The 70,465-nt window shown below is 32.1% G+C and overlaps 8 protein-coding genes across 10 annotated transcripts in view; 2 read left to right on the top strand and 6 right to left on the bottom strand.

The window, feature by feature from the left end:
* Nucleotides 1–19,373: 19,373 nt before the first annotated feature.
* LOC125872775 (probable WRKY transcription factor 60) lies at nucleotides 19,374–21,489 on the top strand. The gene is made up of 4 exons (XM_049553565.1): nucleotides 19,374–19,695; nucleotides 19,859–20,299; nucleotides 20,418–20,534; nucleotides 20,653–21,489. Exons 1-4 carry the CDS (start codon nucleotides 19,621–19,623, stop codon nucleotides 21,121–21,123), a joined length of 1,104 nt encoding a protein of 367 aa, XP_049409522.1. The 5' UTR covers nucleotides 19,374–19,620; the 3' UTR covers nucleotides 21,124–21,489.
* LOC125872776 (phosphatidyl-N-methylethanolamine N-methyltransferase) lies at nucleotides 21,121–26,327 on the bottom strand. Of its 2 annotated transcripts, XR_007447158.1 has the most exons (3): nucleotides 26,037–26,327; nucleotides 22,487–22,894; nucleotides 21,121–21,840 (listed from the first exon to the last, which is right to left on the bottom strand). XR_007447158.1 is itself a non-coding variant. In XM_049553566.1 (2 exons), exons 1-2 carry the CDS (start codon nucleotides 26,279–26,281, stop codon nucleotides 22,645–22,647), a joined length of 495 nt encoding a protein of 164 aa, XP_049409523.1. In that variant the 5' UTR covers nucleotides 26,282–26,327; the 3' UTR covers nucleotides 22,191–22,644. The 2 variants fall into 2 exon arrangements, 1 of the variants encoding a protein (XP_049409523.1); XM_049553566.1 differs by lacking the exon at nucleotides 21,121–21,840 and having other exon boundaries at nucleotides 22,191–22,894.
* Nucleotides 26,328–27,328: 1,001 nt separating this feature from the next.
* LOC125873434 (protein LPA3-like) lies at nucleotides 27,329–32,891 on the bottom strand (the record flags this gene model as incomplete). Its single annotated transcript, XM_049554374.1, has 12 exons — nucleotides 27,329–27,728; nucleotides 27,898–27,978; nucleotides 28,061–28,143; nucleotides 28,799–28,859; nucleotides 28,957–29,059; nucleotides 29,169–29,227; nucleotides 29,535–29,620; nucleotides 30,484–30,595; nucleotides 30,894–30,956; nucleotides 31,048–31,140; nucleotides 31,315–31,345; nucleotides 32,503–32,891. Coding segments are annotated over 12 exons (1,221 nt in total), but the record flags the coding sequence as incomplete, so codon positions are not given.
* A 789-nt stretch (nucleotides 32,892–33,680) lies between these two features.
* LOC125873225 (magnesium transporter MRS2-1-like) lies at nucleotides 33,681–39,305 on the bottom strand. The gene is made up of 6 exons (XM_049554125.1): nucleotides 39,019–39,305; nucleotides 37,473–38,078; nucleotides 34,872–35,000; nucleotides 34,445–34,786; nucleotides 34,319–34,366; nucleotides 33,681–34,116 (listed from the first exon to the last, which is right to left on the bottom strand). Exons 2-6 carry the CDS (start codon nucleotides 38,058–38,060, stop codon nucleotides 33,886–33,888), a joined length of 1,338 nt encoding a protein of 445 aa, XP_049410082.1. The 5' UTR covers nucleotides 38,061–38,078; nucleotides 39,019–39,305; the 3' UTR covers nucleotides 33,681–33,885.
* Nucleotides 39,306–44,805: 5,500 nt separating this feature from the next.
* Nucleotides 44,806–47,192, bottom strand: LOC125875144 (chaperone protein dnaJ 8, chloroplastic-like). The gene is made up of 3 exons (XM_049556236.1): nucleotides 46,445–47,192; nucleotides 46,078–46,146; nucleotides 44,806–45,243 (listed from the first exon to the last, which is right to left on the bottom strand). Exons 1-3 carry the CDS (start codon nucleotides 46,676–46,678, stop codon nucleotides 45,058–45,060), a joined length of 489 nt encoding a protein of 162 aa, XP_049412193.1. The 5' UTR covers nucleotides 46,679–47,192; the 3' UTR covers nucleotides 44,806–45,057.
* Nucleotides 47,193–53,656: 6,464 nt separating this feature from the next.
* Nucleotides 53,657–55,211, bottom strand: LOC125874973 (mitogen-activated protein kinase kinase kinase 20-like). Its single transcript, XM_049556020.1, has one exon. The coding sequence runs from the start codon at nucleotides 55,024–55,026 to the stop codon at nucleotides 53,746–53,748; it is 1,281 nt and encodes a 426-aa protein (XP_049411977.1). The 5' UTR covers nucleotides 55,027–55,211; the 3' UTR covers nucleotides 53,657–53,745.
* Nucleotides 55,212–59,657: 4,446 nt separating this feature from the next.
* Nucleotides 59,658–60,954, top strand: LOC125874187 (hydroxyproline-rich systemin-like). The gene is made up of 2 exons (XM_049555033.1): nucleotides 59,658–59,745; nucleotides 60,255–60,954. The coding sequence occupies exons 1-2, from the start codon at nucleotides 59,661–59,663 to the stop codon at nucleotides 60,605–60,607; spliced, it is 438 nt and encodes a 145-aa protein (XP_049410990.1). The 5' UTR covers nucleotides 59,658–59,660; the 3' UTR covers nucleotides 60,608–60,954.
* A 5,679-nt stretch (nucleotides 60,955–66,633) lies between these two features.
* Nucleotides 66,634–70,465, bottom strand: part of LOC125872310 (uncharacterized) — a 4,900-nt gene continuing 1,068 nt past the window's right edge. For both annotated transcript variants that reach the window (XM_049553025.1, XM_049553026.1), the window contains exons 2-6: nucleotides 70,464–70,465; nucleotides 70,203–70,376; nucleotides 69,959–70,065; nucleotides 67,958–68,265; nucleotides 66,634–67,479 (exon numbers count right to left, since the gene is read on the bottom strand). The exon at nucleotides 70,464–70,465 is cut by the window's right edge. In XM_049553025.1, coding sequence (XP_049408982.1) covers nucleotides 66,890–67,479; nucleotides 67,958–68,265; nucleotides 69,959–70,065; nucleotides 70,203–70,376; nucleotides 70,464–70,465 — 1,181 coding nt within the window. In that variant the 3' untranslated portion in view covers nucleotides 66,634–66,889. The remainder of the gene's footprint in view (nucleotides 67,480–67,957; nucleotides 68,266–69,958; nucleotides 70,066–70,202; nucleotides 70,377–70,463) is intronic.

Here is a 70,465-nt window from a genome sequence, read left to right as displayed (position 1 = left end):
ATCTTATGTGCCAGAACATAATGCAAAAAGGTTACACCAATAAACATTGCATGCAATTTGAATACATTACAAGTTGAACACTAACTACAATCCTACATCCAGATTACTTGCAACTTCTAATGCTCATATAAAAAGAATATTACATGTTCAGTTAAAACAAGCACTTCAGCATTCATATTCATACAAACTTATAATAACAACATCACCACTAAAGTACTACAAGTGGGGTTTGAGGAGGTTAGTATATAACATTACCACTAAGCTCAAAAAAGTAATATGAGTGAAGAAACCAAGACAAAATACTACAAAGGCACCTACTCTAAAATTTCCAGTTCCCGATACTCCAGTTTCAAATTGTATATCCTCCACCTAATCTATTTACACTCAATTTACAGTACACTGCAGGTATATATGTATACACCTATCCTACATCCCAAAAAAACTTAAAAAGTATACATACCTCTGGTTCTTCTTCACTCCTTTCTTCTTGTTCTTCATTAACTACATGTTTTCCAATCATGCCCGAAACAGCATCTTTGACTTTCCTCCTCTTGTCAATTTTTCTTTCAGCCACTTTCATTGTTGACCCTTCTTTCCTTTTAGAAGAGCCTGACCTTACTAATTCATCATTCAAATCCAATTTTTTAGGGCTATTAAGAAATTTCGATTTCTTCTCTATCTCCATCGCAGCAATGGAGCCTGAAATTTGTGATTGCATTTGCGTTATACACAAATCAAATGAGGGTATCCCCACCATGCAATTATCAGGATAATATGTACCTCTTGTGATCCTCCTTGGAGTATTTGTTTCCGACATTGCAATGTTGAAAACAATCTTCAACTTCAACTAGAAAGAAACATAAACGTATACCTATATAAGACTTTCAACGAAAAAAATAGAAAAAAATAAGAATTTGAAGAAACCTGTAGGAACTAAACAACAAATAAAACTCCGAAAATAAAGCAAAGTCGCTGATTGCAAGGATCCGAGCGAAGAGGAGACTGATTTTGTGGATACTTTGAAGAGGTGAAGTTGATTTAGGAGTAGTGTTTGTGATTTGGGGATAAAAATTTGATTTGGGATAAGGAATGAAAGCTGCAAAAAGGGGAGTAGGAAATAGGGAAGCGTGAAATGAGGGAAAAAAATTTAGGCGTGTGAAATTGTATAAAAGGGAAGCGTGAAAAGAGGGAAAAAAATTTAGGAGTTTGAAATTGTATAAAATAATAATTTTAGGGATCTGAAATTGTATTTGCTATTTATTCATTAAATATAACCATAAAATATAAATAAAGTTAACTATAGCTATATTATTTTAATATGAGATATAGTTTGCTATTNTGATTTGGGATAAGGAATGAAAGCTGCAAAAAGGGGAGTAGGAAATAGGGAAGCGTGAAATGAGGGAAAAAAATTTAGGCGTGTGAAATTGTATAAAAGGGAAGCGTGAAAAGAGGGAAAAAAATCTAGGAGTTTGAAATTGTATAAAATAATAATTTTAGGGATCTGAAATTGTATTTGCTATTTATTCATTAAATATAACCATAAAATATAAATAAAGTTAACTATAGCTATATTATTTTAATATGAGATATAGTTTGCTATTTTCTGTAGTTTTTCCTAAATTCTATTTAATTAAGAGTTAATTACATTCTATCTCTATTATTTTTCAAATTAAAAAAATCCTTAAAACTAAAGGATTTCGGATACATAAGTAGACATGCGGATACATAGGTCGTGATACATTGCTATGCAGAAAACCTGTGGATACAGAGCTCAAAGATGTATCCGAGAAGGGAGAGATACATCCGAGAGGGATTAGGAATGTAACTGAGAGGGGATAGAGATGTATCCAAGAGGAGAGGGATGTATTCAAGAGGGGATAGAGATGTATCATAAAGGATAAGGATGTATTCGAAAGGGAATTTGTAATTTTTTTAAATGGTAGAAATTTTTAGAGATTATGATAAAATAAGATGTGTATTTAGGTAATTTTTTCCTAAAATAAATTGATCAGTATGAGGTTAATATACTAATGTAGGTCATAACCTAATTCGTTAGTTAAAACTATTTTTCTTATGTTTGTTTGTCCTGATATAATTATTAACTTATCGAATCAAACTAAAAACAACAATTCTTTTCTTGACAGGGAGAGAAATATAAAAAACAAATTTTAAAGAAAATGCTTTTTTCTTCTTTTTACAAAGTGACCAAAACTTAGATGAGCCAAATTGACCTGTCACTAATCTATTTACAAAAGGGGAAATTAAGCGGACAAACAAATATATACTAGTTAATTAACTAATATAGCTGTAGTTTACATTAATTACCATTCACAACTTAATTTTAGCTATAATTATGTGTGCCTCTCTACTCTCTCGCCAAACTTCTCTTTTATACATATACAAATACAAATACAAATTATATGACAGATATACAAATACAATTCATCTCTCTCCACTCTCGGTCGCCTCTCTCCTCCCTCTCCCAATATCGCTTGCCTCTCTCCTCCCTCTCCCAATCTCGCTCGCCAAATATACAAATACATATGTATACCAGTTACATACATACAATATCTAACAAATGTGCATATACAATTCGACAAATATACATATTCAATTCACCTCTCTCCACTCTCTGACCTATCTCGCTCGCCTCTCTCCTTCCTCTCCCAATATCACTCGTCTCTCTCCTCCTTCTAACATGTAGCTACGAATTGTAATTAGCAAAATATAACTATGGAGCCTAATTAAGTTTATTTTAATGGCTATTTGCGAAATTTCATTTTCAAACGAAATTTGTGCAGATTGAATTGTGTTACATTTATATGGGCTAAACTACATAAGACATATCTAATTTGGGCCACAGCCCAATTATGTGTTTAGTTGATTATCACTCGTCTAGTGCAAATGTGCAATGTGATACTTCATGACAATAATAATTCTAAAGTCTTGATATTACGATTTGAATCATGGTTTCCGTCCAAAATAGGAATGGACTAGGGTTATGAACTCTTAATCTGATGATCCACTACATCAAAAATGATTATTATCGGTAATTAATTCTTAATTGCCGCTATATATGTATTTTTAGCGGCAATTAACACTCTTTGTATATGTCCCTAAAACCTTTAGCAACATTGGTTCTAATGACACTTAACTAATGCCGGTAAAGACTTTAACACTCTTTATTAATGTCAATATTTATTGCCGCTAAAAGTTATTTTTGTTGTAGTGTGATTATGTCGATTTCATGTCGTTGTAATTGTATCTCGATCCTTTGGATTCAAACTAGAAACTCTTTCGGAAAAGATCAATTCTTTTTCCGGTAAACAAATAAATAATATTATATCATTATCTAAGATCCAACTGATATCTAAAACTAAGACCATATTGACAAAGTACGTGGTAGATTGAAAAGAAAAAAATCAGTAAACGAAAAATAAAATAATTGACTAAAAATGCTAGAATGAATGTGACTACTTCTATATATGAATTTGTCTTCAAATTTTCCTTGTAGTTCCCGACATTTTGAAAGCTTCTTAATATAGATTAATTTACAGGGTTGAGATTTTCTAGCGTTGTCTTAATTTGCTTCATAAAATGTTCTATTTCAAAATGTTTATCAATTTACTAAATTTAATTTTTCAAATGACGTATCCGATAAAATAAAAAGAGTGTAATGGTCCATATAGTAGTCACGTTCTGAAATTTATAGCATCTTTTTCCTTACGGAAGCAAAGTCAAAAGCCATTAATTTTTTGATAAAAAATAGAGGTCGAAGAAAAACGGCACATTATAAAATTGAGACGACTTTACAAAGATATGATCTCATGCCTGACATCATCGCCAACGTTTTTGGACAACTTGCCTTTTCCGGTCCAGTTGGATTCGAAATTTTAACTTTTGATTAATTTTATTTTTTTATATTTTTAAAATTATATGTTCAAATTTAATGTTTATGAAAATTCTACCAAGAATTCATAATAAATTTTTGTTCCGCATTTAAAAGATATTCAAGCATAACACACATTCTCTTTAATTTAGCGATAGTTAATATCTATATTCTATAATTGTAGGTGTGTTCAAGTAGATAATTAAATCTGTATAAAATTAAATAAATAAACATATGCATTTTATGTAACTATCAGCGTACACTCTAATTGATTTGTAGGATGTCACACATCTTACTTACGAATGAAGAACATAAATATCAAATAAGGCTAAACTAAATGACACATTCATAAATTAAGCCAAATATTATATTTGGATAAACTTATCGCCAAACAACTACATCCGCCCACAATTTCCTAGCTGCCAAGATAACTAAATTATAATTTGACATATATATTGCACTAGACCACGACTATATATATTTTTTTTAATTAATATGTGAATGCAAATATCAACAATAATTATATATTGAAAACGTCTTTGGAGTGATGATGATCATATTTATTATCTCAAGTGCATCTTATCTTTGCTTGCATTTGTGTGGTGGCAAATGCAAGTCCCATTGTGGCAACGTACGCACCCTGTCTGGTTCTAGAAATGTGTTCTCTCTTTTATTTGTTCATCACAAATAATGGTATTAATAGTTTTGACACATTCTAGATTAGTATTGGTCTACATGATATTTATTATTATTATCATTATTACGTGGTTGCATTGCGAAAACAGTCGTGTCGCTCCGAAGTTTTTAATAGATCAGTTGGTGTTAGTTTTTTTTTTTTTTTTTTACATGCCTCTTAAAAGAATTGTAAAATAAGAAGTATAGTTTTATTAATTTATCACTTGAGAACTTTTTGGAACTTTACAAATTTTATTTACACTTTAAAAAAGAATTAATTCTCTCTTGATCTAGTAAATTGAACAAGTAATTTAAGACAATTACTTTCAGTAATGGACAACTAATATAGAATAAAGAGGATAGTTTAAAAAAGAAAAAGAACAAAAGGAAGTTATATATAAATGTAGACGGTATAGACACTCTTAATGGTGTGAAGCTTATTTTAAAAATGATTATGCAAATTTAATCCAAAAAGAATAATATCGTACAATGTCAAAAATATTTTTAAATTGATTTAGCCCAATAACTAATATTAAAACTTGTGATTCAGCGAGACAATTATGAAAATAGTGGAATAATGACATAGAAACTCAATTTACTGGTTTTTCAGTATATGAAGACACACGCAACAAAGATAGGCACTAATAAGTTTATGTTGAGAAGTTTAATATTGAGAAGTAAAACGCTATTTAAGAAAGGAGATCATGTTTTTAAGAAAATTCGAATTCGATATCTATAATTAAGAATATAATAATACTTACTACTCTACCATATTCTTTATTGGTGTGTTTCATAACTAACCATTACTAACAAATTATAGAAAAAGAGTAGTTTTTCATTTCAAAATCCTTATCCAAATATTGTTAGTTATGATATTGTTATTTCATGTAGGTCTTGTTAGAATTTCGCCCTAATTTTTTGGCATAATACATATATTAGATCCTAAACTTTGCTTCAAATTTTAATTTTGACCTTCAACTTTCATAGTGCACAAATAGGCACTTTAACTATCCATACTTTTAATAAATAAACACGCGATTTTTGGACCAAAGAGCGTGAAATGCAAACACTTCCACGTGTATTAGTGAGCCACTCAATGACTGTCAACTAATTAAACATTTTACATGTCAATTTTAGAACTAAAAAATAAATTAATTAATTTCAATTAATATAGAAGGGTTAAAACATTTCATCTGTTCATTTCACCTACACAATTCAAAATCATCTCAAAGTGAAAACCCTAGGTCAGCAAGTGAATCAAAATTTGGGAATCAAAGGGGGGAAATCGTTCAATATTTCTGGGGAAGCTGATGTTCATCTGTTCAGGTATGCCTCAATTTGCCCTTTTGAAAGTTTATCTTTGATACAAAGTTGAATCTTTTTGTCACCATTAATGTAAAATAGTTATTTTCTTACAACTTTATACATATGGGTCATATTATAGCTATTTTTCACCATGGAGATCGCATTTATAAAGGTCAATATGTGTCGAAATTGGGAAACATCGTATTTAGCATAGATAAGGACCACTTCTCTTTGACCGAACTGAAATCGTATGCAAAAGACATTGGATATGATGAAGTTGATGCTTTTTTTACTAAAGACCCTATTACCCATAATTTTGTCAAGTTAGAAAGTGACAGCCAACTATATAACTTTGTTAAAGATTTGTGGAGTGGGTCATTTTTTAAGTTGTTTTTGAAGCATGTGACTGTTAAAAGGGGGGGGGGTCCACTGCTACACCTACTTTAGGACCATTTTCTGTTGAAAATAATAATCAAGAATTGGGAAATTGCTCTAGGGTTTCACACACTGAACTTGATATAAATGGGAAAGGTGAAGTTGAACAACCATTAGATGAAGAAAATGATGATTCTCTTAACTTTGAAGAAGATGACTTAGATGATGTTCCAGATCAGGATGATAGTGAAGTTGATGAAGAATTGAGAGCTTTTAGAGAAAAACTTAGGGAAGACAAAAAAAATGAAGCTACAAAGCAAAAAAAGAGAACTAAAAAACTCTCAAAGGATCAAGGTGTTGAGCTTGGAGAAGTTCGCATAGATAAGGGATTTGAAAATATCTTCACCAATAAGGCAGCCAAATTTAATGGGAAATTGGGAGGTAATGAAGTGTTTATTGATTCATCAGATGAACCTAGTGAAGATAGTGATGAGGAGCTAGATGTTCTAGCACAACCAGGTGTTGATTTACCTGCAAGAAGAAAAAGCAACAAATTGAGGTATAATTCTTCTTCATCTATTTCTTTTTTTGAGTTGGGTATGATATTTGAAAGTGCAACTCAATTTAGAAAGGTTGTTGCTGATTGTACTGTTCAACATAAGATTTAGTTAAGACTTAAGCCCAATGAACCTTATAGAGTTAGGGTAAAATGTGAAGGGAAGTGTAAATGGGAAATCTTTGCAAGCTTGGATAAAGATTCTGGAAATTTTTTTGTGAAGAAATACTATCCTGCTCATATATGTATTTCAAAGAATAAGAACAGGTTGTGCACAACCAAATATGTGGAAATGAAGATGAGGGATAGAATAATATCTCAACCTGACATGAGAATTCATAAGCTTCAAGAGACACTAAAAAAAGAATGGGGCTTAAAAGTGGGAAGATCAATATGTTTCAGGGCAAAAATGAATGTTATTGCCAAGTTCTTGGGTGATTGGAAGCTTGAGTTTTCAAGGTTGTTAGACTATGCTGACATGATTAAGAGTACAAATCCTGGGAGATCTTGTTGGGTTAGAACTGATAATGAAACAGTCTATGGCTTACGCTTGTTCAAATATTTCTATGTTTGCTTTGCTGCATTGAAAAATGGATGGCTGGAAGGTTGTAGGAAGATTATAGGATTGGATGGATGCTTTCTGAAGGGTGCTTGTAGAGGAGAATTATTAATGGCTGTTGGAAAAAATAGAAACAATCAAATGTATCCAATAGCTTGGGCAGTGGTTGATCAAGAAACTAAACACTCTTGGAGTTGGTTCTTAAGCTATCTCATTAAAGACTTGCAACTTGGTGATGGATGTGGCATAATAGTCATGATTGAAATGCAAAAGGTATTTATTCTGCCTTTGTTTATTTACTGCCCTGTGTTACTGTCTTGTGTTACTGCCCTGTGTTACTGTGCTGTGTTACTACCCTGTGTTACTGTCTTGTGTTACTGCCCTGTGTTACTGCAAAAGATTTAACATCATGAAGACATGATTAATTTTGTCAACTATTTTTGCAATAAGTCATTTGTGTAGGATTGACATTCTGTTTTTGGTGCAATTGGTCTTTATGGGAATGATGTTGCAAACTCACAATTTTATCATGTAGAATGACTTTATGTCACTGTAAAGGGATAATTAAGTATGATGAGCTGATTCATAAGCTCTTTGAATTGCAAATCACAAGTTTATAACCTAGTAAGCTCAAAATGGCTAAAATCTAGAAATCATAAATTTCAAATCTTAAATCGACCCTTACTATCAAATACATAAATGTATCATTCTTTTATCATATAAAATGAGATAGAATAAACTATAGATTCTAAGATATGATATTTCACCTAAGCTTGCCCATGAAATTGATTAGAATTGTGTATAGATTAATTTTTTATGTTTTTTGGTATTCAATATATATATATATATATATATATATATATAAAGTTTTTGGGCTGATGATTGGTTTTTAGGTAAATTGAAATGCACATTTTGCTGCTATTTTATTTGTCTTTTTGTGGCTAATGTTTGTTTGACATTGAGAAAAATTCCATGCATGCTTTGGATTAAATCATGTTTTATTTCATTCTATTTTTTGCATCTTGATCTTGTGCTATTTGTTTGTCGGTAGTTTGTTGAATCACTTTGTAATAAAAAATTGCAAAATATTCTGTCTAAAAGGTTGCAAAACATGCAACTATTCACTTAATGTGTGAAGTAAGTGAAGTGTGCCTTAAAGTTATTGATTTAATATTTCTTAGAGTCTTGAGGTAGCAGTTGAAGTCTTACTTCCTAATGCTGAAAGAAGAATGTGTGCAAGACATATTTGGGAAAACTGGTAAAAAAGATGGAGAGGTGAGGAAAGGAGAAAAGCATTTTGGAGGTGTGCCAAAGCTAGCTTTGAGGTTAAATTGAGAGATGAATTTGAATATTTGGGAAAATTGGGTGATAGAATATGTGAGGCATTGCTTGGATATAACAAATAATACTGGTGTTGAGCTTTATTTAGTGAAAGATCAAAGTGTGATGTGGTGGAAAATAATATGTGTGAAACATTTAATTCATGGATTGTTGGTCCTAGACATAAATCTGTGATTAGTATGCTTGAAGATATTAGACATAAAATGATGGATAGGCATGGAGATATGATTAAGTTTGCAAATACTTGGATCGATGACATTTCACCTATGGCAAGATTGATTTTAGAAGAAAACAAAGAGATTGGTAGGATACTAAGGGTGAATTGGAATCATGACATTGGATTTGAAATTCAAGAAGGAGAGTATAGACACATAATTGACATGACTAGAAAGACATGTAGCTGTAGGTTATGGCAGTTGAGGGGCATACCTTGCCAACATGCAGTTTGTGCCTTATATCACATTGGGCAAGAACCAGAAGATTATGTGGAACATTGATACAAAAAAGATACATTCCTAAGAGCTTATAAGTACTTCTTACAACCCATCTCCAATATGATAATGTGGCATGACACCAATAACCCACCAGTTGAGCTTCCTGAAGTGAAGCCGATGCCTGGAAAACCAGGTAGATGTAGAAGAAAAGATAAAGATGAACCGAGAAAAAATAAGTGGGGGAAAGCATCAAAGAACTTGTAAATCAGTGGTAAGCATTTTTGTATTTCTTGTAAGTTTTAATTAGTTTTATACTTCTAATTTTGTGTCTTTATAGCCTTCTCAACAGCCCACACAACAGCCTGCAAGGCCTTTTCAACAACCACTAGTGAGGCATCCTTCACAATAACCATTGAGGCAGCCTAGCACTGGAAATGCCTCTTCTTTATGTGCAGATACTTCAAAGGTTAATGGAAGGAAAAAAAAGCAGCCAACTGCAGGGGCAACATCTTCTTCAACTGCATGGACATCATCTTCTTCAGTTGGAAGAAAAAGAACAAGAGATGTGGGATTTGGTGTTTACACAGACATACAAACTGGAAGACAAGTGATTAACGTATGTATATTGCCTTCTTTAATTTATTTTCTTACATCTTTATTTAGGTATACTAAATAATGCCCTATGAATTATGTAGCCAGGAAGATCAAGTGAAAGGGTTATCTCAAGTGGAACAGGGATAGCATTTAAAGATGCATCACAAACAAATGTTGATCTTGGATTCAAGCAACCTGGTTTGAAATGGAAAGGAAAAGATGCAATGACTAGAAATCAACTTCAACAATTGTCAAAGAAAAAGGTGTGAAGCAAATCCAAAGGCAAGTGGGTTCCATAAGAGTTTAAAGTGTTAATGATGTGTATAATGTTGATCTAGGAGGTCTTTGTTTTTGTTTATTTTGATAACTGTTTGTAAAGGCATACTCCAATTACTAATCATTTTGATGTATTTTGGGTTATTTTGATGTATGTTTGCATAGACAAATCTTTGGAGGGTATTTAGTTGTCTTAGTTTAATGGATATTAAGTTATGTTTTGTGAAGTATTTTGGTGTTTGTTATGATTGATGTTAGGCTGCCTTGATGTTAGGTGTTTACTATGTATGAAAGTGTGTGAATCATGCTAAGTAATGTCCTTGTAAGTTGTAAAAGTGATGAATATTAAAACCAATGTTGAGACACAAACTGCTGCCAACTCTAAAATAGTGCATTTCACATCCATTATTTTGATTGCTTACAATAGATAGTGGTAGCCACTAACCCATAAAGAAAACTACATTACGAACAAAACGATTCCGGCATAACTTTTTTAACCAATCTACATAACATTTACTACATAAAGAACTCTCTATAAATCCAAGACAGTATCACAATGATCAGCAAAACTCGATATTTTCTCCTAATCTTTTCCTTTTCTTCATCATGTTTTTTTATCCTCTTTTGTAATCCCGAAATAGCAATTCTAGCGTGTTCAGTATAATCAAGTTCACACCACCTAAAAAACTTGCATCCAACCTGTTTAAGAAGAACAAATTGACTATCAAAATTGAATTTTGAGAACTCAAATTTAAACCAAAAAAGATGTTTTAAATGAAATATACCCGTCCATCTTCACATCCAAGAAACCAACGACCTGGATTGTTTGCAGACCAAGAAATCTTCATTATAGCTTTTTTTCCACAATGACAAAAAAAATTAGAATCCATTTGCACTAAATATGAGCACAAATCGTTTTAAAGAGAGGAAAAAACTTTGTTTGAAAGACGAGGAAAAGAAAAATGAGATTTTGATTTGGAAATATAAAGATATATATATATTCTACTTATATATAAGAGGGAGTTTATGATGGGACATTTGAATGTCCCATCATAAACTCCCTATATAATACATAATATAATAATATAATATAATAAATCATTTTTTCTACTATATAATATATATAATATATATTTATTTTCTAAGGTAGTTTATATAATATAATATAATATAATATAATATATACATAAACTCCCTTTTATTATATGGTAGAAAATAAATATAATATATATATATATATAATATATATATAATATAATAAATCATTTACAAATGACTTAAAATATTTAATATTTAAAATTCTACCATAAAATAGGTTGACTCTTAAAATTCTATCCGGGTCACATATAGTGAGACAGAAAAAATAACGTATATCATTTTCAAATTACCAAAAAAGTATTAAAAATAATAATTAACAACTTAAAATATCTGGAAGACATTTTAAAAGGGTTAATTTTGTAATTTTATCCATATCACATAAATTAGGAAGTTATTTGAAAGTTATATAAAAATATTATAAATCACAATAATTAATAACTTTAAAAAAAAAAATAAAAAAAAGTGCAAATTTGGATGACTCTTCAAATTTCATTTGTGTCACATAAATTGAGACAACAAAAATAGCATATATTGCGTCCATTTTAATTTATTTGTCTTAATTTTTTTTTATATATTTACAAATTGCGTAAAAATACTATAAATCATGATAATTGACAACATAAAATATGTTTTGAAAAAGATACAAAAAATTGCACTGATTCTTGAAGTTAATCTATCGTAAAAATACTATAAATCATGATAATTGACAACATAAAATATTTTTAAAAAATATACATATGAAAAATTTCGATTGATTCTTGAAATTAATCTGTCGTTAAAATTTATGTATAAAATACAATAAATCGTGATAATTGACAACTTAAAATATTTATTAAAAATGCACAAAAAAAGAAATTGACTGATTTTTAAAATTAATCTATCAATGTCACATAAAATGAGACAAAAGTAATAATATGTATTATTTAATTTCAAATTACTGAAAACTACGTAAAATGTATTGTAAATCTTAACAATTAACAACATTTGATTAACTCTTGAAATTTTATCTATGCTACATACATTGAGACAAGTGGAGTAATTTAAATTAAGTATTTACAAATTACGTAAAAATATTATAAATTACATTATTAACAACTTAAAATATTTAAAAATCATATTAAATTTAAATAACTCACTACATTTTATCTGTGTCACATACATTAGGACAAAAAATAATAGTTATTGGGCCCGTGCGTAAGAGAGTTTATGCCCAAGTATAATATATAATATTCAATGACTCTCCAAATTTCATTTGTGTCACATAAATTGAGACAACAAAAATAACATATATTGGGTCCATTTTAATTTATTTGTCTTATTTTTTTTAATTTTTTATATTTAAAAATTGCGTAAAAATACTATAAATCATGATAATTGACAACATAAAATATGTTTTGAAAAAGATACAAAAAATTTCATTGATTCTTGAAGTTAATCTATCGTAAAAATACTATAAATCATGATAATTGACAACATAAAATATTTCAAAAATAAATACATTTAAAAAAATTCGATTGATTCTTGAAATTAATCTATCGTTAAAAATTATGTATAAAATACAATAAATTGTGATAATTGACAACTTAAAATATTTATTAAAAAAACAGAAAAAAAAATTGACTGATTCTTAAAATTAAATCGTGATAATTGACAACATAAAATTGTTCAAAAATGTTGTATGTGGGTAGTCTTATTGTGCCTTGAATAGCGTCAAAGAAAGTACATGTTTGTGATAAAAAAACTTATTCCTTTATCCACGCAAACAATCGCTTCAAAAACTTTGTTATTAGCCCCAAAACATATCATTTATGTTATTGGGCCCGTGCATAGCACGGGCAACAAAATCTAGTATATATAGAAGGGATTCATTAAGGGTAGGATTGTCATTTCAACATTTTTTTACCGTTGTGGGCCTCGAAAATAACTCCCAACTTGCGCAGAATTCGTGCATATCACGCATTTTGCCAGGTGGGACTCGCGTGTTTATCTATTAAAAGGTTGGATAGTTAAAGTGCTTATTTGTGCACTATGAAAGTTGAATGTCAAAGTTAAAATTTGATACCAAGTTTAGGGTCTAATATATGTATTATGCCTAATTTTTTTTATCATATTGGAGTTTTTTTAAAAAAGAAAAGTCAAACTATTATCATAAATGTTTTAAATTTTTTTGAAGAAAAAAAAAGAGTATTTGAAGATCCCTCTTCTTATACGACAATTAGAACATCCACAATATAGTCGTTTAGAGAGTTTTATTTAGGGAGATATTTTCCCCCAACATATTTATATTTTTTCAATATTAGTTTTATAATATTTAGATCACTTGGTCAAATCATATTAATAATATATTTTTAGTATATTTTTATTTGTCATCTGATTTATTGCAATTATAAATTTGCGCATATATGACACCCTAATTCTTTCGAACTCAATAGATCTTGGTATAAAATTATACCTAAATTAATGTGAAATAATATATAATTATATCTTGAACTTCGAAATTACAACCAAGCGACATATAATTCTACTAAAATATTTTATAGTTTGCTTATACGACTAACGACATGCCAAATGTGCTCCAAGTGCTGGAGCAAAAGAGCTCACTAATGCGGCCAAGGTGAATTCACAATTTCATAAGTTCTTAACTATCATATTTTTAGCGATAATAAATACATATAGCAAAAAAGTTAAAATCTTTATCATAATTAATTAATTGAAAGCGAAAAAAAATATTACATATGTTAATGCCCTGCATAACAATCAATGTCATGGAATTGGAACCTCTGTTAGTCAACATTAAGCGAAACTTTTGAAGAAGAATGAGCATTTGTCTAAATTATACAGTTTAATTGTGGATCTAAAGTTTTTAAAACTGTCACCTTAAATAACGTAATGCAAATAGTTTTTCCCACAAATTAATTTTTTAAAATGGACTAAATTAAATCAGTTAAAATAAATTAAATTAATTACATAAATGAGTGAATTATCAATTCACAAAAACTTGGACAATTAGTGGGCCATGTTTGCATAGGTTGGTTTTGCTAAGTCATATTTTCATGATTTGATTTTGTCATCCCTAATTATAATCATAGTATAACTCATACATTTTATTGTTATTTATTTTTGATAATTTTACACCTAATTCAAGCCTAAAGCTGTCAAAACAGTATATTTAACACTATTCTGCCTACCCCATTATGAATTAAGATATATCATTAAAACAAAAAAGACATAAAGATTATTGATATTTTGATATAAAGAAAGGAGAAGCGTGTTCAAATTTATGTTTTCGGTGCATACAAAAACTGTGTTTCAAACTCTCTGGATTATGACATTCACTATCCTTACCACTTACAATATGGCGATTGGTGAAGACAATATTTTCACGAAATTTTTTAGAATATAAATAAGTAAATATATTAAAGAAATAAAAAAAAAATCAATATCTATGCTATACAAGTAAATAATGAATTTTGATTGTTATATATAATATAACTTTTCGACGAAGAGGACTGAGATGAACTCCTTGAGCACCCATTACGCATACGTGCAATAATAGGTTGAGACTTGAGCAATACCTAATATTCTTCATTTCTTCTTCCTATTATTAATCGAGTCTATTTTCCAGTACATATTTACTGTCCAAAAAGTAATTAAGTGGATGTAGACATATATTATAGAATGATGAAAAAGATGGAAAGCATTCATGAATCTCGAATATTAATTGACACATATTGTAGAAAACAGAATTATTCTAAATGTACGTAAAAGAGACGTAATTATGGGTGAGATTCAATGAATCAACACCAACAATATAATTATATATATAGTGGATTGGTCTCCTGACTGGTCATCAGAGGTCTAAGGGTCCATGGTTAAATATATCAAAGTCTTCCTCCAAGGTTATTTTATTTTGATTTTTTTTTCTAGTTAAAAGAAATTAATTAACTATTGAAAACTTTTGGATTAGATTGAATTAAATCAGTTAATAAATTTAGTGCATTTATAGATATTGGTCAGAATATGTTGCTATTTCTCTTTTTTCTTTTCCTCCTTTCTCATTCTCTATTTTTTTAAGAAAAAATAAAAATTGCGGTAGAAAATGGCAAATGCTTTACTTATTTGGATTAATTTGACTGAAGAAATTTGAAAATAAATAAATGTTATTATTAAATTTTGTTGTGCTTGATTGTTGAAGAAGATTTTTTTTGTCAAATTTGATTTTTGAAAACTTAAGTTGAATTGAACCATAAAAAATAATTGAAATTAATATTAGAATATTGAATATTAAATTTGGAACCATTAGAAGATTGTTTTGAAAAAAGTTTTAAGCTAAAAAGTGTTGGTGAAATTTGTGAAAAAACTTTTGTGGGTCCATCAAGATATTTGAACAATTTATTTTTAAAATTACGACATATTATTTACTTAAATTCTGATGATTTCCCAAAGACTTGCAGCAATAAACACTTCTATCGAATTTTCATTAAGATTCATATGCTTCTACAAGAGTTTGAGAGATCATTTGCTATGTTATGTGGTAGATCGAGGATGCATCTAAGTTTAGTTAACCAAATAGAGAAGTGTTCCTAAGGTTGTCAATAGTTCAGAGATAAAACTACTAATTTGCATTAAGTTTAAGAGTATTTTCATATATTTTTATTGAATTCTAAATTTCTAATAATAGACACAAATATTATTACGTCATCACAACTTTTTTAATCGTAATAAAAAGATAAATAACGGCACAAAAACGACTATTTGCGTAATTAGGGAGAGGTGGAAATTGGATCACCGTCATTTTTCCTGACTTCAGACCATGACGCATCACTACCAATAGTTTTTCCTTTTTAATATTTTACCACTTCACATTTGATAATAATTTAAATGAGTTTTAACTTCTACGACTATATATCATCATCAAAATAATAATAATATTTATATACTTCTATTTCAGTTTGGTTTTTAATTCTATTTCAATGTCAACTCTTAGCTAATATATATAAATTGACTAAATTGGTGCTTTTTAAAATCTTATTTAATATTAACCGAAAGTGGTTTCTGATAGATTTCTTTCTACTATATTAAGAAAAACAATTGTTGAAGATTGAGTTTACGATTCAACAATTCTTTTCTTATCAGTTTTTTTTTACTTCTTTGTAAGAGACGTAATCAGAATACCTCAGAATTTGACGTAAATTATTTGTTTCGTCTCTAAACTGGTGATAGTCTTAAAAGCACCACTTTACTTGATTAGTTAAACTTAAATACACCTCCGATCTATCATATATAGCAAGTGGCGGTCTCAAACTCTTGTAGAAGCATGAGACTCTTAAAAAAAAACTGAGAGAAGTGTTGAAGACACTCTTAAACTTGACGAGAATTTTGGGGTATATTTCGCTCATGTTGCAAGATCAAGAGTGTATTTAAGTTAAATTGATCAAGTAAAAAAGTGTTTTTAAAAATGTCAATAATGTAAGAATGAAACTAATAATTCACGTCAAATTTAAGAATATTTTCAATACTTCTCTTTTTCTTTATTCTTCTAATTCTTCAAACCTTTCTCTTTGCATTTTCCCTTGCACTAAGAAAATGAAACGATTTATACCGGCACAAATTCAAATATCTAATACCACATGAGGAAAAAAGAAGGGAAATGAACAAACACTTCGAGCCCTTTGTCTAGTTAATTAAGTAGATCTACTACTCCATGTGCATTATTGTAATTGTCTTTTTTGGATTTTCCATTCCAGATTCATAATTCGATTAAATTTGAATTCCAATTTCCTATAAGAATCTTTTTATTTATAGGGGCTTGAATTTGATACTTCTAGTTAAAAAATTGAATCAAAATAACAAGACATTATGTAGAAGCTAATAATTGTAAACTTTGAATAATTAATCAGAGTATAATTTTTTTTTATGATATGATATGATGTGGATTTGGTCCATTGACATATATATGATAATGCTAATAAAAAATAATTAAACTAAAACAAAAATATCTAAATGTCGTATTCACTATCACAAAAAAGATATTTAGTGGCGAATAAATTTTTCTTTTAATAGAAATAATATTTATTATCACAAAAATATTTAATGATAAATAAATTAATGTCATTACATCCAGAGTCGATAAAATCTTACAACATTTATAAAGAATGTTAAATTATAGTAGTAAAGTATATTTCTACTGGTCTATTTGTCTTTCAATAAAGAGCTAACAGAAGTGGGCCGGCAGCCAACTTTGACACGTATTTATTAATTTTCATATTTGTTTAGCATAGAGACCAACTTAATTTCTTCATACTTCATTTTTTCTTCGTTGAATCGTCCATACTTGACTGACTGGATGAATTAAAAAAATTATTAAAAAATTAGAAGACTTTGTCGTGTGAAACACATTGACAAATTTTAGTCATTTTCTTAATGAGTTGAATCTCAAGTATTTTGTATTAGTCAACGCCATCATTTTAATGCATTCTGAAATTTTCATTTTCTAGAAAAATGAAGTTATGAAAATTTCAACTAGCCACAGCTTTTCCAATGACCTAGTTGCAAGATGCCTTGATTTGGCTAATTCATAACTTTGTCCAAATCATGTTAGAATTAAGTACTTTCTCCGTTGGCTTATGTTGACTTGATACTTTCTTTACGAAAGGATTTATTTTACTCAAATAAGACAAATGTAGTTTATTTATATGTCATTCTTACTAAAAATAGATAGTTATTAATATTTGTCATTTCACAAAATCAATGCATAAATGACACTATTCTTCCTATTTTACCTTTGAAAGTTATTAGCCTTGAAAATATGAATTTGACCAACATAGGAAACTACTAAATAATTAATTCATATTCATTGATCAATTTAATAAATTAATTTCAGTTCATTTATTGAAACTTGACTTTAAAAGAATACTGAATAAGGATATAATGATAAACTTACGTAAAATTTAAAATGATAACATATAAATAAAAACAGAGGAACCGAGGGAGTAAAAAATTTCTCTTCATTTATTAAAATGAACAGGTAAAACATAATCAATTCTAAATATGAGAACCAAATAAAATAAAATAAAATGAAGGAAGTATTAGACTTATTTATTTACTCTATTTATCTAGCAGCATTAATTTCTGTCCAATAGAAAATAAGACTATCCTTATATCCTAATCTATCGTGGCATACACATAGAGAACGCGTATTGGACAGCTAAATTGGTGAACTGCGTGTGCCTATTTTTTATGCACTTTATTAACTATAGGGTGTGTTTGGTACCATTAAAAATATTTTTCTCAAATATAAATAATTTTGTTTTATATTTTTGATAAATAAATATAAAATATTATTTCAAATATATTTATATATAATATAGGATATATAATGAGAGATGGATGAGGATAAAACTAATGGCCGGCAGGGATGGGGTTAGGTGATTTGTGTTAGAGGGTGAGACAAAAATAATTAATCTAAAACATCACTTATTTTTTCATTCCATCGAAAAAGTCATTGTAGAAAATACTTTTTCTTCAACACCCAAAATATTTAAATATTCTACTCTTTACAAACCCAGACCTCACAGGGGACAGCAATAAAAAAAAAATAGAGTGAACGTTGAAAATGTTTGTTAAAAACAAAGAACTTCTATCAAATAAAAATAAATACTCCCTCCTTTATTTTAATTTTGCACATAAAGTTAGTGATGACGTGCCAAATGATGTTATATGAGTGAGTAGGTTAGAGGATTGGTCAAAACAAGACTCAAAATTCAACCTATATATTAATATTAATACTGTATAAATATATTAAACACCTTTTAATTTTTCTTTTATTTTATCCATATAAAATATACATCCTTCTTTCTACTTTCCTAAATGGTTGTCTTGACTTTGACTAGAGAAGAGAAATTCAAAATATGATGGGCCGACATGAAAAGCTATACACTACTCCTTCCCGTTTTAATTCATATGATATAATTTGACTTGACATAAAATTTTAAAAAATAAAACTTTTAACGTTTATGGTCTAAAATAAATGTGGTTATAAATTATTTCATTAAATATGGAAATGTATCATTTTGTTTTGGGATTGACTAAAAAAAAGTAAGTCATACAAATTGAGACAGTGAAGACCGAAGATATATATAATTATACATGTGTTACTGTACCCACCACTTGTGTTTGCTTAGGTACAAATTTGACAACTATAAGTAAGCTGTGGATAATAATTAATAAGAAGAAAAAAAAAAAAAAGGAAGGATATTTCTATCTCTCAATTTGCATCAATTTAATATTTATCCCTTTTCTTGATTTTCTTCCCACCTTCCTACAACTTGGTCAGCTGGTCTTCTAAAGCCCTTTGGTATTTATATACCTTTTATCTTCATTTCTATATACCATCATCAGATTTTGAGGAGAAAAAAAAAAGTGTTTGTTTCTTAACTCAACACACCTGAAGAAAGACTACAACTTTGTTGATTCTTGGAATTTTCATACATCAAAGAAGAAGAAATTAATATCTATGGAATTTACCAGTTTGGTTGATACTTCATTGGATTTGAGCTTTAGGCTTCGTCCTGTTCTTGAAAAAGTTCCGGTAAGATTTTTGGACTATATTTCTCATTCCCAAATATATTATTTATATGCTTAGTATTGATGTTTTTCGAAAACACGAGGTAGTGATAAAGTCTGCGTAGACTAGTGGGATTTCACTTTTTGTATGTTGTTAGTATTGATGTTTGTTTCTTTTTTGGTTTCAGAAACAAGAAGTGCAAAGTGATTTCACTGGATTGAGCAGAGAAAGAGAGAATATGGGAGTGAAAAATGAGGCAGGGGATTTGTTAGAGGAACTAAACAGAGTGAGCAGTGAAAACAAGAAGTTAACAGAGATGCTTACTGTAGTTTGTGAAAATTACAATGCTTTAAGAAACCAAATGATGGAGTATATGAGCACACAGAATGGTGTAGCAGAAGATAGTAGTGCAGGGTCAAGGAAAAGAAAAGCTGAAAGTATCTCCAATATCTCTAATCCTGTTAACAACAACAACAATAATAATAACAATATGGATGTTGTTCATGGACGTTCATCAGAAAGCAGCTCAAGTGATGAAGAGTCTTGTTGCAAGAAACTCAGAGAGGAGCACATTAAAGCGAAGGTTACAATTGTTTCTATGAAGACTGATGCATCTGATACCTCTCTTGTAAGTACATACTCTTACGAGGATGACACTTTAGAGTTATTCGTATCTCAACTAAAAGTTTAAGCTGTTAGTGAGAGCATACAACTAATTATGTCTTCGGATGTGAACTTATTTGCAGATTGTAAAGGATGGTTATCAGTGGAGGAAGTATGGTCAGAAAGTAACCAGAGACAACCCTTGTCCCAGAGCTTACTTCAGATGCTCATTCGCACCTGGTTGCCCTGTCAAGAAGAAGGTAAATTAAAACCCTAATTTTTGAGTGTTGACAATCATAGTAAATAATGAATTTGTCATGTTCGTGTTCAAGTCAATTTGCGCGCATATTCTAATAGTGCACTTGGCATTTTTGACAGGTTCAGAGAAGCATTGAAGATCAGTCTATTGTGGTAGCAACATATGAAGGAGAACATAACCATCCACAAACCTCAAAACCAGAATCAGGTGCAAGTACTAATACTTCCACTGCCAGCCGACTAAATGTGACAACTATCGCCGGTACTACTACTTCAGTACCTTGTTCTACAACTCTCAATTCCTCAGGACCAACCATTACTCTCGATCTTACTGCACCGAAAACCGTAGAAAAATGCGATATGAAGATGAATCACAGTACTACTAGTCCTACCGGAGGCAATAGCATTAGAACAGCAACATCATCAACAACAACAACAGGAGGTGAATATCAAAATAGGCCAGAGTTTCAACAATTCTTGATAGAGCAAATGGCTACTTCATTGACCAAAGATCCAAGTTTCAAAGCAGCACTTGCAGCCGCCATTTCAGGAAAAATCCTCCAACATAACAATCAGACAGGGAGATGGTAAACAAAAGTCCAGCAGAGCAGTCAACTACTTTGTATAGACAATTGTTCAATATTTTCCAACTTGACTCGTATGAAAAGTTCTTAGGAGGAAAAAGGAAACACAAATTATTGTTCAAATGTAAATACAGGAAAAGTTAGTAACATTTGGACCGCAAAGTTGGACTTGGAAGTGCACGTGAGAATGGGATCTTGCTGGACTGTGAGAAATTTTCAACAGCAGCCATATTGGGTCCCCTGCAGAATGGACTTGCTCTGAGTTGGCTAGATTGAGACTGAATTGTCTTTGAAACATTTAAGTTGTTGAATTTGACAACTTTGTAGAATACTGAAATGAGATAATGAAATATACAACTTATTGTTCTGTTCACTGACTTTATGCAACTCTTTTGTGGCATCAAATTTAAGCTACATGCAAGAATTAAAACAATTATAAAGTAATCTGCTATAGTAAAAACCTATGTTGCTCGGACTCTTCAAAAATGTCATCAGGCCTGTGTTGGATCCTTCAAAAGGTGCGGCAACATTTTTGGAGAGTCCGAGCAACTAAGGTAAGAACAATCATTATCTGAAAGCAACTGATGAGATGGTCTTTTGTGATTCCATCCACTAGCATAAAAGAGTACAGCTTAGTTGGTCCAACACTCCAACTAAAAGTCTTCTACTTATTGCTTCAATGTCTTAACATGTATTTGTCTAAGGACCCAACCTTGTTGATTATCTGCACCACTGATAAAGATATCTCAACAAGGGCAAGAAATCAAAATCATGTTTAAGTCCTCAAGCTACTTAAACACTATTCTTTCTTTCTACTTTTCTCTTACTTTTTCCAGTAAATGCTGACTTTTAGCTAGTGTTTGGCCCTATGTTTTAGAAGCAAATTTTGACAATTTACCTGCAAATATCTATTTGGCCATGAAATTTGATTCTTCAAATATTGTCAATTTTTGGGTTCTTGGACTTCCACTCACAAAACTTCAAAAAAAAAAAAAATCAAGTAAAATGCATATCCAAACCTAACATACTCAAATTTTCGAGTTTTAAGTTTCAATTTCAAAATTTATGGCCAGACAGAAACTCAAGCAATTGACCATTCAAATTGCCTTTTATTTTCTCTGCAATCATAAATCACATCATAACTGCATTTTTTTTACCTCCACATCAGACCCGAAGGTTACTACTTCGAAAATTTTGCACTAACAGCTGACAAATCATTCAGTTTTGCTGTGTCAAAATAGAACATACAGTGTTCTCAAGAACCATTCACACAAAAAAAAATTGCTCTTTATTGCCTGGATTTTTTAATTCAAATCCTAAAAGACATAGGGATCTAAAGTTTTGCTGGCTTCTTAAAAAAAAAAACTTACAGAATCGTCCAAAATATTGCTGAGTCTGATTTTAAAAAAAGGAATCGAGAACTCAAGAAACCATTGATACAAGAACTTTATCAAAAGGATTCCTTCTCCGGAATGCAGAAGCAAGCAGTACTAGTTCCTTGAAGTTGGCAGATGTATCTTCTATAGATTCAAGAAAGCGGCTTTGCACGAGTAGCTGGATCTTCCTTGGATTCAACTTGTATTATAAATGCATATCCCAATACCCATAAGAAAATATACAAGAAAGGAACCCAAGAGAGGCAAGCTAGCAAACTCAAAATGCTGCCGACATACTGAGGATCTCTTATTACTCCAAAAGGAAACTCTGTTTCCCAAGGGATATTCTTCCCAAAGCGGACACCATAGTAAGTGCCAGCTTCTCCCAACAGTTGATACACCCTGCAGTTTTGTAAATTATTACACCCACGAGCCCCAATAGAGTAAAGAACTAAGGGTGTGTTTGGTACGAAGAAAATATTTTTCAATTTTCTCATGTTTGATTGGGTTAAATGTTTTGGAAAATGTTTTTCAAATCAACTCATTTTCCTCAAATTTAAGGAAAATGACTTCCCTTCAAAACTTAAGGAAAACACTTTTCAAAACTCTCTTCCAACTTCCAATTAAAAAAAAAATTGTTGAAAAAATTAATTTATTTTGTCCCTACCCTCAAACCAGCCCCCAACCACCCCCAAAAAAATAATAATTTAAAGCTTGTTTTTAAATTCAATTTTTTACCCACCCTCACGCACCTCCTACCCAGCCCCCCACCCACCCCACCCCTACCACCACTCCCCCAAAAANCCACCCCCAAAAAAAATTAAGTTTATTTTTAAAAAATATTTTCAATTTCAAAATTTATTTTCTACCCTAGTAAAAATAAAAGATATTTCTCAAATAAAAAAATCATTCATAAATCGAACACTAAAAATCTTTTCCGGAAAATATTTTCTACTCACCAACCAAACATGAGAAAATAAGTCAAAAATCAACTTGTTTTCCAAGAAAACATTTTCTAGGAAAACATTTTCCTTCATACCAAACACACCCTAAATGTAAAACATGGACAAGCGATAGGAGTGCACATCTAACATAGCAGTCACTCTTGATAAGATGGAACCAAGACATAGCTTCATTCAATATATGAATCATGATATATCCAAAACAACGAAGTAATAAATAGTCAGTTGAGTATCTAAAGTGACTGCTGGTGCCATACAGAAGTCTAAAGCGAATGCTGGTGCCATGTCAGATCTCTTATTTGAAAGTTGCCATTGAAATGGCGAGCCTCTATCCGATAATTGTTATCAATGGGGATCTTAATCAGGTTAATCTCTGTTGCTACTATGTTTCTGAACTAAACTCAACTTAAGGTGTTGAAAAAACACCTAATAAGGTGTGATTCTAATAAACTTTTTCCTTTTTGACAAATGACTCCAATTATCTTTTCGTAGGCATTTTACTATTTTAAGCCTTCCAAATTCTATTGCGTTGGAATGTGGAAATAATCTTTAGATTAATGCTTGTACAAAGTATATGAATGTATGATCCAAAGAAACCTATAGTTAATAACTACGTTTTAAGTTAGTCAGTGAACCTCAAAATCATTACTCTTCTATGAGAAGAAATAATCTATGTATTAAACAGGGAAGCTAACTTAAATATCCCCTGACCAAAAAAAGTAGCCGACAGATGTACATATGTGTAGAATTAATGTATAATATATGTATTTGGCTAACGATTGTAAATATTTTTGGTCAAGTGGCTATAGAAGAGTAATGATTATGAGGTTCATTACCTCATAGTACAGAACTTAAACTCATAGAGGAAACCTGTATTATTTAGTAAGATTGGTCGGAAGTCTTTTTTTTTTTTTTTTTATGACCGTGACTAGGACAGATGGAAAGAATCACCTAGTGTTTTTTGTTTCCGCAGGGAATTCAAACAGAGATCTCATGGTTCTCAACCACTTCATTGATCACTAGGCCATACCCTTGGGTGCAATTGGTCGGAACTCTAATAAGAGCTAAATATCTATATTTACTCTCTATCCCATCCCAACCAGACTTCACCAAATTATCCTTGATTTTTAGTCTTTTGGAACAAAGTCTAGTTGAGTACAAATTGACCATTAAAGTACTGAGGTGGGAGGTAAAGATCAGTAACCCAATGATGGGCCCAAATCAATTAATTCTCCCCCATATCTCTAGAGACATTAATTAATAAACTGGTCGATACGTCAAAGTTTGCATCATTGAATCACTACTTCAATGCGTTTGTTTGAAATTGCAGGCAGAGCATCTAAAGCTATATAGCCCATTCCAAGCAGATAACGATTCCTGTGTGCTGTTTATGTGGGGTTTTTAGAGGTTTATATACATTTCTCAGCCAGATCAGAAACACTCATATTATGGAGGAGAAGTGGTTTGCTGAATCAGTTCAGAGGATTGATGAGCCAGTGCAATCTCAGATTGCTTAACTTTTTCAAATTTCATCATTCCAGTTCAGCCCTATCACATCAGCTGATTAACTTTTAGAAGATACTATAGGGTAGTCCATATTGGACCTGTGATCACCATTATGTACATGCTATCCATTTAACACATTAAATATAAAAGCAATGATTATTGGTTCAAATGAAATCCTCCAGCTGAAACCTCTAACCCTCAAGGCAGAGACCAGAGCCAAGATTTCAACTTTATGGGTTCTGGATAGCTAATAATTGGTCCTAAATTTAGTGTGTACATATTTAAGGAATTACTAATATAACTACACCATTTGAGCAAAATTTTTTGAGTTGAGACAACCCATATCTGGACTTCTACCTCTGCCCCTGCCTAGATCTGCTCGCACAACTATGCACTAGTTTTTCATCAAATTGTCAATATGACAACTTCGTTATTTGCGTGCATTGAATCTCCATGACAACATCAAAACTAGTCTATCGGAGGCTAGCATGATTCCATAGTGCACTTACATCAAAGATGCTTTCCTTCAGAAAATAATGATTTAACTGGCTCCTAGTGAATTGATGACAAGCAGGAACGCTACGCCATCCCTTTCCTCCACGCATTAAAAATTGCCAACGATTAACATGAACCTAGATATCCAATTTTTCAATCAGCTCATCGACAAATTACATGTCGATTTCAAATTAGTTAGTGTCAGCAATATCAATCTTTTACATTTAACTCAAACTCTATGGAGAATGGGTCCACCCCTCTACCATTTCTCCACTGCATCAAGATTCCAACACGTGAGCTTGCGAGACATCCCGCTCTATACTATCTTTCTCGTTGAACCAAAGCCTTGGGAACAATAAAATCCTTTGTATATATTCAGTTTTATTTTTGCCAATTTCACTCCAATCCTAAAAATGCCATTTTTCATTCTAGTAAATTCAAGAATCTAATTTCTACCAAACAACAATATCCCAAGGTATATGTTCATAAAATTAACAAATTGACACAATCTTTACATTATCGAATGACCATAAAACATAGTAAAGAGGAAAAAAGATCAAATTTGAAGCTTGAGGTCTGACCTGAAATTAAGGAACTGACCAAAGATGAAAAGGGGCCAAAAATAAAGCGGAGGAGGCCATGAAAATGTGGAAACCGATAAGAGTGAGATGAATTGGATCAACTTTATAAAATGAGAGACGATAGCCATAACTTTGCAAGGGTCACGTCCACTTCCACAGAGATCGACCCATTTTTGAGGATGTGTCCAGAGATAGTAGTAAAATGGAAATGGTGATATCACTGCTAAACATGCCCATAATCCCATTTCTCTTTGTTCCCCTTTCTGTCTCAGTATTCCTTTACTTTATTTGTGTCTTTAACCTCGAGGCAGAAAGTCCCTTTCGACGACAACACTAACGTTGTCCGCAGGAGCAGCATATTTTGATAGGTTTGGGCCGATCTGTTGATACCATATTGTTGGGCTTGCTAGAAATTACACCACCTTCGAAACAGAAATTGACATGTTTATGCACGTTTTGTCCGGGTTGGTTTTTAATTTGGGAAAATTGTATATAATAGCAAACTGTTAATTCAAATTAAATGTTATAATCATAGTTTGATTTAATTGTACCCCATAGCAAACTGTTGCTATTTCGCCTCTCTCTCTGGTGAATCTCGCCCGCCACTCTCGTTCTCGCTGGGCAGCCTCTCTCATTTTTATCCAAACACAAATGTATAAAATGTGTTTTTGTTTGTATAAAGTGAGAGAAAATTGTATATATACATTTATTTTCGTTCCCCTCTCTCCCCTCTTCCAGATCTCACTCGCCACTCTCACTCGCCTCTCTCACTTTATACAAACACAAATGATACATTGCGTTTGTGTTTGTATAAAGCGAGAGAAAATTGTATATACAAATACAATGCATATATTTTCGTCCTATACACTTATGATTATACAAATACGATCTTCTCCTGCCTAGTTTTCTTTTGTCTTTCTCTCTTTCTCGCTTTATACAAACACATATTATACAATTGATTCTTTTGTATATGTATACCGAAACAAATTATACAATTTCTTCTTTTGTATTTATGTATAGAAAAATAGCCAGCTTCTTTTGTATATATGTATAGCGAAATAGCCATAGCAAACATAAAGTTTGCTATGAGGCGTAATTATGCAAACTATAGCTATAACATACAAATATGGTTTTTGTGTTTGCTATGTGAAAGTTGCTCTTTTAATTTTTGTCCTTTAATAATCAAACTTATATCTAGTGACCTCACAAAAAAGTTGTTTATTATGATGAATAAAAAATTAGACTACACAAAATAGGGATAGAAGTGCAAATGAGCTGAACAATCAAAGAAACAAAGAGAATGAAGGCTCTTTATGCGCAGGAAAACCTTTACACTTTTGAAAGAGAAAGAAGTAAACAATGAGAGAGCTAAAAGAGAATAAAGTGTAACACATTCTTTTTTTCATAGCTTGGGACGCCCCAACAAACTTTAAAGGACTTGTCTCTTTAAGACAACCTTCTTTCTAGTTGAAGTACAAGTTACTATAAAGTAGAATAAATACAAAGAGCATTTTTACGAAGGAAATGCTGGATCAACAAATTTGGTGATTTAGTAGCTTGTCCTCCACCACTTGAGTGTGTTATAAATCTCCACCCCACCCGCCATCCTCTTCTTCTGTGGCAATTTTCTGTTCAACTACGCCATGCAGAGGATGCTTCTAAATCAATATCTTCTTCCCACCAGGTTGCAGTCTACAGCAAGGCATTTAAGCATCAGTCAAACATATTCTCAAATCTATTGCGTATTTTACTAATCTTCATAGGATAAGCAATGAGAAGAGATTAGTTCGATGAAAGAAACTGTAGTTGTTGATGGGAAAAACACAAACACTATGTAAGTTCAAAATTACTATAAAGAGACCTTGTATCCTCTTCTGAGAAATTCAAGTGAGCTTCCTTTCTCCTCTTGCAGTCCGAGGACTCTCAATAGTTCTTCCTTGGTCTGTCATAACATGTTTTGGGCAGCTTATTTACCATAAAAGTTATTAAGAAGAACAAGTTGCATGAATCAGATGTATAGTTACTTCGTTAAGAGTGAAGCGAGTTGCACTTTCTGCCACACAAACAAAAGAACCATCTGTCTGTTTCAGCATCACCTGCCAAGGCCCTGCAATATTAAAACAAAGCTAAAGGTTGTCGGTATTCCATATTAGTGCATACACAATCTTACAAAAGTACCTGAATGCGCTGAAGCCTGAATATCAGAAACGACATAGACACTTCTAATGAAACAAAAAAATGTTACATCTATTACTCTTACATGATGTTAAATATCTAGTTTCAAATGCTTCAGTTTCATTTAGAGCATTTAAGTTTTCTTAAAAGGGAAGTTATTCTTAATATTGTGGAGTTCCACGAATAACTATAACAAGCAAAGAATTAATTTGACAGTATGTCGTCCTAATTTACATTTTCTTCTCTCACCTCATTTTCAAGCGAGAAAACAGTTCCTAGGATCAGATTTATTTTACACTCGTAATATAGACTTGGCATATAGTAACCTTAGAAGGGTCAGAGATATTTACAAGTCACATATATTCAACTTACTTAAACAACTAGTATACTCTATCCTCAAATTTCTGTTCAACTATTGTTCTACTGGAGTGAACACCAAGAAAATAATCTGCACTCATATTTTGATATCAGAAAGAAGGAAATTCAATTGAGAAACAAGAAGAGGAAGTCGACAAATATAGGGAAATAATGAAACAGAAGTAACAGAATCCCTAAATAAGCGTATAACCACAAGAATGAAAACTTACCAGGATATTGACGGAAGAGAGCTCCATTGTAGTTCACTATATAAGGTTCCACTGCAACTGTCTTCCATGAGAAAAAGAAAAAAAGAAATTATGCATTACAGACTTACAAGGTCGATATAAGATAGATGAACATAAAACCAAGATCACAAAATTGTCACCTTTGAGTACTCTCTTGTTCGAATATAAAAGATGGGGGTGAATTGAGAAAGAAATTGATAATGCAATTCCCTTGGTGGAAAGCCTATAATACCCAGGTCAGCACTGCAATTTTGAATAAATTTATTGTTAATCAGAATATCATCGAGGAACTAACCATAGCATATATTAATCAGAAAAATATCCATCAAAGACGGGGAACACTATTTATTACCGCAAGGTGTCAAGTTCGAGATTGAAAAGGAGACTCGGGGTTGACGCAGCAAATTTGCCCTGTACATTGTCAATGCAATGGATGTCAATATCATCAACCCTTGAATAAATACAGAGAAGAAACATTTATTTTAAAAGTATAGTGGAATAAACAAATAAAATGAATACTAAAAGGGTGTTCAAAGCAACTTTAAGGTAGATTACGCGTAAGAGCAAAGGAAACATGTCCCAGAACAAATGATACATTTGAAATAAGGATGATCACACATTGGTACACTAGTAAGTTTGATTTTTATCGGAGACAATTTCTTGCAAATTTGGAAGTGAAAATTAGATAACATGACTTTCTAATACCAACAGATCTTACCACATACTTCTCAATGTACGAAAGGTCACGAGTGCTGCAGTTGATAAATATATATAGTGTAGGAGGTTGGTCAGACTTCCAACGACCTGAAACAATAAAGATGCATGAAGCTTTATAGGTATAGTACACATAGCATAGGTAAAAAATTGATGACCATTGCAATAACCCGGAACCAAGCTATTCCTTTGAGCTTTGAGTAACTATTTCCTTGTAAATGGTCTAGGTGTTAATAAAACAAGAGAAAGGAACCATCAATTGCTTTAAAAGCTTCAAAAAAATTACAATGGATGTAAAAAAGAAAAAACAGCTAGATCCACTTTAATCCTAATGGCCCGTTTGGTTGGTGTCTCGGGAGTAATCTAACCATGTATAAAATTCTGCATAATTTATTACATTGCTTGGTTGATGTTTTAAAGAGACTTAATCTCCGTATAAAACTTAGCATAGCATATACAATGTTTGGTTAAGATTTTTGTTTTCTTCCTACCTAATACCTGCATAACTTTATCCAAAGAAGATTTCCTACATGAATACTTTCAATGACTAAAACAAACTGGTTGGGAAATACTGCAAATGCTAAAGGAGAAAGGGTCCAGCTGAATTTGAGACAGGATTAGGTAGCATCAGTGCAAGACACATGACTCATGTCAATCTGTTGATGTTCTTGAGTTCTTTTGAAGTTAAATGCAATACAGTAACCTAGCATTTGTAGACTTTCTAATTTGTATCATAAGGACTTAGAATCCTTAAAACACTTGACAAGATTCTAAGAATGTTGCATCACACCTTCCCCTCTCCTCTCCCGGAAAAGAACAAGAAAGGAAGCTTATGTGGAAACCAAAATGGATCTATTTATTGTCACAGCTTAAGAGAACTGGGTTATTGTGCAACAGTGGCTAAGTTGATGAAGGAGTTGGAAACATAAGAACAGTTAGATTGTGAAATTAACCTTCATTCTCATCCTCAAAATCGAAGTCCAGTGTATTCCTTACAGATCTGAAGAATGAGGTCACAGCGCCCCCAGGAATATCATCCAAGGATCCAATGGTAATGCCATCTATCTGAAAGAGTGAAAGCATGATAATTTCAATGAGATTTTTGCGAGAATGAGGAAACGATAGGAAGAACGCAACTCCAAAATGCAAAAAGAAAAAGAAGATGAATCGAACTATATCATGAACATCTAAAATGTTTTTTCAAAGTTAATCATTCATCTCTAATTTCAAGGAGAGGTTTAGATAAGACAAACCAACTGATGAGAGCACCCGACTTACACAGAAGGCATTCCCTACTAGAACAAAATGTTATGGTTCACAGCATCAGAAATGAAAATTGAAATCTACAATGAGTTAACAGTACCGAGTCAAGAGCTGCTTTGAAAAGATCGCTGGCCCTACGCTTTTCTGGTTTGTCAGGAAACACCTACAAATTGAGGGATCTTGTCAGATTTGCTTCTGTGCATATCAGTGAATCATAGCTTGTACAAAGAAAGAATGACAAAGTTTCTTCTCACCACACAAGCTCTAGTTTCCATCTTTTCCTGAAGCTTCTTAACAACAGCTAGTACAAGTTGGATATTGGCATCACTGAACTCATCCGAAGACCCCTTCACATTTTCAGGAATTTGAGAGATGAGCTCATTGCAAGGTCACATAATTAGAAATATGCAAAATATGAGAGATGATAGTTATCCAGAAAAATAGAATGACTTCCGACAACAATATGATGTCATCAGCAAGTTACTTAAAATATCAAAATTTATGACAAGTTAAAATGATACCTTATAAGAAGAAATGCTGGTGGGCAAGGGCCTGAAGATGTAAACCAATGGAGCGTTGAAACAAACAGGAAACGTTGTCAGGAAAGAAGCTATGACAAACTTATTATTGAAATAATAAGCATGTAATCAAAAAGGTTATATTCCTATCAAACTTCACGAATGTATTGACAATTCAACGTCAAAAGTTAATACACAGCTGACAACAACCTGAAAGACCTTGAAGTGTTCTGATTTGGAACACGACCTGACTTACTCTTTGGGAGAAGGAACTCATTTTAAATGACATCATACAAACATATCCCAGAATACAGTACGGATATGTTCAAATACAGAAGGACATAACGGATTTTCCAATAGAGGATACATTCAGCTGAATATTTTCAGAGCAAATTAAATATAACTTAACACCCTAAGTCGTCAATCTAAAATATGATGGCGCCATGGTCTGTAACTGATTTAAAAATGAGACTTTAGATTAGATTATGGTAAGTGTTCATCACTTTTAGCATATATTTCAGCTTTAATGAAAACAAAATATAAACACTGAATTTCCTTTACTTTTTGTCATTTTCTATAACAGGAACCATACTCATCAGTTGAAAAAGTTATCAAATAAACAACAATTAGGAATTGCAACAGAATCTAGGTCACCTATTCATATGTACAAAAATGTAATCCACAAATTATACTTCTAACATTATGTCCTTATGCTGGGACACCTCCTGGTGGGAGGAAGGTGCTGTTTTGGACACTTTTTTTTAATATAAAAAGTGATTACAAGTCCAGCCCACCACTTAAATTTGAGCTGATCCCCCACTGCCTTGACAGTGTTTTGATGCAAAAGATTTCACCTTTGTTCCATTTGGGTGATTTAGAGTTGGAATAATTTCAACTTTCCTAGTTGCTACATAGTAACAAGTAAAGAATCATAAATAAGGAAACCGTGCAGCAGAAAATACAAGACTAATTCTTGAAAGCAACTACTTTTACTACACCTCAACCCCAAAGTAGCAGCCCCTTTCATTCTAATACTCAATTATGAGAATTTCTTGAAAGTAACAAGCAGAAATTTATGAAACAACTATAGCACAAGTATTATCAGGAGGGATAAAACAGTCAAATAGGAATCTTGAAAACACCCACACCACCATTAATCAGTAGTAGTGAAGAATGAGATGGGAGAATTACGGGAAGTCAATTTCGAGTCTGGTCTTTCCGTCATTTAGGGCATAAAAAAGAGAATTTGCGGCATCAGAAACAAGGACTTGGTATGATTTAGGCTTGTAAACACTGACGCCTTTTTTTGGGTCAGCTCCCACTTCATTCTTGATGCACTGAATTCCCTTCAAGGAGGGTAGTGATGATCTTCCGGAGGTTTTGGGAGAGTGGGGGAGTTGGCAAATGGGGGAAAGGGAAAAGGAAAAAGAGATAAAGGGAGAGCGAGGAAGAGGGAAGGAAGAAGGGAGTGACTGTAACTGTAAGGCCGTGGTTAGTACGGCCATGGCAATGGTTGGTTGGTTAGCTGCTGTTGTGGTGGATAGTGGAGGGAAATATAACCAACATTGGATTTGGTGATAAGGTCATTTATTGCAAATATTTTTATTCTACTCAAAAATAAACTTTTTTTTTTTTTGGTTTCCCACCCAATGTCCGGAAGCACACACTGGAGCTCCGATTAAATCCGGATTGCGCACTGCAAGGCCCATTCGGGGGTGGCGCTCCCAACAAAATTTTCTTCATACCCAAAGCTCGAACCCGAGACTTTTGATTAAGGGTGAAACACTTCTACCAGTGCACCACAAACCATATTGGTTACTCAAAAATAAACTTAAGAAAATCTTCTATTTAGTACTACCTCACCTTCATTCACTTTTACTTATCGGTGCAATGAATAGGGCAACTTTTCTCTTAACTAGAGATCTTGAGTTCAAATCTTGGATATGAAAAAATCTTTGGTAGGAAGCAAAGTTGTTGCTGGCGTTTGAAGATCTTTTATTTGGTGTAGAATCTCGATTATCAAAGATTTAACTTTGGATCATGCCCTGCGATTTACGAATCATGTAAAAAAAGGTATGCTTGATTTTGAGAAAAATATAACAGAGAAAGGGTGCTAATATGGGCACATCATTTTGTTGAGAAACAAACCACTTCAATTGTGTATTTTTCTTTCCTCTTCATGTTCACTTTATTGACACTGAAACAGTTGGAATGCAGATCAAAGTCACTTTTCGTAGTTTTTGGCATTTTCAAGCTGGTTGCTTTTACAAGAATGGCCCATTTTCATTCTTTTGAACTCCAAGAATACAATGCTAATATAAATGACTGATGTACTACAACTTTGAAGCTACTATTAGGCTAGTGGTGTGGATACCACATAATTCAGTAGATCCATCAGCTTTTCTGGTACATAGCATCGACAGATACTGGTCTTCTCTGAAACACTTATTTCTCATAGGCTCGTGTATTTATTCCATAAATAGGATCCACTGTCAAATGGCTTCGAATATCACCAGCAGGCAGTCCTCTTTACTTGCACTGGGTGTATTCTCAATCGGCTGTGTTCTCGAGCATCTACAGTGGCATCAATCTTCTATATTTGAAGAACCATAAAAATGCAAAGAATATCACTGCTCCAGTTACACCTGTAATTATTAAGACCCATTTAAATGCATTTGGGTCATTAAACATGGGTACTTCAAAATTCATCCCAAAAATTCCTGCCACAACCCCAAAGATGGCAACCACAAAGGTTGCAGTTGTAAGTAGCAACTCAAATTGAATAAGCTGATTCCGGACATTATCCTGCAAATAAAATATCGTCAATCAACTTAATATGACATGTACACAATTACTGTAACAAGAATTCTCCATGATACATGAAAACAAAACAATCAAATTATTATAAACTGTGTTTTAACTAGTCTAATCTTACAACTTCCATGTTTTAACAAGTCAAATGCAAAGTAAAATCCATTTGAAACCAACTTGAATGTATGATGCATACCAGTTGAATGTTGATGAAATCTTCAGTATCATCAATATACTCCTTCAACTGTATCAGAAAAAAATAAGCTTGATTAAGAAAAGGAATACAAGATGAAAGGATGCACAATTAGACTGTAGAAGATACCGATGTCAACTTGTTGAGGGTGCTGTCAATGACAACAAAATAAGCCTCCAAGAGCATCTCCAGCTCTTCTATACTCTGAGTTTCAGTTCCACTTTCCGAACTTCTCATACTTTCATGCCTGCTTCTTGCTATGCTCAAGCTTTTTTCAAGCCTCCTGCTCTCAGGGGGTGAAGAAACAGGGGAAACTGGAGCAGACAAAGACAACGCACCATCAGTTGACCGGTAGCCAAGCAACGATTGATCTCCATAGCAAGACAATTCCATCCGCCTTTTCTTCTCAGTGAGATACATCTCAGCCATGTCCCCATCATCATCCATAAGCTGCTCTATCTCATCTCTAACCTAGATTACAGATGGTGAGAAGTTAAGATAATATAATCAGTAACTTGTGCTTGGAAATTCCAAAAAAAACAATTAGTTAGGATACCTTCTGAACTCTACGAGTCAAAGCAACAAGCCTGCTTTTCAATCTACGAACTCGTTCCAAATTCAAGGTACTAATTTTAGATGTAAGTTCATCCAACAATGGGTATGCTTCAATCTCTAGTTCTGCTGCCTGATCATTTGGAAAGAAAACAAAATCAAAATCTTGGGTTGACTCAAACCAAATAATACAGAACTATCCACAAAATTATCCACCTTATGAATATCCAATTGTAGAATACTTGTTACAATTGTTTATTCAACTTGTTCTAGGTCATGACCATATATATTAAATTGTAACACCACACTTCGTTCCCAGTTAGTCATTTCAGTAGTTCTGTTGGTGCTCAAGTTGGTACCGGTGTTCTTGCAATATGGATTTTGCATTTTGGTGAAGAGTATTCAAGAAACTGAGATATTCGTTCCAAAATGAGTTCTAATTACATTTTGCTTGTAAGATCCTTCTTTCTCTTCGAAATATGATCAAGCTCTTTGTTGCAACATTTACATGTGCAAACTATGAAATCCACAAAACTTGTTTCTATTATCTCTTGGAATCTAGTGTCAACTAGTATTTTTTGGCCATAGATACAATTTTTCAATCATAAGGGCTGTCTAGAAGTTTACTATGTCAAGTAAGGATTCTTGCATCATGCATTTCATCACATGGATAGTCATGGCAGTTTTCTAGGTTAAGGTCAACCAACAAAATTCTCTTTGCCCTGCTCTCTTTATCAATCTCAGTGTAGTACGACGGAGTACCTCCCACACATACAAATACGACCAAAGAGATCAATGAGCCATATTGAGAATATCTCTCACTGCTCTTCTTTGGACTGACACTGTTTTGGATCATTTTTCGCTGTGAACCTTTCTGCTAAATTCCATTAAATAAATGACTTTCTGAAATTACAGTACCACTTGATCCTTCAGAGGAAGTATTGGAAAAACTCAAACCACAAAAAATTCAAATTAGAACTAATACAACTTGCAGATCGAGATAAACAGCTGCAACAAAGAGAGATCATAATACCAACATCAATGGTCATGAAATAGAACTATCTTCTCCATGAGTGCAAAATCAAGAAAGACAGACGTTTATGATGCTGCTTTCCTACAGGGATGGTATTTTCTAAAGATGTTCTAGATAATTGAGCGACAGCTAATTGAGCCAACAGCTTGTCTTTTATTTGACAAGGTTCAGTCAACAGCTTGTCAGTAATGACAAATCAATTTTTGTCTGGATCATGACCTGCCAATATGCCTCTTTACCAACTACTCCTCCCATCCTATTTCATGACTGATGTGATTTCGGACTCTCAGGAAGAGATGTTAGTACCCAATGCTGCTATCCTATATGAAAGTTGAAATAATGAGAAGTGGGCCATATTCAACAACACAAACTTCAAGACCGCCAACTATCTTTTCAGACTTGTTAATTCACCAAATTACATCTTAGCTTCTACTGCCCATTTTATTTCACCACCTCTGCTTTTTGTCCAAAATGAGCAACTAAAACAAACTATAATTAAAAAAATGAAACTAAGACAATCATATGAAAACACACAAAACAAAACAAGATATAATAACTGCAACATATTTATTTAGCTTTTAAGATGTAGTTCTTCTGCAAATCTAAAAATGATGCTCTAATGCTCATACAAGTATCTGTGAAGTGGTTACTAGCTTTTGTCACGTATTTATATATCAATTCAGAGTTTCAGACTAGACCGAGTGAATATATTGATTCCCAACTTCTATTAGGCATCCAAGCTACAGAGCTTTCTCCTATTAACTAGTTTTTTTATGACCTCCTGTTGATGACTAGTTAACCATTATGTTCTTTCTTCTCCTTGTGATAAAAAGGAGGGTTTTTTGGTTTGAGCTCGGTGCTCTGTCGAGGTCAACTTACCATCATCTCCATTTCCCCAAGAGCATCAAACATCAGAGAGGCAACCAAACGAAATTGAGCCTCCTAACCACTCTGCAACTCTTTTATAACCTAAGTTCAGTTATTAGTCCAGTCAGATACTTCCAACATTTAAAATGATATTTAAGCTTTGAATCAGCTGGAGATAATGTGTGTGGAAGGCAAGAATATAGGGTTATTAAGTATGTTGAGCAGTAACTCAACTATTTCCTGGACCCCAGCCTTTGGTCTAATGGTAAGAGTGCGGCGTGTGATGTGACAGTTAGGTGCACGTCATGGGTTCGAATCCTGCCGCAGATTTGCCTGATATTTGAGTGGGGAAGGGTATAGAAGAAGCCCCATTATCCATCCAGTTTCAAACCATGCACCACCACTGGCCCTTGAGGATTTCTCAGCTATGAAAATAAAAAGAAACTCAAGCTATTACCTTGGAAAATTGGAAGACTATCTTTATAACTTTCTCTTCCCAAAGCAACCAATGCTATCGGCACCCTTTGACTTTGCATAGTATTGCATTAAGGCATATCTATATCAACAGGTGAAATGTAGCTTGAGGCTACTCAGACATAACTTCTTACCAGATTTTTATTGCCAAACTTGTACCATATACAGATATACTCATACTCTTATGTAAATGAAAACAAAGTCCCCAAGATGGTGTTTTCTGCTAAATACCTGAGAATCAAGAAAAGTACAAGCTGCCTCCAGTGCAACTTCAAGAGCACGGAATTCAAAGGGCAAATAATCCGGTGACGGATTGCCAAACATATTCTCAATATTCCTGCCTCCTCTTCTTCTGCTCAACTCACCTTCTGACTGCCAAACCTCACCTGCTCCTGCAGCTTGCAACCGCCGCTGCAGCTCCACAACATACTGCAGGACATAGCTGTCGAGAGAATTTAATAGGAGAACCTCATCAGCTGTAATGATACATCGAATCTGCTCAAGATTTACAACAATTGCCTTCTCCCTGCCAAGGATTGTTGATGGATAAACAAACAATGGATCTAATAGACGTAGATCACGAGCTGGAAGATCGCAACGACGCATCATAGTGAACTTGTCAACCTCAATGACCTGGGAATTGCCAGATGTATCAACCCGAATCCATGATCGAAGACCTTGACCTCGCTTCTTAAGGCCCAAGACATCTATACCTTGAAAAGGTTGACGACCAGAGGTAGGCGGCCTATAAGATACTTCTCTAAGATTTGCTGCTGATGCAGGTTTTGGTGGAAGCAAGCGTTCTTTTATTTCAGCCATCAATGAAGATTTTAGAATCTGGAATAAATGAAGAAGTTAATGAGCTTCAAGAGAAAGAACTGGAAAACCCAATCTAATAACTGTGAAAGAAACCTCCATGCCCAGCAATAATTCTCTACTGACTCCGTCTTTAAGTTTAATCGAGTTTGTTGGGCCATGTAGTTAGATAAGTTGGTTCATTATGCCAGCCTCTACTTACATGAAGCTTCAATGGCTGAAGTTGCCTACTAGACCTCAATACTAACTCTATACACATCATCAAATGTATTTAAAAACACAGTTGGTCTATGTCCAGCTTCAGAAGCTTCCTCGAAAGTATCGAATATCATTTTGCTTTTACCTATGTGTCCAGCCCAGTCTCTAATAAGTTGAATCTTGGCAGATGGATAATAATTACGTTACCTTATCAAGTTCTGTAACACAACACAATACCTCGTTGCTAGATTAGTTTTTGGATTTAACAGCATTCCAAATCAGCTTATGTGAAATAAGTTGTTTGTATACTATGAAAGATATGTTAAATGACGTCAAGAATGAATTAGGTACGAAGGAGACTGTTCCCTAGAACTGTTTAGTTACCTTTGCAATCTATGTCAAAATGTATTCAAATGACTTCTTCACTTAAGAAGATACCATTTTTACTCAATCTACAAACGTCCAAGGTCCAACTCTTACTCAATCTTACTTGTTTTAATCAAAACTCAAAAAGTTATCAAGAAAATATTTTTCTCATACCAAGTCCTACACCGGTACAATTACTACATGTCAGCTACTTTAATACCCAATCCAACACCAGAAATTGATTTCCTAAATAAAACATTTGAATTAAAACGGAAAGTATTTTCCACAGAAAAACATTTTCTTTGAAACTAACTAACATGAAAAAATACGCTTGAGCAATTGAATTGAAGCTTACTGTAAATCATCAACGAAAATGAAAATAGGAGGAAACCTTCACCTGTAGATCGGGAGAGCGGTGGTCATCCAATCAACCGAGCCCTCATTTGATACTGCGGCCTAAAATCAGTCCAATTTTCGACTCGATTATACTATACGTTAGGGTTTCCGTCAGAGCTGCCACTGTAGCTCCGCCGCCACGTGCGACGCCGGAAAATCGCCGACCGGGAAAAACGTAGAAGTCAGGCACCCGACCAAAGGTGATATACTAGTATCGAGCAATGAGTGTACGGATTTCTTCTCAGCCCTAAGGAGTAAAGTAATAGTACTAATTTACGTAATTTGCAGAAAATCTAAAAAAAAAAATCTTAAAAGTTAAATTGTATTTCTTACTCCTCTATATCTTCTGTTCTTTTATTTATTTATATGTGGCCGAATATTATTCCTTTTACATCTAACTTTCAGAAATTTTTATTTATTTATTTATTTAGGCTGGATTCGTGCTTCTTAATTAACACGAAATTGACATAAACATTATAAATTTATAGGTATCATATATATATATTTTTAAAGATAATGGTGGTTTTTTTTATTAGATTGCACCTAAATTAAATACTATACTATGTATATCACTTGTACCAATATAAGTGTCCGAGTAAAACTATCATCAAAATATAAATCGATAAAAAAAATAAATTTTATATCTATTGGTCTTCGAATTTTGATTTTTAAATAATTGACAGCTAGGTCATAATTTAAATTTCCTTTTTTTTTTATTGTTCATTGTCTTTGCCTTTCTTTTACTAATATAATGATCTGATGAAATAAATATATAAAATCTCTTATTATTATTTTTATTTATCACTTTTAACCTCCGTTTTTTGTTTGTGCTGCCACGGTGCTTCTTCTATGACAACCAAAACGACATGATTCACGCATCCCAGTCCCAAAGGTCATCAATGATGTTTGTCAATTAAATCAATCAATAATTGTTAGTTGCAATTTAATGTGTATTTTTTGGGTTGAAAGTGACAACTATAATGTCTTCATCTACAATAAATAAAGTTAAATACATGTACATCCCTGATCCCAGCATCAGTCATCACCCATCAGCCCCACCGGCTTTGCTTCACTCAGAAAGAGACTTCAGAACTTGCTTCGATCCGTTCATTTTAATTATCGTGCATATTAAATCTAATTGATCTAAAATAATTATCAGTTGAAGATCAAATGAAAATTAATTATTCATTTTTACATTTATTAGACTAATTAATTCAAAAGTAAAATTTGTCTAATTTATTCAAACTTGAGATGATATTAGACCATTAATCGTCCTAATTCAACGAAATATGTTTTGTACAAGTTGTTATGCTCATTTATTGATTCAATTTGACTTTATTTGTCTAAAATTGACTAAATCCACCAATTTGAGTAGTTAAAATGTCAAGATTTTAATTTGGTTACAAATTGAACCTTTTGGATTTCAACTTATTATATTCAATTCATATCGAACTATTTCATTATGCGACAGGATATTGTAAGTGATAGAGTGATCTTGCTGTTACGATCCACTGAGATTAAGCTTTTTGTCCCTCCAAATTAGAGCCGTCAATATGGGCTAGGCCCGTTGGGCCGGCCTTGCCTAACCCGGGATTTAATAGGGCAGGGCTAAGATTTTTAGAGCCTATTTAAGAAAAGGGCTTTTTAGCCCGGCCTGAATAAGCCTGTTGATTTGTGGGGCTTGAAAAATATAGGTAGGGCCGGCCCGTGGGCCAATAAAAATTAATTTAAAATATAATATAATATAATATAATATTAAAATTTAAAATTAAAGAGAGTCCAAANAGTAAAGTAATAGTACTAATTTACGTAATTTGCAGAAAATCTAAAAAAAAAAATCTTAAAAGTTAAATTGTATTTCTTACTCCTCTATATCTTCTGTTCTTTTATTTATTTATATGTGGCCGAATATTATTCCTTTTACATCTAACTTTCAGAAATTTTTATTTATTTATTTATTTAGGCTGGATTCGTGCTTCTTAATTAACACGAAATTGACATAAACATTATAAATTTATAGGTATCATATATATATATTTTTAAAGATAATGGTGGTTTTTTTTATTAGATTGCACCTAAATTAAATACTATACTATGTATATCACTTGTACCAATATAAGTGTCCGAGTAAAACTATCATCAAAATATAAATCGATAAAAAAAATAAATTTTATATCTATTGGTCTTCGAATTTTGATTTTTAAATAATTGACAGCTAGGTCATAATTTAAATTTCCTTTTTTTTATTGTTCATTGTCTTTGCCTTTTCTTTTACGAATATAATGATCTGATGAAACAGATATATAAAGTCCCTTATTTTTATTTTTATTTTTATTTATCACTTTCAACCTCCCGTTTTTTGTTGGGAAAATTACTTATATACACATTTACTTACCTTAATATCCATTTATCCCTACCATTTTAAAAAAATTCAAAAATCCCTTAATTCTCTCAATTCATAAAATCTTCCGGATACATAAATATTTCACTCCTATTTTCAGCCTACACCCACGTTTCCCACTCCCCATTTCACTCCTCCATTTTATCCCTAAATTCTCTCCACTTCTTTAGCAATTATAAATTTCAAATTCATTTTGATTTTGAGAAGGTGTCTCTCTCAAGTTTATCAATTAATCTATTTTTGAATTTCAAATCTTTTCTATTTCCAATTAATGATTTCAAATTATTCAAGAGGTAGATTTCTTTCCATCACTTCAATTTTCGATTTCTTTTATTATTATTTTTTAATTTTTTCAACTTAAAAAATAAAAATAAAAATAAAATTACCTCCGCCCCCTGCCTCATTGAAATCTTATTGAACCTTTGCAATTTTAGTTAATCATATTGTCATTGAAAATTTTTCTTGAAAAATATTTATTTTCTTTTAATGTTTCTACTATTGAAAAACGTCCAAAAAAAAAGAGGAAAAAATTTGGATCTGCCATAGCACGGCCATCACTATCAAAGATACAAATTTTTAATGTATCTCGTTTATTTTGAGTCTTAAATTAGTCTTTGTTAGTGTTATCATTGATCTGATACATCACTGCTATAATAACCTTTGTTTTATGCAATGTATAATGTTCATAGGTAAGGTATTGATATATAACTCTAATGTTGTTGAATCTTTTATTAGTGTTTATCATGTTCAATAGAAATGTACTTGATACATAAACTTTGTTGTTATTTATCACACACACAAAAAAGAAGCTATTTTGAAACTATTACATGTATAATGTATTTTTTATTTTATTTTAAAATATAGTATTTCTCAAACAAAATAAGATAAATAAATAATAATGTATCATACACTAATTTTTTAGTTATGATACGTAAATTTAAATTTATACTAAATATATCTGATACATAACAATTACCAAACAATAATGTATCGATCTCAAACTTAAAATCTTATGGGCAACACTTTCTTATTTAATGTATCTAGTAGAAAAACAACACTTATCAATTTAAATTGAAATGATCTTCATGATCTCAAACAAAATAAGATACATAAATAATAATGTATCATGCACTAATTTTTTAGTTATGATACGTAAATGTATCATGCACTAATTTATATTAAATGTATCTGATACATAACAATTACCAAATAATAATGTATCGATCTCAAACCTAAAATCTTATGGGCAACACTTTCTTATTTAATGTATCTAGTAGAAATACAACACTTATCAATTTAAATTGAAAGGATCTTCATGATGTATCTTCTCAAAATTTTTTATGATTTTGAATCAAAATTGAAAGAATCTTCAATGAACTAGGAGAAGAATTTTGAATATCAACAATTTTGAATCAAAACGGAAAGGATCTTCAATGAACTGGAGAAAAATTTTGAATCTCAAAATTTTCGACAATCTTGAATCAAAATCGAAAGGATATTCAATGAACTTGAAGATTCACAAAAGAAATCGTTTGTCCAACAACAATCCATCACTTTTGCATCCTTCACAACTCACCTCGCTTATCCAAAATTTCGACAAAAGTTTTTATGAAACAAAGAGAACGATGAACAAGAAGAAGAAATTTAATTTTTGAATTTTTTGGTTTGTTACACTATAGGATTTTGAATTCTTGACAATAATTTGGAATGGAATAACCTAATTTATGGGATCTTAATTTGATTTTTCCCCTTAATTAGTGCAACAAATGGATACTATGAGATCTTAATTTGATTTTTTAGCTTTTTTTTCCTTAATAAGTGCAACAGANAACATTAACACCATGTAATATTGTTTTATCGATATTTATGATAATATTTTTAAATTATAATTTATAATTATAAAAAAAAATTATAATTTTTAAAAAAGTGGGCTGGCCCGGCAAGCCTGTAGCCCACGTACTTGTGGGTTGGGCCGATCGTTTTCTGGCCCACACAAAAAATGGGCTAGCCCGGCCTGGCCCGTAAAATGTCAAAGCCTGTATGGGTTAGCCCGGATGGGGTGGGCTAGCCCATATTGACAGCTCTACTCCAAATCATGAAGAATAATAATAACGGAAAAGGCTCAAAAATACCCCTAAACTATCCAAAATAGCTCATATTTACCCTTAAATTATATTCCGGCTCAAAACTATTCTTCCCGTCAAAGTATTGAATCACACTTACCCTTCTAGTTAATATAAGTATGTTAAGTGCCATGTGGATGCCACGTGGACGCCACATAAGCGTCAAACATTTTCCACTTCCACGTAGACTAATAAGATCCCTAATTTCTAATGCACCCATTTCACCTCATTTCTCTTAAGATACATTTCACCCATTTTCTCTAATTTCCCCCTCATTTCTCCATTTTCCATACCATATTCACTATGGTTCTGTATCTAATGCTATTAATATTGGGTACTGCAACATGCAGCAGCCTCCCTAATCCTATGATGAGTGAATGCAAAAAGGTAGAAAATGTGGTCGATGAAAATCATTTTTTTTGGTGTTTGATAGACATAAATTAATTTTTAATATCTAGCTAGACATTCAACTTTATATTAGTATATATTTTAAATCATCACTTAGACAATTGTTAATTACTCCTAAGGGAAATGGAGAAATGAGGGGAAAATTATGAGAAATGGGTGAAATGTATCTTAAGAGAAATGAGGGGAAATGGGTGAAATTGGTGAATTAGAAATTAGGGATCTTATTAGTCTACGTGGAAGTGGGAAATGTTTGACGCTTATGTGGCATCCACATGACACTTAACATACTTCTGTTAATTAGAAGGGTAAGTGTGACCCAATACTTTGACGGGAAGGGTAGTTTTGAGCCAGAATATAGTTTAAGAGTAAATGTGAGCTATTTCGGATAGTTTAGGGGTATTTTTGAGCCTTTTCCGTAGTAATAATAACAACAAAACATCAACCTATATCCAATTAGATAGAGAAACATTGAGCAATTAAAAGTTGTCAAAGCTACAATCTTCATAATTATTTTAGGAATCTGAACTATATAATAATATTTTTCAGTANAATTTGAGTAGTTAAAATGTCAAGATTTTAATTTGGTTACAAATTGAACCTTTTGGATTTCAACTTATTATATTCAATTCATATCGAACTATTTCATTATGCGACGGGATATTGTAAGTGATAGAGTGATCTTGCTGTCACGATCCACTGAGATTAAGCTTTTTGTCCCTCCAAATCATGAAGAATAATAATAACAACAACAAAACATCAACCTATATCCAATTAAATAGAGAAACATTGAGCAATTAAAAGTTGTCAAAGCTATAATCTTCATAATTATTTTAGGAATCTGAACTATATGATAATATTTTCCAGTAATATAAGTACTTCACATTGATATCATTGCATGATTAGAATTGATAAATACAGAGGAGGAACAACTTCCATCTATGTACAAAACATACAACTCCCTCCTTTGAGTATATACAGAAACCTCGAACCATCTTTGAGTTTGAAGAAGATGGATGGGTTTTGGGGTATTTGACAGAAACATTATGATCCAGATTAAAGATAATACAGGCACGTGAGCTGATCCAGACACCACGTTTATTTAAAAAAATTATATATAAGGATTGATGTGAGAAGAATAATCCCGAATGCCTGCTCCTTCCCATCCCATCCATTCTTCCCACATATCATAATCTGGATCATTCACTCCTCTCATGGATTCATCATCATCGTCATATTCTTCGTAAATCTCCATTTCTGCACTCTTTGTTTCCCCTCTCAAGTTACTCATCACAGTCTGCATCAAAAATCACACATCAGAACAGAACTAAACTGATATTCATGACTCATGAGGTAAAAATTGTCCAAAATCGGATATGGAAACTCATACACCCTCAAGCGCCTAGAATTGGGGCGCGGACATTATAAGATGGGGTACATCATCAGATAAATCATGAGTATGGATGGATCTAACTCTGACTCTATGATAAGCAAAATGGATTCTACAACTAATTCAATCTGAAACATTAGTCCATAACGTTTGAAATGTCCAAAACTATATAACGAGATCAAATAACCCATTACCAAGCATGATTCCAAAATAATTGAAATAAGGGACCTACAAACAAGTTCTAGTACGTAATACTCTAATAATTGAAAATGGGATAGTGACTTATTAGATAACGTAATTGGCACCTCTCAAGTTTCAAACAAAAGTGAAAAGGACTTTTTGCCTAAAAAATGTTCACAGGTTCCCTACAAGATTAAATAATCCAAGTATGAATTGATTGATACCTACTTAAAGTATTTGTTTATTGAATAAAGTTTTATAATCCCCTGAAGCTAATCTAGTGGAGTAAATGAAAACCCACTTTTCCTTATTTACTATTAATTAATTAATAGTTAGATTAGGAAGAGTATTATAAAATGCAAACCTCACAATCAAGAATCCAACCATTATCTTCCTCAATTTGGTTCCTATATTCTCTGCTTAATTCACAAAACTTCTTTTATTTAAATTAAAATTAAAGCTAAACCCAACATATCATCCACAATTTTATAAACTACTATAAAACACGAAATAAATAAATTAGTAAAAAAAAATGTCGATTTCAGTAATAAATAAACTTACATCGTATGCATCATTGATTTGGTGGAATTGGATACCACAATTACTTCCTCTGCATACATCCGGGTGATACTGAAATTCAATCAAACAAAAATTTGTTAATTAACAACGTCGAGTCTCACCAAAAACTAAAATAGCAGGATCAAAACATTTTGAAAATCTTAGTAACTCAATTAGCTGACTATCTAAACTTTCATTTTATTTAGTGTGAATTCAATTTTACATTGCTAGTAAGATTGATTACACCTTATAATCCCCCCCTGTTTCCTCTTCTTCCTCCTCCCTAAAATTTCACGAGATACCTGCTCCCTCGTACCAGCACAAGCTACCGAGTAACTGTTCTTATAACAGAAGAGAGAAAAAATTATACCTGAAGAGCGAGCTGTCGAAAAGCCTTTCTGACTTCAGATTCAGAAGCATCAGGTTGAATCCTCAAGGTCTTATAAGGATCAGTCACAGAAGGCGAATAAACACAAGTAACCCCAAATTTAATATTCTCACCCCTCTTCGTCTTTTTGTTCGCGCAATTCTTCAAACGAATCCATGAAGCAGACGCAGACTCATAACCCCCAACATTCCTCATCATTCCCATAGCAGTCGCCATTGATTTTTTTTAATTTTTCCTCTTTCAAATTACGCAGGTATTTTTCAAAGAACAATTGAATTTTAACGTGATAGTATGGAAACCGAGAGAAGAGGATGTTTAAATAGATTATGAATTAATTGAATTATTCAACGAGACCGGATCAAATACGGCAAACCAAATATGAATGAGACTGTTTTGGGAGCAATATATTATTAAGAAGAATAATAATTGTTCATATAAAGGTCAACAATATGAAAAAACAGGGGAAGAGAATAGAAAAAGAGAATGTGGAATAGGAAGATGTTTGTTAGCGTTAAGCATAATCGGTTTAAATAAGTGTAAAAGAGAAGAAAAAGGGATAAGAGAAAAAAAAAATGGTATGAGTTGACGTGTCAGTAAACTTTTAAGAAAAATAATTAAAATATATCTGAAATTTTATGACTCGTTATCGTACGGTTAACTAGTATATAATTCCATAAAAAAAAAATAGAGAAAAGGAAGTAGAGAGATTTTTTTTTTTACCACGGAAGAGAAGATGTGTATAGTTCTTTTATGATTCCCTAATTACAATTCTTATATACAGACAAGTTCTTCCAATCTACGAGAATAATATATTTTTTCCTTTCCTAAATTTATTAGGATAATGATTTCTTAAATCAGACTTTCTAAATATAGAGAGAAAAATTTAAGACATAATCAAACACATATAATTAAAAAAGATAATATATCTTAAGTAATTAACTTATTTACCTATCCGTTATTTTAGAATATGCATTAATATTTATCAAAATTTAAACTAGAATGGTGTATATAAAGTTATAAACCTTTTATTATGTGTTTAAATACTTGATTAAAATAATACTTACATAATTTGAACGGCTCTTCACGATCTTATCCGACCTTTGGCAATTGGTTTGGTGTGACGTGGAATCATGTTGTGCTTTTTCTGTTTTATTATACTGCTTCTATTTCGTTTTTGACTTCTTCCCCAATTTTTGTTTTGTTTTGTTTTTTCATAAATAAATTATGGTCCATCCCACTTGGTATATTTTCAAAATGGTGACTTCCTTATATTTTTTAAAAAGAATCAAAAAATTTATAGTTAATAAGTTTAAAAAGTCAATATTCTCTTTTTATTCTTAATAAATAAATAAAAGTCTCTAATAGAAATGAAATTATATATTTAAAATCATGAGATTCAATGAATAGTTCAAATATTATATGTATTTTTAGTTTATAATAACAAAATATTTAGGTCTTTCTTATATTATTAGATTTTTGACCAATTAAACTAAGACGCATAGATTTAAAGGAATGTAACAAAGTAACTTTCTTTTTAAAAGTTCTCATTAATTGGATTACAACAACATGTTTAGTGTGATTTCATAAACGATAGTCTAGAAAAGATAGAATATATAAAGTTATATTTATACCTTGTGAAAGTAGAAAAATTATTTCCGATAAATCATTACTGCTTACAAAGATATTATGCGAAAATATCTACTCTCTTTTTAAATAAAAATTGGCCAATTAAATTAAGACTTATAATTTAAAGGAACGCAATAGAGTAATTTTCTTTTTAAAAGTTCTCATTAATTGGATTACAACATGTCCACTGTAATTTTACAAATGAAGTCTTGAAAAGATAAGGTGTACAAAGTCATATTTATACCTTGTAAAAGTAAGGAAATTGTTTATGATAGATCATTACCAGTACAAAGATATTATGCGAAAATTTCTATATTTTTTTGGTACAGAGAAAATATCTACTCTCATAAGTCAATTTAGCTTCATACAAGTTGGTGGATAGAAATTTATCTAGTAGTTATTCCCTTATTATGAATAATACTAGTTGATCGAGTCTTTCATTTATACAAGAATATCCTAACAAAGAGCTTTTTTTTAAGAGGAAAATATAATAATCAAGAGTGGATTCTAAGGTGAGGAATCGAATCCTCACAAGCAAAATGAAAATTCAAATAGTCAATCAATCTCAACTTTTTGAATACTGATCGATAGAGTATACGTTCTAACTTGCCTATATGAGGTTTTCCACATGATTATATTTTGAACCTTTAATTGAGGCTTATATTTAATTTAAAATAAATAATTTTTATGTATTCACAAAGATATTAGTAATTTTTTCCGAATTTATTCATATTAAACAAGTAAATATTTGCATAATCAAGAAATCATAGAAGGAAGGCACTGAGAAATTACCAAGCTCCTTTTATATTTTTCTAACATACTATGTAGTACGTACGTATAAGCTATCATCCTTCCGGAGAAAATTGTTCATTAATTATTTGGAAACTACCATGTAATTATTACTAGGTTGCCCCAGTAATTACATAGTGTATAACTTGTAATTATTCATTATATATAACATGATAATAATATACAGTAACTTTTCCAGATGAACATATAAATAAAATTTAGTTAGTGACAAATATAGGTATGGGTATATATAATTACTCCCTCAGTTCATTTTTAGTTGTCAAGATAATTAGGATTGTGTCAAACCTTATTAATTCTTTAATTTTTATTTATATATGTGCCTCTTAATTTTAGAATAATTAATGTTAAGGGCAAACTTAAAAAAAAAAATTCTTTCTGAATTATTTAAATTGACAATTATTTTGAAACTAATATTTTTAATATACGCAACTAAAAAGTAATGAAGACAATAAAATGCAAAAAAACAAGAATTTGAGAAGTCAAGTCATTGTGATAGGACTAATAAATCAACATGGCCCACTTTTCGTACAATGTGTGAAGCTAAGAAATTTAGAAAAAGGATTACAAAAGCAACAACGATAAGTCAAATATCATAGAAACATGTTAATATTATAAGACACGACATTTCAATCACACACATGTATAGAATTAATAGCTTACAATCAAATAAAATGAGTCGCTAGCAGTGCGAGGATTTTTAGTTACAACGAGTATAAAGATACATATAAAATTAACAATGAGTGACGATAATTAAGAGGCGATCAGAAGAAGAGAGACGGTGAAGGCAAAGATGAAGAAGGGGTGTTTGTTGATGGATGGGGCAGAACTACTATTAGGACGAGCTCGACGATGAATTACTACTTCTCTCTGCTGTCCCAAAATGTAGTAGTTTTGTTTTTGGACAGTGCCATTGATAATATTGTTTGGTGTTGCATCATGAGAAATTTCAGAAGCAGATGCAGTATAACTTGTTAAGGCTAATATTGCACATGACAAAATCATAATGGCAAAAAGAGGACCAAAACCAAATTTCTTCATTTGTTGAAAAAGGATGGAGAATTCTGGGGATATTGCTGTGTAAAAATGAAGATGTGACTTATTTCTCTTGATGATCACTAAATATATAGGGATCAATGTGTACATGTTATTTGCATGTTTTCTATTCCTCTTTCTTTCTCTCCACCTTCACTTTTTGTAAGGGCATATATGCCTCAACCTTTACTTTTGTGGGATTTCACTGGATATCACCCATAAATGGAACCGGAAAACATGACTTGCTTGTCTTAAAAGCCTAAGTAATGGATTTAGCTTATACAAACTGATGTTACATCTCTTAATTTTTTTTTGGTATTAAGTATTGATGTTATAACATTTTATTTACCACATATTGTAGATAATATATAGACAATTACGTGTAATCTACTTATTTTTTTTAATAGCATGTAATTTAAACTCAATTTCATCACCATTTTAATTTATAAGGACGTATCGTTAATGTGTTTAATGGGGAAGTTTTATGGTTACGCAATTTTGACGTGCTTAAAGTTCCAAATATTTGCGTAAAAGGTAAAACTAAGTTGTATTTTTTTTTCTACCCCTAACTTCCTCCTTTTTCATCATTAGTTAATGTGATGGATCTTGCATGTTTAACTCAACCCAAAATCTAGCTCAAAAAATGAGGAGTACACTTCACAGTTCATGCTGTTCTTTTAAAAAAGAATAACTATAGCAAGATAAGATCATGACGCTGCTTGTCGGTGCTTAATTCTACTTGTTTCTAGGGATAAAAAAAGAATATTTTAGACTTTGCTTCTTCATAGACCTTGAATAAGAGTTCTTAACAGACACTTTGGAAGTTGGATGAGACATATAAAAGTGCAAAATCCATTTATTATTGGAACCTAATTCTTTAATTGTGATATCAACACAATTCAAGGGATATGATGCTTTTCTTTTTAGCCAATTTTCTGATAGTTGCACGCATGTAGAGCCTACCATTTATCTCTGATTTAATTTTGGCAATGCAACTTTGAAAAAATATTCTTACTTCGAGTAAAGGGAAAATGTGACTACTTCTAAGGTTACTAGATTGTTTTCAGCAAAGTTATCTAGTTTGATTAAGATAATTAAGTATTACTGAAGTGCGTGCAATTTGGCTTGAAAGAACCGTTAAAAGATTGTAATAGAGTGATAAGTATTTTTCCTTAATTATCGAGGTCTCGGCTTCTTGGATTTGAACTTTGAGTATAAAATCACCTTTGTAAACTTTCATCATAGTCTGTGCTGTTCCACAGACCCTAATAATTAGCTTTTAATTATGACCCCTGGCTCTGTTTCCTTTCTAGTAATACCTCCATTTCTCCTCACTTTAATCAGCACATTTGCTGTAGAAAATTAGAAACTAAAAACAAAAGAGTCCAACAGTGAAGACACAAATAGAGTAATCAAACTTTTTGTCATTAAGTAAGAGAGTACATATGAAGATCTTCACTACTGTGCTAGTTCTATATGTATTCTCCATCTGTCCCAATTTATGTGACTTACTTTCTTTTTTAGTCAGTCCAAAAAGAATGATACATTTCTATATTAAGTAACAATTAATCTTTCAAATGTCTATTTTACCCATAATGAAAGGATTTATAGCCACACAAATTTCTATCATTCAGTTTAGACCACAGTTTAAAAGTCTTCTTTTCTTTCTTAAACTTTGTGTCGAGTCAAACTACCTCACATAAAATGAGACGGAGGGAGTATATGTTTATGCCAAATGAAATTGAAACTAGTAGCAAAGTTCCCTGAAAATCTATCCTGGCGAATTTGAGGTTCATATTCCCTGACTGGTCGATATTAATCAGTGAATGCTAAGAAATGAAGAATGAATATGCCAACTCTGTTTCACCAGAAAATTCAATCTTGGTGGTGCATTATGAGGGTAAAACTTCCACATGATTAATCTCTGTTGAACCAAGACAAGTACATAAAAGTAACAAGAATATAAGCTGGCATGAAGTATTAAGAGTATAAAAAAACAGATGGTAAGTACTTTGTGAGACTTGAAAGTCCTGTCTAAAAGGCGTACAAGGAAGAAAGGAAAATGCATGCCTGGAAGTAGTTACATCCCGGAATATGAAGTAGATCGATGCAATACCTGCAGTTCCTTCTCACTATGAATATACATAATACCTTCTGGTACGTGGCGCCTCATCATCATCAGCACAATCAACATTGGAATCAGTCATTCATCAGGCTTGCAATTCAATTCCACCTCAGCAGCAATTTTGATTCAGCTGATTTTCCTCCATGATCCCTCGTCGTGATATCTTTAAGTTTCTGTAAAATGGATTATAAAGCATGAAGTAAGGAGATTATGACAATTTATTCCCTTTTCTTAAAGAAGAACAGGAGGGACAGGGACTCCTCTTGCTTTTCAACATCCAAACGAGACGAACACTATCTAAGTAACAAATTAAGAACTACAGTTTAAAAATAACTACTTCATTAGGGGTTGCACAAGTAATTTTGTCTTGCGACACCAGGAAACTAACTGAATTGCAAATTTAGAGGCAAACAAGGAGAAGTGAGTTTAACAGAACTTGAAACGACAGGAAATATCAGGGGTCGATCTTGTAGTACTTCACAACCGTAAGGAGCACAAGGTATAAATAGTTTTCCTGCTCACTCACTTCATTTGAATTTCTCTGTTTCTAATAGAATTTTTCAGGGATAACTTACAGAATTCTTCTGCACTTTCAACAAGATAAAACTATTATGATTAAATCACGAGTTTGACATGTGAAAAGAAAAGAGCTTGACATGTGAGTGTCATCCAGAGAACAGTATACTTGTGCTACACATAACATTATCGGTAACAATGTTCATGAAAGATGAAAAGATTCACTGTTACTGCAACATCTGCAAAGATGACATGATATAAATGGAGAAATCTCAAGTCACTAAATTAGGCTTGCTTAATCATTGAACATGGATGGCTAACTTAAGTTTCCTACTTCTGTGTACCTATCCGTTCTTCCTTTCCTAAAGTAAATCTAAGCGTTTATAACTGACATCAAAACGATAGGCAATGCATAAATCGTGATAAAAGAATGACCGGATAAGTGTCCTTAGTCCTAGAAAGAGGGGCTAGTAAAAGAACACGATGCACATAATTTGTAATATAATACATGAAATTTCAGATAAGCATACTGCAGTGTGCATTTGGCTTCCAATCAGAAAAATGTTGTCAAACGCTGGTTATGGAAATCTTCATAAACTTATTAGGTGGTTCATGAAGTTCAAGATAAACAGACAGACGACAGTGATATAGATTTATCAAGATTTTCTTCTAGAAACACGGTGCCTTGAGACAATGGTGATCAAAGTCCTGATTATCCAGCCAGCTTCCTACAATAAGCATGAGAAGTAAGCAATTAATATAACAGCTACAATAACCAAAGAGAAAAAAACGCTACAAGTTAGTAATCTAATGTTTAACCAAAGAGAAAAAAACGCTACAAGTTAGTAATCTAATGTTTAGATTCAAGCGCATACTCCAGACAATGTAAAGTGCTTGGTTTTCCGAATAATAGTTGTCTGATAGAATGAAGCTGAGCTAACATATACACATTCATTATGCAAATGAAATCCAGAAATGAAAGGGTAAGTCTAAGAAGAAACAAGGAGGAACAAACAAAAATTCAGTGTGTTTAGAACTTGGAAACAGAAAAGTTAAAAGGTTGAGCAAAATGGCGGCTAAAAGGATAAAGGAATTAAAAACTTATCATTAAATTTCAGACAATATAAGTTGCATAGAATCTACAGAGAGTGTAGCCAAATAAGGTATAAATAAATCATATCTCCCTCCTACCACCTAGTGCTAAGACACCAGCAGGAATTGTAAATTTTAATGGACATTTCGACGAATTATTTGATGGATTCCGTGAAGCTACTTGCGATGATGTATCAATCATACTATTAAAACCACTATCAATGCTAGAGATTCTAATGCTCATCCTTTCTTCAGCAAACGAAGAGGCTATTTCATCCTCCGTAATCTCTGTATCATCTTCCGACCAGTAACCAACGGATTCCTCTTCAGAAATGCAGCTCCAATCTTCTTGAGAATAGGAAACTTCATCGTCCGTCTCAGTAACCAATTGCATAGAATCAACTTCATTTATATCTTCAACCTCCTCCTGTTCTTCCACTCCATCATCATCACATAAACCCTCAACGAACGGATGAATTAACAGCATTTCAGCAGTCCATCTATACGTAGGCTTCCTCACAAAACAACCCTTAAGGAAATCTTTCGCTTCCTTAGACAAATCCCCTGGAATCTCAGGTAATTCATGTCCTTCCCCAATCTTCCTGAGTACATCCTCAGCATCCTTTCGATCCCACGGAGGTTTTCCCGTTAACATCTCAAGTACAATACACCCAAGCGCCCATATATCAGCAGGAGACTCTTGCACATTATCAGCTACAGCTTCTGGCGACAAGTACATCGGAGTACCTCTCCAATAAGGCTCTAATCTCCTCTTTTTACTCTGATTTTCTCTCTTCGCCAATCCCAAATCACCAATTTTTGCCCTAAATTCAACACTTCCCTTACTAGAATTCGGAACAAGCAACACGTTCTCAGGTTTCATATCGCAATGAACATAACCAATAGCATGAATATGATTCAACCCTCTAAGCATAGACCTCGTATACAACCTCACCTCAAATTCAGCCAACCCTCTGTTCCCTAATTTGTTGATCCTCTCAGCTAGGGTTCCACCAGAACCATACTCGAGCAACAAATTGTACGCCATCACACCATTATTACCACTGGTAGTTTCATCCCCAAAGCATCGAATTACGTAAGGACAACCCTTGATATTGCTTAGAACTTCCCTTTCCTTCTGAATTGAACCTGAAACAGATACTTCAGCCGATTTCACAGCCATTACTGATGGCAAGTATCGATTTTTCGACTTTGGGTTCTTCAAATTAGCAAGATAAACATACCCAAAGCTTCCTTTCCCCAGCATTGCTCCTCTATACCATGAAACCCCATCACCAAATTCGTTTACATTCTTTAGCTCTTCAACTTCAATCTTTTTCTTACTTTCCATTCCTTGCTGCATCAAATTTCCTACTTCAATTACCAGAATTGTTTTTTGCTTTGCAACAAAACAAACAAGAAAATATGAAGGAAACTAAAATAACAAGAGAGATTAGATTAGGGCTTACTTAGAAGTTAGAACCAACAACATAAAAAAAATAATTGGCAATCAAATTACGTATTACACAACAAAAATGGGCAAAGGAAAGAAGTTATACTATATGTTAGGGCTGAGTTTTTTTAATTCTAGGTTAGTTTTTTTTTTATATATATATGAAAGACTAAAGTTTGTGTTTCTTTGAAGAAAAAAACACGAAAGAAGCAAAAAAGAAAAGTTGCTAACTGGAATAACTGTCATGTGTACCTTTTTTAACGTATGATGAATGGAGTTTTGGTTAGAAAACTTGAGTCTTTCACGTTACCAAATTAAGGCATGAAAGTTAACTAATTCAACTTGTTATTAAAGTCTTGTTTAGGTCAATCCATTTGACATTTATTAGGAACTTGTTATTAAAGTCTTGGAAGTACTTTTTTGTTAGTTAATCAAATGCATTTTGTTCATGAAATTTCTAAAGCTATATTTGATCTTAAGAGTTGACCTATCTAGATTGGATTTTCGGTCATAAAAAAACTGCTCAATTGAACCTAATTAAAGTTCATGAAGTTTGCATTATATTCACACCTCACCAACATTTGATCATGTAAATTGTTGAGTTAAAACAACTTAATGGTCTGTATAGTTTAGGTTACAAATCTGTACGATTTTATTAAAAGATCTCAATTAATTACGAGGGTCGAGCAATTTATAAATAAGTTACTTTTCTTTTCAGCTATCAACAAGAGACTTTCTTTCACACACCTAACATGAATATCTAAAAAACTTATAGATAGTATTCGATAAACAACCAAGCTAAGATACAATTTGAATCTTTTACCCTTCTAGCTACTATATAGAATCTCCAAAAAAATATTGCTATATTATATACTTCCCTCTAACAACAAGGCAAATCATCACGACTTGATTTTTCTTTTAAATAATATATACGTACTATCACGAATCACGATAATATTTTAATTTCAATAATTTGTGTCTTGTTTTGTATTTAGAAGTAATTAAAACACCACAATTACAATCTTACATCAATTTGTTTACAGAAAATATTGATCCAACGCAACATAGCTGTCTGAAGAGGGCACATGTGACTATATGAGATCCCATAACCGACCAAAAAGGATAACGGTGTTATTGGGCTTTTATTAGCCCAACTGTACTGTAAGCCCATTAAGATCCAGACTGACAACTTATAGTCCAATAAGAGCCCAAACTTGGCTATCTCTTCTTTCTTTAATCAAAATTTATGGAATAATTGGTCAAACTTTCAAAGTCAACTTAGTAGTGGAACAACTTTTGTCCAAATTAATTTCCAGAAAAATGCTTTTAAAAATAGTAATATTCGTTTGATTAATTTTTATAGGATTTACATATGCTACGTATTGTGCACAAAGAATAGTTCCTTATATATTTTATGTGATGTGGTTTGACTGAATATGAAGTTTGAATAATATCAAAGACTTTGTAATATTTCAAAATTACTCTTAAAATAAATTAATTCTAAATAGAAGACTACACCTTTGTGGATATTTTTTGACAAATAAGTGGATTTGTAAAACGACAATAGTGTCATTAGATATTTGCTTAATAAAAAAGATATGTCATTCTTTTTTGGACGGACTAAAAAACAAATATGTTATATAAATTAAAGTCGAGAGAGTACTACACTATGAGTGTGCACTACTTAAAAAAAGGATTGTTTGGTAGTTGGATAAAATTAAACAAGTCATCCATGTATTAAATTTCATATAATTTATATGTTGTGTAGGTAGATTATAAGAAACAAATTGTTCATATATAAAATAAATATGATTTATGGTTGATGGTTTAGAAATCCATATTTCTAATACAAGTTGTAAGAAAATTTATATATTATTTTATGTAGGATAGAAAGTGCAATAACTAATATATGAATAATTAATCATTGCATAACTAATACATGCACAAAATAATACATAGATTCACTCATAATTAATTCATATATTACTAATACATGTATAACTCTAATTATGAGGGAACCTATGTAAAGTATTATTTTTAATATTATTTTTTTTTCAATTTTTTCATGTTTGAGTTGATCAAAATATTTTGGAGAACAATAAATTAAGTTAGAACTTCACTCACATTCCCACCTTATTTACCCTAGTGTTTTTGTATATTACATATTAATATTGTTAGAATATTATGTTTTTACTTACATAATTACGTAATTTTCCAACGAAGAAGATCGGAATGAACCCAATGTACCATAATATATATATATATATATAGTTGGATAGTGCGGAATTAAGGACCACAAACGCAAAATGGGAATTAATTCCAAGAAACAGTTTTTCTTCCATATTTGGATTTTCTTAATTAAGTGCTATATGCTTTAGCAAATGGCCTACATTGTAGGGAAGAAGAAAGCCACAGCCATATACATTTCTAAGTAAATTAATTATTTTACCTAATTAAGCTCCCTATTCATGTTGCTAAGTGGAGTTGGTATCTAGTATTGATGTAGATATGTTAATAATTATTTACTCCTTAATGGCTATGCAAACATTTCATTTGCCCACGAATGACCACAAAAATTAATTAATTACTATCTTAGCTTTCTCAAACATAGTATCTGATTTGACATAAACTATAAGTAATATTTTTAGCTTATTCTTAATATTTGCATGTCATGTAATATGATGTTTTGTTGGTCCATCTCTTTTTGAGATTTAGTGCTACTACTTTTGCTTTACTACTTTAAGCAACTATATTTGTGGAGCGTGGCATGTTTCCATTAATTATAATCTTTTGATACGATGCCATAATCTATCAGGAAAAAGAAATAAATTAAATCAACAACGCCTAATTAATTAAAATTTCAATTGATGAGTGCCACAAAAAGGAAAATTTTGGTTAATTACTCCCTCTATCCACTTTTAATTGTCATGTTACGTTTTTCGAAAGTCAATTTGTCTAATTTTCAAAGTTAAATTAGATTACATTAATTTAATATTTTAAACAAAAAATTTAGATATTCAAAAACTATATGAAAATTACTATAAATTCCATTTTTTGCATATCAATATGATGAAAAAATATATTGTAAAATATTAGTCAAAGTTATTATCGTTTGACTCTAAAAAAGAAAATTATGACAATTAAAATTGGACGGAGATAGTATTATATATATATATATATATATATATATATATATATATATATTCTAATTGTATCAAAATACTTGTCATGTTTTGTTTTTCTAAAGTCAACTTAACGAATCTTTCAAAGCTAAATTTGATTAGATGATTAATTCAATAATATTTTCAAATCAAAATTAAATTATGATATTTGAAAATTATACAAAAAGTGTTATAAGTTATCGTTTTTCTTAGGTTATTAGATTATGTACTTTGACACTTGAAAAGCGAAATATGATAAGTATTTTGAAACAAATTAGAGCGGCAATCATATTTTAAAGGTATTTCACAAATTAAAGTGCGTGTAAGAGAAATTTACTAGTAATATATTTGTTGGAACATATGACTTTTTTCTTTTGCATCAATTAGAAGTTGTTTCCTCATATAAATTCATGATAAGCTTTATCAAATTTGCTTTAATTTCTCATCAGAAGTAGGCCGATTGAATTAGACCTAACTTAGGTTCAATGGGTGAAAATCGAGAGAATATTGTACGCATGTTTTAATAATTAGTAATATAATAAACAATAGTGAATTCAGAGTAAATAATGAAGTAATTTTTCACGTGGTAATTGACTCTATTTGTGGCCAGTTTTCTTGTACTAAAAAACGAGTGAGGAAGACTCACCATTATAATTGACTACAACTTTAGTGATGCTGACAGCTTTTACTTTTTGGGTTCAAATTTGTCTTTTGAATTTTGCAAAATGATTTGTATTTGTCATGCAAATATATAGATAGCTTGCCATAATAAAATTGGTTGAAGTATGCCTTTAATCACTAACACCACCAGTTTTTCGATGTGTATGTGTTCTTTATATATATATTGGGATTTGGGAAAATGATCAAATGTTTTTCTTCATTGTAGTAATATTGTGGTAGTCAAAGTGGAGTCGGTTAAATGGTAATAGAGAGAACTAATAGATATAAAAGTATGGTATATAATATATATATATTATTAGATGTATGTGTTACTCATTTATACGTAGTTAATTTTTTTTTTTATGTATTAGATATTGAAACTCTTTTACTTGACTTATTTATATTTTAAATTCACTAATGAAAATCCTTGTTTCGCGACTAATCCTAACTTAATATTTATAGACTCATATTAATTATACCAACGCAATAGGAACAATAAAAAAAATGTGTTTTTAATTTGCAGCATTAGATCCTGTTATAGACTAATTATTAATTGTTTACTAATATATTATTCTAATTGGAAGGTAACATCAGTTCTAATAAAGAAGGTTAATTTGGTGGTAATGCACTACGCACTTTAACTTTTTTTTTCTTTTGTTTTTTGTCTATAAAAGGAGACATGAAGGAGAGGGAACAAATAAGGAATTAAGATCAGTAGCTAAAATGATTCTCTTCTTCAGAGCTTTCTTCTTTCTTATAATTATCAGCTTTCTCATTTTCGTAGGAGCTCAAGCAAGAACTTTACTAGGTACTACTAATTTAATTTAATTATTCTTTAGTTAGCTACTTACATATATTTACAACATAAGTATTCATTAATTCTTTTTAGTTAATCCACTTGAAAATTAATGTTATGGTGGACTGCATGGAGAAAGTAATATAAATTTATAATGTTGTACTAGTAATTAAGAAGATTAATATGGCACTCTTTTTTTTTTTTTTTGAAACACTTCTTTTCTCATACATATCTACATCTACTTGAGGGGAATAATAATTAATCAACCTCTATATATACTCACTTTTTATTAAAAATAATAATAAAAAAAAGTCAGTTCAGTGCATAAAGCAATCCTTGTTAGGATGGTCTAAAAAATCTCACTCTAAAGGGTGTGACATAAGCAACATTAGAGATTGCTTCCACAGTTTGAACATGAATATCTAACCTCAGCGTTGCTCCAAGGCTTCCCTTCTCTCTATATATTATTGAGTACTCTAATTAACTTGATAAGTTAATAAATTTTTGTTTACTTGGTTTAGGAAATCATCATGGGATGGTGAAGTTGAAGTTGGGAAATGGTAATTATGGAAGGACACCATATATAACACCTACACCACCAACATCATCTCCACCAACAAATCAGGAAATAGTTAATGGAAGACATGATCATGAATTACCACCTCCTTCTCCCAAGCATGAACCAATTATTGGCCAACTCACAACAATTAGTACTAGTCCTCATCATGACGCCGCCGCGGCGCCGCTCATGATTACAGTTGGTGGGAGGCACGATCATGTAGCGGCACCACCACCACCAGAGCCACAAGATGAGCAAAGGCAGATCATTATCACATCCTCTTCTTCTACTTTGCCTCTTCAGGCTTCCTATTAAGTGTTGAAGTGGACCTCAGCCCCTGCTCTGATACCATGTTGAAGTTAAGCCTTTAAATGAGATGATCACACACTTCAACATTAAGCTATATACACTCTACGTTATGGGGACTTTATAATATAAGTATAGTATTTTTTATTTTATATTATAAAGTAGCGAGAATATATATATAATCTGGTTTTAGTTCACTTGATGAGTTAATTATCTAGCTCTCAAGTCGCAAGAATAATATGTGTAATAGACGTCTTGTAATGGAGTAACTACGTAGTTAGTAAATGAATTTGAGGGAGTGATATATGGTTTTAACTTATTATAATTATAAAATAATGTAGTATTGTTATCAAACCAGAATGTATATTTTTTTTTTGTTGAGATCGATATTTATTCACGACTTGTAAATATTTGAGCAACATTTAATAATATATTTCCTTTGTTTCAAATCTATGTGCATGATACTATTTGATTTGATACAAAGTTTAGAAAAGAAAGAAGATTATTGGAATATGTGGTTTAAAATGATATTCTTTAGACCATTTATAGTGCGACTACTAATTATTTCCATTACGAGTAAATGAGAGTATTAAAATTAAATTATGAGTAACTTTCACATATAACAAACATAAAAATCAAATTTGTATGTTATAGCTATACTTTGCATAATTGCGCTCCATAACAAATTTTATGTTTGTTGTGGAGCTTTTGATTTGTATAATTCATTAGATACATCCAATTTTATACAAATTATTCAGTTTTGTATAAATTCATTTATACATTGTAATTTGTATAATTATATGTGTATAAGACGAAAATATATGTATTTGTATATACACTTTTCTCTCGCTTTATACAAACACAAACACATTTTATACCGAAGTGTATAAAATGACTAATTGTCTATCGAAAATGGCTAATTGTATACCGAATCAAATTGCAAAAAAATTGGATGTTTGCTGCGAATTACAAATAAAATAAACTGTGGCTATAGCATTTAATTTGAATTAATAGTTTGCTATTTCATACAATTTTTTCTTAAATTATTTCCAATTATAAGAAGCTAACATTCTTTTTTAAATGGATTAACAATAATTACATTAATATTATTACATTTAGAGTCATTAAAGACTTAAGTAGTTAAGTTACATTTATATAAAGTGTTACTCATATTTATCATTGCCGCTTAAGGAAATAGCGAGCTTACTCCTAAGTCCTAACGTACAAATTAAAAATGTTTTTTTTGCTGCATTGGATCCTCTCATTGATATTCAATTTAAATAAAAAATGTATAAATTATAGGAACCACATATTATAAGTACTAAATAACATCAAATCCCTTCTAGTTTTCTATTTACCAAAAATCCCTTAAAAATGATGTTTGCGGGATACATAGCGTTGTGCACGGGATACATTAGGTTTGATACATTCCACATAGCGGTATACATAGCGTTGTGCACGAGATACATTAGGTTTGATACATACCACATAGCGGGATACATAGTGTTGTGCACGGGATACATAGCGTTTGATACATTCCACATAGCAGCGGAATACATAGCGTTGTGCACGGGATACATAGGTAAATAAGGGATTTTTGAAATTTTTAAAATAAATAGGGATAAATGGATATTAAGGTAAGTAAAGGAGTGTAGTTAAGTAATTTGTCCATAAAAAATTTGTTCAATCAGTTCCGTTAAATTTTAATATACTACTTAGATGATTAGAAGTACAAAGATTACACTATCTAAGTTTTATTGTGAATTTGAACATAAAATATTCAAGTTTTTTAAAGTAAATTTTGCATATTTAGAGAGTATATAGAAGTATGCAAGTCAGAATAATTCAAAATATTAAGTGACACATGAACAAATTCTGGTCAAAGAGAAATTCCTTTGACTTCTCATCACATAAAGTTGGAAGAGTGAGTACTATTCTATATTTAAAATTAATTTAATATTAAATTTTATATACTAAACACACAAATATTTATGGCTTATTTATAAATCACTTAATATAGGATAAAAGTAATGAATGAATCAAAGTCTCCGCTTGTTTATTTTTACTTGTCTATTATATTATTTTGAAATGTCCAATCACTACTTGTTCAGTTTATAAAACCAATGAATAATTTATTATTTTCTTTTTATTTTATCCTTGCTATTAAATATTATTTATTTTTCAATATTTAGATGACTTATATTACATAAGGGTGATTTGGTAAAGCTCTCCCTATCATTACTGCTTCTAAATAAATTGGATGTGCTCAACAGGCAATTCAGTGAAGAACAAAAGTTAAAGACCACACATTCGGCCCCTACTTGGTCTAGCAAAGCACAACATATGGGCACTATTAGAAAAAAGTGATACTTTTGATATTTGATATATAAATAAACTTTAGTTAGCTTTACGAAAATAGTTTAATCTATATTATATGTAACAAATTCAGTCATATTCTTATTTCGTTTCAACACTTAAAAACAAAATTAAAGTGAACTAATAGATTAAAGATGAGAATTTTTTTTTATCTTTAATATATAGCTTTAATTAGATATGAGTTGTCCTCAATTATTGTAGGCCTTAAACACATCATTTCTATTATTTGTGTGATCACAGTAGGTACTGTTTGCTTTATAATTTAGGTGAGTCCGTGTTGAAAATTGTGGATATTTATATTACAACTAGTAGCAGAAAGATTTATAAATATTCAAATGAGACAAGGATCGAAACAAGTAGCAAAGAAAAATACAAGGCTTTGACTCACCTCCTTTTTTGAGCGTGGCCAAGTCAATGTTTTAATTTAAGAAGTGGTCTGAATGAAGTTTAATCATTTCACACTACACACCTACTCTTTGTTTTTTTAAAATAATCATAATTGTTCGAGTTTATTTGCACATCTCGATTAATTCTATGAAATACTTGGCTACCTTTTACTGATACAAGTATTGGAGTTACCTGTCCATCACAACTCGAATATAGATGAGATTTAAAAAAAATCATTCAGTATTTTTATTTTCGTTAGATTTGAATCTGAAACCTCATGATTCTCCTAAGACCGCTCTTTTAAGCGATATACCTACTCCTTCAAAACAACATCTATAAATACCCCTTTGTACTGCTCTAGTACTTAACACCAAAATAGTAGCTAGTGTGTTATTACTAAAATTGAGAAACATGCAAATAATCATTACTTGTACATTCATTCTCATGGCAACATTCATTTGTTTCCAACAAAGAAGTGAAGCTAGAATTTTAGCAAGTCATGATGACAATACAATCATACAAATCCTCATGACAAAGAAAATAATTGAAAGGCCATCAATTTCATCTCCACCACCACCTAAACCATCACCAAATTCCAAACAAATCTCAGAGGTCTCTCCTCATTGGGCTAATAATAAATTGGCTCCCAACAAAGGAAATAGTTTAGGAAGAAGTCCAAAGTCCCCTCCACCACCTCCACGGTCAGCCCCATCCACTGGCCAATTGTTTTCATCTTGAAAACCGGGGCTACATTTTCAAGTCGCGGGTGCTGCTACAACTAATTGGTTCGATTTTGAAGATAGAGCATACATGCATGTTAAGATTAATTATGCTAGCTAATTGTTACATGAATAATGCTAATGGAATTTTATTTAATTAATTTGTACGTGCTTGATCAAGTAAAATATATTACTACAAAAATGACACACTGTAATATATATTTCACTATGATTTAATTTCCCTTTGACACTCTAATACATGAATGTCTTTAATTATTCCTTTTGTCCTAATTTAGTTTTCATATTTTCACTCAAGAAATCATAAATATGTAGTAGTACTTTTTTGCTAAGTTACCTCGATTTTTCTTCATTAAATGTGCAATCTATTCAAAACTTGACGGATAGAGTAGTTTGGTTTTTAAAGAACATATGCTCTACGAGGCACAAGTTCAGTTGCTCAAGGGAAAAAATTAAAGATCAATCCATTTTAAGGTCAATCGGTGTCTTTTTTTTTTGGCAATAGGTTGGCTCTTATAATTTTCCTTTCATGATCAAGTCTGTTTCCTTTAGTTTATGGTTCCATGGATATTCTTTCGGTCAGATAATTGATAAAGAAACGTTCTCCAATCCCTTTGATTTTTCATGGTTGGACGTTTAAAAATATTCTGACTAGGTATTGCTACTTTGCTGCTTTGTCAATATATACATACTGCTTTGAAAAGTAAACCCCCACCCCCCACAACCATTATAATTCACATTCATATAGGCACTTTCATGTCCATTGAGTCTACAACTCAGAATGATTTAATCATGAAAATCTTTAAAATAAAATATATAACTGTGGTACAATGGATGGGTCTGCTTCTCCCTTAACTATAGGTTTTCGATTCAAGCTTTGAATATGGAAAAATCCTTGGTAAGGTTGGGCACCGGATCGGGTTGTACCGGTACCGTTATGGTACCATTCCGGTCCGTTCCGATCCGGTAGTCTTCGGGACGGAATGGGACACCGTGAACTGGTACTCGAAACGGAACGGTATCACGATTTGATACCGGTGTACCGGTACCGATTTATCCCGGTTTATTCCTGTTCCGATTAATTATTTTTTATTAATTAATTTATATATAGGCATATTTTCAAAAAAAAAAAATGGATTGGATCGGATTGGATTGATATTTTTTTAATTTGTGTCATTGTTTTATCCTTATTTTTATTTAATTTTTTAAAATTACAAACTTAAGTTATTTAAATTACAAGTTATAAGTATAACTTATAACATATTAATAATAAATAACTTATAAACTTCAAAAGATTTCAAAATTTCAAATCTTGAAAACTTAACCTTAAAAACTTTAAAACAAAAAAACTTTATTAAACATAAACTTGTAAATTTAATAAGTAAAAATTTTAAAAAATATCTTTAAAATAAACTTAAGTAAAATTACATTTATAAATTTCAAAACAGTTAATTTAAACTTAGAAAAATAAACAAACATTCATATTATCATAATTCAAAAAAATCAAAATAACTAAAAAAAATTACTCCCTCCGTCCCATTTTATGTGGCAACATTTCCTTTTTGGTCAGTCCCAAAAAGAATGTCACATTTCCTTATATGGCAAGTTTATAAAAGTACAATTCCTCTTTTATCCTTGTTGGTCCCACTTAATCTTAAAATAATACTCCAATACATTTATGAGGAGAGAGAAAAAAAGTCTACTTTTTAAAGGGCAATTTGGTAAACATTTCAAAGTCTTCATTTATTTCTTAAACTCCGTGCCCGGTCAAATGTTGCCACATAAAATGGGACGGAGGGAGTATTATTTTTTGAAATAGCTATATGTGTCGTCCTGTTTATCCCATCCCGTTCCATTCTGGTCCGGTTTAGTCCCAGTATATAGTGGGACGGGACGGAACCTAGTCTCCATCTCGGTAATTCCAATCCGGTTCATCCCGGTACAGGTCAACAAATCGGTCAACCCATCCCGTTCGGTCCGGTACCGGTCCGTTCCGGTCCGATGCCCAACCTTAATCCTTGGAAGGGAGTATTTTCCCTCAAATGGGACCCCACACAGGAAGAACCCGAATTTGTCAAACTCCGATATAGGTACCCGAGGAATACACAAAAATCATACTGAAATGCCTAAAGTGGTTGACATTGACTATGATATTAAGTTCATACTGGGTCTGATAAGTTGACTGATTCCACTAGTGTAACAGTACAATCTTGACTCGATTCGACATCCTATGGTCAACCTATAATCTAGTGGGTTGTTGGATTTTATTTTATTTTTGTTAGGACACTTAGAATGTACATCAAGGACTCATTTTGGTCGGAGAACAAGTTATCCCAAAATTGGTAATTCATCCACAATGAGAGATAAAAATTAATACTACAATGCCCAGAACAACTAATCCCCGAATAAACTACAGGGAATCTCAAAACCGTTTCTGTATTTCGGTTTTTTTGTCATGCACGTTAAAATCTTGTCCTGTGTTGTCTAATTCTCATGTTTTATCCTGAGTTCACTGGGCAAAATCTGAATATCATGTTCACTGTAACTTTATACTTGGCAAAATAATGCAGTAGTGACAAACAGGAAAGCATTGGAAAACTTTCACAGCACTAAGTTTTGTACAAAAGCACAAAAAGGGTCTAATTCTATCCATGAACAGTTCTATAACGATGCATCAAAGTTTCAAGTCCTAAGCTGAACACAGTACTGTTGCTAACTTAGTTTTTCAATATATACAAGAGAACTACAGCCATCCTTTGCAATGATTACCTGATGTAGACTTGAGCTAAGACTATCTAGCCTGGTTACCTGCAGAATCATCGCATAAGAACAAAAAGTGGGGCAGTGATGCTATCCTAGGAAGATTCAGTAACAGATCACCGACAGAGTCCTTCCTTGACATTGTTGAAGTCGGCTTGCAACCAGAGAGATCAGTTGATTCATCCTCTGGCATAGAAGGATCTTCTACATCTTCTCTTCCAAGCGGTGCGGTGGGAATGAAATTTATTTCATTAACTCTTCTTTCATCCGACACAACATCACCACAGTTCTCACTCGGATGAGCTGTTGCAGGATCCTTTTGGAGAAGGCAGCACAGAGAATTGACCCTTGACATAAGAGATTTCTCATCTGATGATGACACATTTTGAGTGTCACTAAGCAAAGATTTGGAGATCTCTTCCAGGATTTCCGAGCTTTGTCGTTCATCATTGGCGAGGTTGATGACTTTAGATGTCGTCTGCTCTGATACACGTTGCTCAAGCTGGCTCACTAAATCACTCATTGACACAGAGGGATGTACTCCAGACACTCTGAGTTGATTGAGGTTACTGAGCCCTTTCCGCTGCTCCACTTCCCTACTTTCCATATCTTCACTCGCCCCTGTATCAATAACAGCACGTTGAATGTGAAGTTACAGAAAAATAAAAAACAAATCCAAGAGAAACAGCACACTAACGAGAACAATATACATCCAGATAGCAATATAGAAGCAAATCCTGATCACTTATAATAGGCCATAGAATGGTTGAGAACAATATACTTCAACATAGGATAACATGTCCATAACCCGATTCTGCAATATGGTCATATTCCTCTTTTTGAACAGAGACAACCCCCTCAATGTGGATAATTTTCAAGAAACACACAACTGTACCACCAAGACATCACTACAATAAAATCAAGGAAACGGGTTGCAAACTTCCTCTCCACTCTTTGAAAAGGAAATGACGATCAATTTGTCACTTTTTCAAAAAGGTGGGGGATAAGGGATGATCATCGACGTCTTCAAAGACATACTCACCATAGAACTCAATTCAAGAAAACTTAAATGCACTTCTCAGATAAAATACATAATTACCTGATCTTGGGGATGGCTTTTCTTGGTGAATACATTCCAAAGGTCTAGGATCTTGCTTATTTTTGGAGGAACACTGAGCTCCAGAAGGTGAAGTATAGTCAATAAAATTCGGACTCCCCTCATTATTCAGATCAAATTCATGGTCCCTTTCATGTGTGTCTTCAAAACCCGACATCTGGGATTCAAAATAAGGAGAATCTAGAGTCATCTCTGCTTGTTGACTCAGAAACTTAAGACGAGGATCACATTGCACAAGCTTTTCAATATGCTTTCCCAACAATCCATGCGGACACTCTAAGTAATGTCGCCTACAACCAAAGAAAATTTGAAGAGTTTTAACATCAAAACTGAACCACATTAAGACGAGCAAGGAAATGCTAGAAATTGTAAACAGACCAAACACACTCTACAACCAGCAGAACTTAAAAACCTAATATACTTGCAATCACTATGATACAATATAAAAGCTACTATAGGTGCAACATGCTTCAAAAATTAGCTTTTTACAACAGATTAAACTGAAATTGGGAAATTTAGTTGGGCTTTTAGATTCAAAGCTGCATCTACTGAGACATTCCATTCGGTTGCAACACTGAAATGCTCTTTCAAAACTGCATTAGGCCACAAGGATAATCATTAAGTAGAGATAGCAACGGGGAAAGGCAGGGAGGTTGCCATGCAGGTTCAGCCTTCACCCGAAAGACTTCAACCCATGCCACACCGCTCCGCATAGAAAACTTTCTATTTCAAACCTGTCCCTGCCCCTACCCACCCCAACCCACATAAACCTGCCCTGCCACATAGCCACTTAATTCTAAGCATGGGATAGTTCAAAATATTTGTTACTTGTTATGTTTATTACTCAAGAATGTGAACAAATGAACTGTTATTACATCTTAAAGATTGGTTTGGAACTAAGATAATAAAACCTGACGATAATCAAAAAAATTCATAAGAAATGTCAAGCTCTTCCATTCAACACTTGGATGAATAAATTCGATGAAGAGTAATGCATTCATTTCATTTATATTTTCTCACTTCTGTTCTTCAGTTTTGCCCCCACCTCCCTGACTGAGTACTGCCTCCTAAAAATTGCTTCCTTCTTCATGTTTTCAATTAACATATAAAAAGTGTTAACTTGGCAGAGTCATAAAAAGTGTTTGAAAATTGTTATGGTAACATTTTGTAAGTCCAGACATCTGCAATAAGTGATTGATTGTAGTTGCAGAAATTTATCTAATTTGTAATTGGTCAAAAGTGCTAACCCGCAACGGCTTTGAAGTTTTAAGAAACACGCTTGAACCCACCCGCTACCCATAAGTTTAAACCCATACTTCCCGCATAACCTTAACCTTCCCCACCCTGTTGCCATCCCTACAAGCATTAACCATTAGGCACTAAATTGAGTGCACAAGCAACCCACTCTACCTTACCTTTCTAGTATTGCCTCTCTCCTCTTCAAAAATAACTAAGCCTCGATCACAAGTTTCTGTCTCACCTCGCCTAACGTAAAATAAACTAGATAGGAAAGAGAGAGTTTCTGCATGAATAATGTATTCTACAGTCTTATCATCCTTCCCAGACCCCCACCCCAAGCCATTTTAAAAAGTTCAAATTAAGAAAATGGTGTTTCTTGGCCTTCTCCATATCAACAATTACTACTTGCTAGATGAAATTCCAAATCTAATAAGACCACTACTTATCATATAAATCCCTGTGATAGCCACGAAGCATCTGCACTTTACTCTGTCAATAGAGTTGAGTCATGCCGGGCAAACCTCTTTCTGGATTTAGCTTTCTATCATTATCTTCATGCATCAACTAAGTAGATCAAACAAGTGATTTGAAATACTCGCCGAAGTGGGGAAATAAAGAAGGGGAAAAGGCTAGACAATAGATGTCCACGGAGATGTCAAGAAAACAAGATAAAATTGGCTAACGACTAACAATGGCGTAATTATTACTTGAGGAAGAAAAGAACTACAGGGATAATAGTAAGACCTGTGTATGCTAGCCTGTCCATCAGTAAAATCTGAAGTTGCTTGCCAAAGTGTGTGCTTTCTGGGTTGTGGATCTGTCTCCCTAAAGAAAAGAGGTTGCCTTGCCAGCTGCAATACAAGGATACATAGCACCCTCATCAACTAAGGTTAATAAGGAAAGCAACACTGGAGCCTATTCTGCTAATGCAGTTAAGGAAATAACTCCATAAAGACAATAGCAAAAACAAAATTGTTTTACCCCTTACCACTATATCCAAGGTTCCTGGTGCATCATCTGGGTAATTTGCCTTCAACCCTATAATATCAGACCACTGGATCTCTATCTTATTCTTGAGACCACCATCAAGGACTTCCCATACAAGCTTATGCTTGGCAAAGTAACATTTTGCAACCAAATCTCCTTCATATCTCGACTTATACTGTAGAGACAAAAATATTCAATTCACTTGTGGAACATTCAGACTGAACATTATTTACAAATCATTATAAAAGGGAACTGTGTATACCT

The sequence above is a fragment of the Solanum stenotomum genome, chromosome 8, assembly GCF_019186545.1.
Source record: "Solanum stenotomum isolate F172 chromosome 8, ASM1918654v1, whole genome shotgun sequence".
NCBI lineage: Eukaryota > Viridiplantae > Streptophyta > Magnoliopsida > Solanales > Solanaceae > Solanum > Solanum stenotomum.
The sequence above is the reverse complement of the archived record's forward strand: the minus strand, read 5'-3'. Positions and strand labels throughout refer to the sequence as shown.

Coding starts and splice junctions, on each gene's coding strand:
- LOC125872775 (XM_049553565.1), top strand. CDS start 19,621: ATGGAATTTACCAGTTTGGTTGATACTTCATTGGATTTGAGCTTTAGG. Junction 19,696..19,858: donor CTGTTCTTGAAAAAGTTCCG/GTAAGATTTTTG, acceptor TTTTGGTTTCAG/AAACAAGAAGTGCAAAGTGA. Junction 20,300..20,417: donor ATGCATCTGATACCTCTCTT/GTAAGTACATAC, acceptor ACTTATTTGCAG/ATTGTAAAGGATGGTTATCA.
- LOC125872776 (XM_049553566.1), bottom strand. CDS start 26,281: ATGGGATTATGGGCATGTTTAGCAGTGATATCACCATTTCCATTTTAC. Junction 22,895..26,036: donor GGTCAGTTCCTTAATTTCAG/GTCAGACCTCAA, acceptor ACAAAACTGCAG/GGTGTATCAACTGTTGGGAG.
- LOC125873225 (XM_049554125.1), bottom strand. CDS start 38,060: ATGGCTGAAATAAAAGAACGCTTGCTTCCACCAAAACCTGCATCAGCA. Junction 34,787..34,871: donor TGACTCGTAGAGTTCAGAAG/GTATCCTAACTA, acceptor TCTGTAATCTAG/GTTAGAGATGAGATAGAGCA. Junction 34,367..34,444: donor CCCTCAACAAGTTGACATCG/GTATCTTCTACA, acceptor TTTCTGATACAG/TTGAAGGAGTATATTGATGA.
- LOC125875144 (XM_049556236.1), bottom strand. CDS start 46,678: ATGGCGACTGCTATGGGAATGATGAGGAATGTTGGGGGTTATGAGTCT. Junction 46,147..46,444: donor TTCGACAGCTCGCTCTTCAG/GTATAATTTTTT, acceptor ATTGAATTTCAG/TATCACCCGGATGTATGCAG. Junction 45,244..46,077: donor AAATCAATGATGCATACGAT/GTAAGTTTATTT, acceptor TTTTTGATGCAG/ACTGTGATGAGTAACTTGAG.
- LOC125874973 (XM_049556020.1), bottom strand. CDS start 55,026: ATGCAGCAAGGAATGGAAAGTAAGAAAAAGATTGAAGTTGAAGAGCTA.
- LOC125874187 (XM_049555033.1), top strand. CDS start 59,661: ATGATTCTCTTCTTCAGAGCTTTCTTCTTTCTTATAATTATCAGCTTT. Junction 59,746..60,254: donor TCAAGCAAGAACTTTACTAG/GTACTACTAATT, acceptor TACTTGGTTTAG/GAAATCATCATGGGATGGTG.